General features: G+C 37.3%; 1 protein-coding gene across 4 annotated transcripts; it reads left to right on the top strand.

The window, feature by feature from the left end:
* Positions 1 to 782: 782 nt before the first annotated feature.
* Positions 783 to 42,353, top strand: LOC138835966 (tubulin polyglutamylase TTLL5-like). 4 transcript variants are annotated; one of them, XM_070034538.1, is made up of 15 exons: positions 783 to 839; positions 2,063 to 2,157; positions 4,417 to 4,458; positions 7,701 to 7,814; positions 8,079 to 8,170; positions 13,608 to 13,670; positions 16,871 to 16,909; positions 23,427 to 23,584; positions 24,986 to 25,298; positions 30,341 to 30,461; positions 34,133 to 34,279; positions 35,572 to 35,675; positions 38,018 to 38,145; positions 41,297 to 41,380; positions 41,927 to 42,353. In XM_070034538.1, the coding sequence occupies exons 1-15, from the start codon at positions 812 to 814 to the stop codon at positions 42,328 to 42,330; spliced, it is 1,932 nt and encodes a 643-aa protein (XP_069890639.1). In that variant the 5' UTR covers positions 783 to 811; the 3' UTR covers positions 42,331 to 42,353. The 4 variants fall into 4 exon arrangements, with proteins under 4 accessions (XP_069890639.1, XP_069890642.1, XP_069890641.1 ...); XM_070034541.1 differs by having other exon boundaries at positions 42,097 to 42,246; XM_070034540.1 differs by lacking the exon at positions 4,417 to 4,458.
* Positions 42,354 to 51,475: the final 9,122 nt, after the last annotated feature.

Here is a 51,475-nt window from a genome sequence, read left to right as displayed (position 1 = left end):
AATGCCAAGGAATCAAATAGAAGTTTGACTTTTGGAGCAGGAATTTGGCTTATCCTCAGTAGTAAGGTAGAGGGCCTAGATACTACAGATGCTTACGTTTCTGTCAGCCTCTTGCATATTGCTCAGTGAAGTGTATTAGACAGTGTTAGAGATCCCCCGAGTGATGCATTGTGGGCCCAGCAGCCAGAATAGTCCTAACACCAAAGCCAGCATGGCAGTTATTGCCACAGAGATCTTCTTGCTTTTCCATGTTGCTTCGGTGTCATGGTCCTGCTGCTTCATCTAGTGAGATTGTGTATATCTTTCTGCTATTTACAAACCTGCCAGTCTAGGAATATTTATTTAGAACAGAAAATGAAGACATAAAAAATACAAATGGGGCTAGAGTTTCTTGTCTTGCATGTGAATGTGATTCTACAATTGCAGCAGTGAAACATAATTAGGATGATGGACACACTCATAACAAAGCATACTAAAAGTCTGAACCTCTAAAACCCACAGTGATAATGAAGCAATCTTCTTGACTTGTACAAAATTTGTATAATAAAAAGATTACACGTCAGAGAATCAAGGCATTGGTACTGGGCCAACCTTAGGAAAGATAAGTTTAACACTAGACTTTTATTTCTTGCTTTCTCTCTAGTATTCTTTTTTATTTTTCCATAGATTTGCTGTGCTTTTCAATGACATTTGGGAACTTTGTTATATTGAGCCTATTAGGCAGTTATTCTGTTAACCTACAGAACTATCAGTTGCTTTCTTTCTCTGTTCTATTAGTGATGCACCTCTGGACCTAAAGATTAAAGCCAGTATGATTTCAGATATGTTCACTGTTGTAGGTAAGTAGTGTTTTCTGAGCCTGACTCATATAAAACTTAACCAGAGCATCCATTTTTGCTAGGTTCCATAGGTGTTGCCAACTGGCAGTTCCTAAGCCATGCTAAATGCTTTGTACTAAAAAATTATATTTTCAGGGAAGTGTTTATGTTTCTACTCCCTCTGGCTCCATCCTGTCCTGAGGCTGAACCACAACTAAGGCTGAGACCTGGGGCATGGGAATTATGAGCTGAGGCAGAGAATTAAGTGAAGATCTGTAGAAAGTGTATTTTTCTCTGAACTGGAAAAGTGAAACCCACTGAGGAAGCTTTGTTACAAAGGAGACTGACTGTATTTCTGCTAGCCAGTCTCTACTGGTCTCAACATGATCCCTTCTGTAGTAGTTATAGCCAGAGCAGCCCTAGGAAGAAATCCCATTTTAAGTAGATAAGCCGAACTTTGAAACGTCAGATGGGTATGGTGTGGATTTATTGTTGTTTTTTAGTTCCCTAAAAAGACATAATAAAATATACTTGACATGATCCGGTACTTGATGTACCAGCAAGTGCTGTAAAAACTTAGCTCATCTCTTTTTCTTAGATGAGAACCTGTTTCTTTAGGAAGGAAGTAAAATTATCTGAAGCCCAATTCTTGAAGCCATAGATAATCTACAAAACCCATTTTGGAAATTGCTAATAGACTACATTTGACAATTCTACAAGTACACCATATAATAGGACAACTGCCTTTCAGATTCTCTGAGTAGAGACAATATTTTTTGTCATGTATTTTTATTGTTATTATAAAGGTGATGTATAGAGAGGGGTTACCATTACATAACTCATTTCTTTTTGGACAGTGTCACCCCTTCCCTTGCTGTCTTCCAGCTTTTCCCTCCCTTCCCCACTCAAAAGTTGTTTTCAATGTAATACAACATTGGTTTTTAATTAGTATGCAAAAGTCATTGTAAAATAACTTTATCTTTCAACAATTACATGTCTCAACGTGCTTATTTGCACATTTATTTGGGATTCATTAAAAAAAAAAAAAGCCCATACCTCTTTCTCAGTCAGAATTTCAGCTGCCCAACCAGCATTATCTTCTTGAGGATGGCTGTCTGTAATATTTATGACTGAATTTCTATAATATTATGCTGTGAAACTGGGTTTTGTACATCTAAAGGTGCAGCCAAACCTGTTAATTTCTAGAAAATGACAGGTTTTAACGTTGCCCATTCCCTATTCAGGATTTGTATGCCAAGATCCTGCCCAGCGGGCAACAACCCGGCCAATTTATCCCACCTTTGAGTCTTCCAGGCGAAATCCATTCCAGAAACCTCAGGTAAGCAAATGCAGCAGGAGGGAGACCAAAAGAGGCTTTCTGGGAAGTGGTAGCAGATGCAGATGAGGAAGCTGAAGCATTATGGATGTGAGGTCACTTGGGGCAGGAGAATTTAGAGATCAGTCTAGATCGTGGCAGTTATGTTCAGCTGCAGCTAATAGTGTATGCCTTCAGTGCTTTCCAACAAACTTACCTGCGTTTGTTTTGTCTTTTCTGTCAGCTTCTTTTTTCTCCTACTTTACCTTTTTCCTTTCTCTTTTCTTTTTAAAAATATATCCCTTCCCCTCAGATCGACAAGCTCATAAACAAAGCACAGACAGGGTGCCTATTAATTCTTAATTGTTACTACATTCTTTCCAATCTTCAGACTGGTTTTATAAAGATGCTCCATTGAAATAGCAGCTTTTCTATAAATAGTTCTCTTCAAAAGACCCTCCAGTAGTCATGAGTTATTGGTTGAAGTTGCATGAAATATGTGCCCAAAGAAACCTGTGGGTCTTAGAAGCATCTTTTGATCAAGCATTGTTCTGGTTTTTGTGTACTCTTCATTCTCTTCTATTTAAACCAGCCAGTCCTTCTATTTATTCTATCATCTCTTCAGTCCCTGAATGTGTTAGTATTGCTTATTTTCACTTTTGTTTCTTTGCCTTTAAGATTTCTTCTTATTTAAAAGATCTACCTACTCTCTGCCCATTTGGTTTGATTACCTTGCCTACTCAGAAATTTTAGAGACTTTTTCTTACTAATTCCTCTCACTCTTTAGTGTTCTTTACTTTTACCTCAAGGTTGTCCACTTGATGTGCATGCTATTTTGCATTCATGTTACTTGTATTTTGTCTAATACTCTTCTGCTAGTCTATAAGCTCTTTGAAGGCAGAAATAATGTCTTCTTTTCTCTCCTCTTTCCCTTTTGCCTCTTCTTCTTTTGATCCCTCTCTCACCTCCACTTCAACTCTTCTTTGTTTCAATATTCTCCACTTTTTCCTCCTTTTTTCTGCTATTCCTTTTCCTGCTCCTCTTTTTTCCTTGTTAGTCTTATTTGGAGTAGTACTATTTCTGTGTGCAAAGCTCATATATTATTATTTAGATAACTTTTCATTAGAACAGGGTTTTCAAATGAGGATGCCTATAAGGCACGTGATGGAAATGAGGTAAATAGGGGCAGGTCTCATACAGCCAGGGTGAAAAGACAGGTTAAGAAAGTGCAGGCCTTCTGGCAAAGGGGCAGCAGTTTAGTGAATGTGCTCTAGCTGATCACTGCTGTACATGAGTGTGAACAAAGGGTATGGAAAGATCTTCCCATTGTCAAGAGAAATCAGAAATACTACCTTTATATATTAGCAATATATATTAGCAACTAGTTAATTTAAAAAAAAACAACCTTTGCAGTCCAATTATAACAGGTCTCTTAGGTGGATTCAGTCCATGGGCCACCTATCTGTGATCCCCTGCCCCGGAACAATTAACTAAGGAGTGTGGCGATGTGGAACAGAGTGTACTGTATTGTAAGTGGTATTATCTTGCAGGAGAAATAAAATGAGGCACCAGAGTTTTACCTAATCACTGTTTCATCAAAGGGTTTTCTTTTAATTTTTAATATTGTAGAGAATTAACCTAGATGAATTGGAAAACTTACTTTAGGCAATCACATTCCTTTGCAAATTGTTTCCTGTAGCATCTGTGGCAAGAGCTGCAGAATTATGCATAAAGGACTATGACTGTTTCTGTGCAGTGTTAACACCATTTCTGCCAAGTTTCTCTCCTAAGAGTAGCTGTATACTAATCTTGAATGAATGGATCCCTTTTCTTAGTTTCTTAGCCTGCCTGTCAGCTTTTATTTGGCAATTCTTTGCAAATCATAGAGAATCTATTCAATGCTTGTTTTGCTAACTGGTAGGTAATGGTATGATGTCATTCACAATCAGCCTCTGGAAATCTTGTATAAAGGCACTGTAGATTAGTTACATGTACTGTATAAAACAGTTTGTCAGGTGGGGTAGTTAACTTCAGGATCTTCAGTACTTGGCAATAGAAGTAAAAGTTGAAGTAGAAGTTGATGCTGGAATACAAATCGTGTAGACGAAAGCCATGTGAACAGTAAATGCTCTGAGTTTGCAACCACAAAATGTAGGTAGGGCTCTTGCATTTGATCTGTGCTTGGAGATTATATTTCCTTTTTATGTCATAGATGGAGGAGATGGAAAATGTAGGCATGTTAGGAGAAGATGAGGCTTTATTCCATTTTTCTGTCTTTTATAGCGTCCAGTATCTGCACAGTTTCAGTCATCAAACACCAAGCAGGTAAGTTCTGGATCATTGGGAGACTTCATTCATAAAGCCTTTTAGCTTTAGCCTTTCATGGTACATATTTCATGTACCTGTTTTGTGCATAGTTAAATAACACAAAATAGAGTAAATGAAAAGAAATACACAGAGGTCTTCTTGGCAATACAATATGAGAATAGAGGATGCAGGAACTTAGGAGTCCTATTTTCATGACAGTGATTATGCTGTGGTAGAGGCAGTTGAATTTAAATGATGAACAGGGTTTCCTGGCTTATCTGTGGCTTTGACCAAAATATTTGAGAAGGGAATTATTACAGTTTACAAATGAGTTTTCTTTTTTGTTAGACATCTTATGAAACAGATACTGTTGCTAGCAGCTTGATATTAAAACCCTTTCACATTGGGTATAGGGCTATATTTGAGTTCCTTAATAGCTGGTACTTCACATATATAATGATCTTGGAAGCCTTTCTGTGCTACCCTGCAAAATAAAGACAAATATATTTCATGTAGCATGATCAACATTTCCTCTCTTACTGTCCTTGTGGGCAGTATTTGAGATTAACTGTCACTTTCTTCTATACAGGGATTTTAGTTTTTTAGTTTGTTTTTTTTTTTTTAATTTAAGAGGACAGGAATGGGGGACTCCTCCTTCTGTTCAATGGTTTTTGTACATGTTCTTATACTAACAGTCTTCAGATCTTAGCCTCCTGAGTACCAAGGATTATAGGCATGAATTGGTACTCAGCAGCCAGCCCTGTTTTTTGATTTTTTTTTTTTTTTCAGGATAGGTCTTGCTTCCTTCCTTTGGCACATGCCTGAGCCACAATCTGCCTACTTTAAGCTTTCCATCACTTCTGGGAACACAGGCATGTACCACCAGTCCAACTTCACTTTGTGGAAGAGTGTCTAAGACTTTTCTGCCCTGGTTGGTGTAGCAATTACCATCCCAGTTTCAACCTCTCATGTTGCTTGGGATGACAGGTGCATGCCTCTGCACCCACCTATGGGTTGAGAAGGAGTTTCATGAACTTTTCTCCTGGGCTGTCCTTGAACCTTGATCTCAGCCTCACAAGTAGCTAGTATTACAAAAGCCCAGCTTCATCAGTACTTTTAAATAGCATTCTTTCTATGCTTAAATGCTTAGTAAGAAGATCTTTATTTTTATCATATCATTTAAATAAATGCTACTTTTTATTCTCATGATGTAATTTGAGATGACTTCCGAATAACCTTAAATAGCATCAGGTAAGAAAGCTTCTTGACCTTGGAGGATGCACTGCCAGTGGCTTTATGTGGCTTTGTGATTAGAACTGTGCTCTCACATGTGAACTAGGATAAGTATGATTTGGGTAAAAAATAATGGGTGACTGTGAGAAAAATCTCAAACCATCCATTTAGCATTTTGACTTTTTAATATTATGTGTAATTAAATAAGTACCATAAAATCATTATATGCTTATATTTGTTTCCTTCCTACATCTTTAAACTTTCCTAGTTTTGCCCTCTTACTCCAACACATACTGTTTAATGTATTCCTAGATTGAAGGGAATTAAAATATTTCCTGACATCTTCCTGCAAATTTTAGTTCTACACAAGATTGAATTGTTTGTCAGCATATTCATTCCTTTATTTGCTTAACTAATATTTTGTTGGTTTATTCCATGCCAAGTAATGATCTAGATATGAGCTGAGCAGATGAAGAGTCCCTGCTTTTCTATGCTACTTACATTATTGATTTCATGGTTTTCCTTTATATAAATATCTTACCAGTTTCCTATCAGAAAATTTAGTTTTTATGACTTTATTTCTAACTTTAAAGATTGAGTTGGTCTCCCTTGTGCTGAAAGATAAAATCATTCATGTTTTTTTTTGTATACGTGGACGTGTTAATCTTGAGCTATCATAACAATATACTATAGACCAAGTTGCTTAACAACATAATTTTTTTTTTTGGAGTTCTGGAGGCTGGAAGCCCATGATGGAGTTGCCAGCAAACTGAATTTAATTCTGAGGCCTTATCTTGACTATTATTTAGATGGCCACAGTTGTATGCCCACATGATGTGTTTTTACTTACCTATACCAGGAAGAACTTGTGGAAACAAGCACAATTTCTGGCATTAATCCCATTAGACCAAGGCCCCTACTTCAAGACCTCATCTGATTCTTATTGCCTCTCAAAGTCTCTGTTTTCAAATACTATCACACCAAGGGTAAGACTTCAACATAGGAATATTGGAGAGATACCAGCATCACACAGTAACAGCTGCTGACAATGGGGCTGCTTCTTCCAGGTTGAAATTTCTTCCAGAAATCTAGGAAGATAATTTGTATCACTAGTTCTTGGATTACTTCTCTTGGCAGATCTGTTTGCTTTATTTTATCAGTTACTTCACCTGTTTGAGTAATAATGTGTTAGCTTGCTTAAAACCATCTGATCTCTTTTGCTACCTTTCTGTGTTCTCTGTTTATATGATCAGCTTTGATACTCAAAAGACCTCCCTTATCATCCTTTGGAAGTGGAGGTAACCTGGGTCATCTGTGAGATCCATGATGACTATGGCCACCTTGGAGTACCAGGGCAGTCAGCTGTATTCCAGTCTCTTGATGCCCGGCAGCCACAGTTTTCCTTGGCCTTTTTCATCACAGCTCTCCTCTGAGTCACTGATGATCTTGTCTCAGTGTTTCCCTTGATTCCTTAAATATCCCATAGCCTGTTTTTATTTGTGGCAGAATGGACTGCTTCTTGGTTTTTCATCTCATGTCTCAATTCCCCCAATTCTCCTTCCCCCATGCTAGAAAAAAAAATGTACTTACTTACTGGAATAAAGACACATTTACTTTTCTGTGAAGCTGTTTTCAGACTTTTTCTCTGTCCTTGAAACACTAGATGTACTTTAAAACCAAGACTAAGAGTATCTAGTAGCTTAGGAAAACCTGTAGGCATCATTCTTCCCCTTTTTTCCCTCCCTTTTCTCCTTGTCCTCATCATCTTTTTTTTTCTTATTTCTTTCTTACTCATAGTATTTTTCTACTATTCTGTTTTCTTTTTCTTCTTTTGCCTAAGAATTTACTGCTTTTATCTCTTTCCCAGGTTTCTAGCTAAGAAATTAATTGTGGAATATATGGAATTTGGGCTATAGATTCAAGCTTAATCCTGTCAGGAAAGATACTGATGTTCAGGGAATGAACTCAGGAAGATGAGGAAAGACAATAAAAAATTAAAATTTTTTGTTTTTATTTCTTATCCTTAGCGTTCCCGTCCACTCTCTGCCAGTGATGCAGAAATGAAAAACCTTGTGAGCTCAAGCCGGGAGAAAATGCTGGGGAAGTTAGGTGGTTCTGTGCTTGGGCTGTCTATGGAGGAGGTAAAGATAACTCCACTTCAGGCCTTCATGGGTTAACACAGGGTTCAGTTAAAATTAGTAGTGATTCATAGTATTCTTCTATCTTACATCTGAGAGGGAAAGATTTGATATGGGAGAAATTTCTTCTCAGAGAACATGTTAAATGGAATTAACTCCTCCCTACATGCTTTTGTTATAGTTTAGGGTTACAGCTCTCTTCTCTTGTCCACATAGATTTCAGGTTTCAAAGTACTTTCTCATCTTATTTTCTCTTCCTCCATCTAGATCAAAGTTTTACGGAGGGTAAAGGAGGAAAATGATCGGAGAGGTGGATTTATTCGCATATTTCCTACATCTGAGACATGGGAATTATATGGGTGAGGTGACTACCATTTTAATTTTTTTAACTGCAAATCTGGTTCGTAGAATTATATTGTGACACACTGCATCCTTGTTCCCCATAAAAGGTCTTCCTTATTTTGTCTGTTTATCTAAACTATGATGACTGTTATCAACCCAAGAACCCATCACAGTGATGTAATATAATGTGATCCACCTGGGTGTGGTTCTTCCCCTTATCTTAATCTTTGCCTCTGTCCTGTGTTTTGTTTATCATTCACATGATTTAAAAAATTATCAGTCTATATTCCTGAACAACACACTGCTTTTTTTTGGGGGGGGGGGGGGGGAGGCCGGTTGTAGGGCTTGAACTCAGGGCTTGGGTGCTGTCCCTAAGCCTCTTTGTCTCAAGGCTAGTGCTCTACCACTTGAGCCATAACACCACTTCCAGATTTTGACTGGTTAATTGGAGATTAGAATCTCACAGGGACTTTTCTGCCTGGGTTGGCTTTGAACCGTGATACTCAGATTAAGTAGCTAGGATTATAGGTATGAGCCAGTGGCACCCAGTTACATTACTTATTTTTAACTATCTCTGAATTCAAATTCAAAGATTTTTTTTTTTTTTTTGAGGGTCTGTTCGTGGGGCCTGAACTCTGGCCTGGGCACTGTCCCTCAGCTCTTCAGCTCAAGGCTAGCACTCTACCACTTGAGACTTGAGTCACAGCGCCACTTCCGGCTTTTTTTTTCCTGCTTATGTGGTGCTGAGGAATCCAACCAAGGGCCTCAAGCATGCAAAGCAAACGCTCTACCACTGAGCCACCTTCCCAGTCCTCAGAGATTTTTTTAATATATGATAAACTGCATCTATTTTAAGTGTCTATTTTGATTTTTTTTAACAAATATAATCACCAGTTTACTCCCTCTACTACAGTCAACATACAAAACATCTCCATCAAGTCCAAAAGTCCCTTCAGGACCCTTTATAGTGAGCTCTGCTCATGACCCAGGCATAAGCTTTAGGCAGTCTACTGGATCTCTCTGGTTTTCATCACTTTTCTCGGAGGAATGATGGTACTGAGCATGGATTCACAAGCTGTTGTTGTCATGAAGAGATTGTTGCATTGTGTCACATGCAATTATTTTCTGCAGTTATTGGCTGTTTACAGATTTTTGTCTTTCATTTGTTAATAGCACAACTGCTCATTTGCATATTGGGAACCATCTTTACATCTTGGTATAATTCCTACTTTTTTATAGTGGGTCTTTTAATGTCCTTTTTAACATTTTTTTTGCTAATATTTTACTGAGGATTTTTGTATTTGTTCATCTATGTTCACTGAAGTTTTAGAGTTCATATCAGAATAATGCTATTCTTAAAGAATGAATTTGGAAGTGTTTTCTTAATGTCTGGTTTAAAAAATAGTTTGAGAAGAACTGGTATTAATTTTTAAAATATTTGACATAATTTAGCATTGAAGACATCTAATCCTAGGCAGCAACACTTTCTTCTTTTTCCTCCTCTTCCTCTTCTTTTTGGTCCTCTTCATTTTCACTAGGAACTTATTTAGTTAGTTAGTTAGTTTGTTTTGTGCTGGTCCTAAGGCTTGAACTCAGGGTCTGGGTGCTGTCCCTGAGCTTTTGGATTCTTTCTTTTTTCACTTGAGACTAGTGTTCTACCATTTGAGTCACAGCTACCTTCTGACTTTTTGTGGTTAATTGGAGATAGGAGTCTCACAGACTTTCCTACTTGGGCTGGCTTTGACCAGGATCCTCAGATCTCCGTCTTTTGAGTAGCTAGGAATGCAAGCGTGAGCTTTTTTTAAAAATACTTTTTCAATGAGCACAATGGTTGTAGAAGAGGAGTTTCATTGTGGCATTTCCACACATCTATATAATGTATCCCCCATTAACTTTACTCATTCTAGCACTCTCCCTTATCCTATTCCCCTCTCTCAAAACCACCTTAGCAGGTTTTACCATTCTCTTTTTATATACGTAAACAAATCACTTCAACCATGTTTATTCTCATTCACACTCCTTACAGCCCTCTACTTCCCACTGGCATTCACCCCCAACAGAGCCTACCTTACTTCCCCCCCCCCTTTTTTTTAGCTTGTATTAATGATGACAAAATTTCACCACAATATTTCAGACATGCACACATTTTATTTTGCTAAGAATTACCTTCCCCTACTTTCCCTTTCCACATGCCACGACTCTTTATTGATCAACAGCTTCTGTTGAGAGGTTTCATTGCTGATTAAATGTACTTACTTATTGATCTATTCTGTTATTCTATTTCTTTGTAACTCAGTCTTGGTAAATTGTATATTTCTAGGAATTGATTCATTGCTACTAGGTTTTACAGTTTATTGTTAATTGTTTTCTTTTGAAGGAGGTAGTGAGGTTTGAACCCAGGACCTTGAAATGGCTTAGCTTAACTTATTTACTTTCTTGGCTAGTGCTATACTACTTGAGCCAGGCCTCTAGCCCAGCTTTTTACTGGTTAATTTGGAGATGGAGTCTCAGGGATTTTTTTGCTCAGGCTGGCCTCTTTGTATGATCCTCTAGATCTCAGCCTTTAGAGTAGCTAGGGTTATAGATGTGAGCCTGTACCCCTTAGCTTATTATTTCCTTTTCTATCTGTTGTGCTTTGATTATCTTTTTCATTTTCTCTTGACTTCTTTGGATTGATTAGTTTTTTATGACTCTTCATTTTACTTGTCTCATGTTACTGCTGAAGGGAGACAATATATATCTTTTACTCATTATAATACTACCTTCAAATAATATTATTTGTTTTATATGGGAACTTTACAGTCAATATACTTCCCATTTTCTCTTCTTGTCCTTTGTGTTATTATCATCTAATGCTTCTATGAAGTGCTATAGTGCGTTGTTGTATTTTCTTTAATAGTCATCATTTAAGGAAATTTAAATAGAAAAAATTTAATTACATACATCTTACCATTTTCAATGGTTAGGTTTTCTTCCATTTGAAGAACTTCTTTTAGGATTTGTTGTAATGCAGATCTAATGATAACAAATTCTCTCAACCTATGTTTCTCTATAAGTCTTGCTTTCACGTTTCAAAGAATTTCTTAGCCAGGTGCTGGTGGCTCATGCCTGTAATCCTAGCTACTCAGGAGGCTGAGATCTGAGGATCACAGTTCAAAGCCAGCCCAGGCAAGAAAGTCCATGAGACTCTTATCTACAATAAACCACCAGAAAACCAGAAGTGGCACTGTGGCTCAAGTGGTAGAGTGCTCACCTTGAGCTGAAGAGCACAGGGATAGCACCCAAGCCCAGAGTTCAAGCCAACAACAACAACAAAAAGAATTTCTTGACTAGCCATAGAATTTTGAGTTGACACTTTCTCACTACTTGAACAATGCCCATCTTTTTTTCCAAAGAGTTTTCTTTTGTTTGTTTGTGTTTTGCAGGAGAAATATATAGCCATTCTGCTTTTCTTCAGCTTACTTTTTAAGATGGTCTCTTGATGACTGAGTGTCGGCATAATCATCAAGAGATGATTTTGATGCACCTTGGTTACTTTCTAAATGCTTCTTCTGGAGCTTCATTGAGTTTCTATAACTCTGTGAACATTTAGCTTTCATAAGATTTGGAAAACTTTTTTTGTTATTGTTAAGAAGTTGTATGAAGAGGTCACAGTTCCATAAGTCAGGTAATAAGTACAATATTTCTTGGATAATACATTATTTTGAAGATTCTAGCTTCTCCTTAGAATTTTGATTTCTCTCCTCTTATCCTGGGGACTGGTGGGCTCTACTTGAATTCCCCTTTTTCTTGCATGGTCTGGAAACTGCCCATTGACAGAAAGGCAGAACTGGTTAGATCTTACTGCATTTATTTCTCTTTCAGAGCTCACAGTCCTGACCTGCCTTTTGTTTCATGTTCAAAAACAGTTGTTTGTTTTTTTATATCTTGTGTACTTTTGTAGCTGCAGAAGGAATGGCCTGCCGCAGCTTCTTGTATGTAAAAGCAGAATTCTCTTGTTCATTCAGTTTTAATTGCTTTTGAAATTTTTCTAAACAAAAAGCATGCGTTTTATGCAGTCTTGCTTTAGTATTATGTTACTATGGTTCATGTTGTTGGGTAGAGCTACGTCTCATTTCTTTTCAGTTTTTTATTGTATTTTACTGTGTATCTTGCTATTGATGTTTTTCCATTTTCCTGTTGGACATTTTGCTTCTTTCTGGTCTTCTGCTGTTAAGGACAGCTGTACTATAAATATTCTTGGGTGTGTTTCATGGGTTTCTTTTTGGGTCTGGATTGCATAATGCAGCTTTCCTAGAAGAAATACCCTGTGAGACAGTGTATGACAGGTCTCTTGTGTATCGGGAATACCAGGGAAGTTCATTCAGATAAGGAAAATTCTGCAGACTTGGAGCAGCCTAACAGGAGGTTTCATGTAGCAGGCTGGATTTGAGCTGTCATGTTTACTGGGGAAAGATATCCAGTAAGAAACAAAGAATTCTTGGGAAGTATGGAGTAAGAGGACTTGAGGAGACTTGTCTGGCTGTACTGCAGGATCAGTGTTGGAAAACTGTGTGGTACACATTACCCACCTTGTGGAAGTTTGGAAGATCAGGTGTGTGCTTCATGCGGTAGTCATCTGGGAGTCACTGAGAGCTCTCGAGCTGGAGAAGAGCACAGTTCACTTTCTTGTCTAATTTTCATACCCTTTATGCAGCTTCCATGCTAGCCCCATATGAATTCTTTTATTTATGTAATTTATATGGTAGTTTCCTTTTTATCTTTCAATAGTTTTATTTCCTGAATTTAGTATATATCACCTTTTATTAACCCTAAAAAAGTTGCCTTTTTAATTTTCTAAATTAAGTTCTTTTTTTAATCTTCTCATTAGATTCCATTTGCTGCTCCTCTAGTATTTTATAATTTTAATTTGAGTAACTGTCCCCTTTTGATACTTTAACAATAGCTTCTTTAGACATAGTAGATAAAGTCACTTCTGTGACTTTAGATATAATAATTTCTGTGCATACATACTGTGTATTTTCCTCTTGAACCAAGCTTAAAGAATGTTTGAGGGCTGAATGTATGGCTCAGTGGTACCTGCCTTGCTTGTATGAGGCTCCAAGTTCAAACCTTAATACTGTTGAATAAAAAAATAGGCAATTGTTTTTGTTTTCTGTTGTTTTTTTAAAACATAATTTTATTGGTATTATTAAAGTGTTGTACAGAGGGGTTACCATTTCATAAGTCAGGTAATGAGTATACTTCTTTTTTGGACAATGTCACTCTTCATTTGTTTCCCCCTGTTTTCCCCTCCCATCCATCCCTGCCTACAAGTTGCACAGTTTATTTTTCACATAGTGTATACTGAATATCATGATTGCATTTGTTTACCCTTTCTCCCTACCTTTCTGTACCCCCCAGCAATTATGTTTTTCTTTAAAGGAATAACTGATTTCTTTCTTTATCCTTCAGGTCCTACCTCGAACACAAAACCTCTATGAATTATATGCTAGCAACACGGCTCTTCCAGGACAGGTGGGGATTTGCTCAATTTGCGAGTTCAAGCTGAAATCATTAAAATTAGGAGAAAGCATAAGTGATAGAAGGAAATAAATTTTTAAAAAGCCTTAAAAAAGTGATAGAAAAGATTTTTTAGGAAATGAAATGTAATTTCTTTGTAGAATTTGTTAATAATTCTCAACTACTTGAAACATTTTGAAAAACTAAAAAGTAAACCATAAAGATCTTTGAATAGATGCCCTAGACTTTATCTTTCATCTCAGAAGATTCTCACTCAGTAACCATTTGTCTAGGACACATTTTGAACATGGTTATATGTTTTTGTAGAAGAGAGTAGAATTATCAGATCAAAAAAAGTGAAAACCGGGCGCCGGTGGCTCACACCTGTAATCCTAGCTACTCAGGAGTCAGAGACCTGAGGATCGTGGTTCAAAGCCAGCCCAGGCAGGAAAATCCGTGAAACTGTTATCGCCAATAAACCATCAGAAAACTGGAAATGGCGCTGTAGTTCAAGTGGTAGAGCGCTAACCTTGAGCTGAAGAGCTGAGGGACAGTGCCCAGGCCCAGAGTTCAAGACCCATGACCAACCAAAAAAAAAAAAAAAGTGTAATCCCCAAAAGTGTAATCAAAAAAAGTAAATCCCCCCCAAAATCACACCGAGACTTGTAAGACTTATAGTTGATTTTCTCACTACAAGGGGAAACAGATGAATGATAGAAAACAGACACTGCATTTGAAGGAACACAGAGATTGACTACTTAGTCCTGCATATGTTTATAGCCTTACATTGAAGAAGAATTTAGTAATTAGTCATCAGAACAAGTGACCCAATTTATTTAGAGAGATTTATATTATTTTGAGAATTTTTTAAGGATTCTTAAAATAGATTTCAGCTATTTCATTTTCGATTATAGGAAATACATATTTTTACTTTACCTCTGTGCATTTGTGGTAAATACTTTTGTTATTAGATGAGTAGCTTTTGATGAAAGATCTTCGAATCTACTTGGGAAATACAGCCATAGATTGATTGATTGATTGATTTATATGTTGGTTGTATGGCTTGAACTCTGGGCATGGGTGCTGTCCCCGAGCTCTTCAGCTCAAGGCTAGCACTCTACTTGAGTCACAGCGCCACTTCCAGTTTTCTGAGTGGCTTATTGTAGATAAGAGAGAGGCTCATGGACTTTTCTGCCCTGGCTGGCTTTGAACTGTGATCCTCAGATCTCAGCCTCCTGAGTAGCTAGGCTTACAGGAGTGAGCCACTGGCACCCCCCTGGCTTAGTCACAGATTTCTTTATCTGAAGTTTCTTTATCTGAAGAAGTTGTCTGCTTTGTCAGTTTTCAGTATTTTAGTTTTATAGTAAGTCTAAAGAGTACAGCTTTTCACTTCTGGAAAATATTCTTTTTTTTTCTATCTTATCTCTCTGTGGATCTTTTATTATACACAGTCTGCTGTCCATATCCTTCCCACTTCTGTACTTTTCCCTGCTTCCATCACATGTCTTAATTTTGTAATCTTGGAGATTTCGTAAACATCTTAAATTCTAAATCAGTCTTGAGCTTTGTCTTTTTCATTCAATATTATCACAAGAGACTTATTCAGTTTACATTTGATTTGGGCAAGTTGATATTAATATCTAGTAACTTTTTGCTTTTTGATTAGTTTTCATATTTAATAGGTATAATTTTAAGAAAGAGGTATGTGTTTGCATGGGTTCTTTCATAGGCTGCATAGAATTATTTCTAGACTGACATATACTCCATGCTTGACACCTGATCTTTCCATACTACTTGTGTTTCCCGGAAAGGGGAAGGGGAATACAATAGACAAGCTAGGAACCAGTGTACTCGCCCAAGTTAGGAAGCATTTCTTTAATAGTAGTATAGCAATAAAAAACTTGGTAAAACTGGGAGTCAGTGGCTCACGCCTGTAATCTTAGCTACTCAGGAGGCTGAGATCTGAGGATCGCAGTTAAAAGCCAGCCAATCCAGGCAGGAAACTCTGTGAGACTCTTATCTCCAATAAACTACTCAGAAAACCAGAAGTGCAGCTGTGGCTCAAGTGGTAGAGTGCTCCTCTTGAGCTGAAGAGCTGAGGGATAGTGTCCAGGTCCAAAGGTCAAGCCCCACAACTGACCAAAAAACCAAACAAAAACAAAACATAAAAAACTTTGCAGCTGTAATAACTTGTAATTGGGTGTGGTAACACCTGCCTGCAGTTCTAGGACTTGAAAGGCTGAGGCAGGAGGATCATGGATTTGAGGATACAAACCGAGACAAAATTTTAGAATAAACAGGTTAAGGAGATATGGATGAGGCAAACAGTTTAAGTAGTTACTAAAGGTCCCTGTGGGAGGAGTGGGTGATGTCATTGTCCAGTATCTCCTCTGTGGTGGTGGATACCTGAACCTAAAAAGGTGGGAACATTTTGCTAAACTACATATATACATAGGTATAAATGAATTCAAATAAAGTTGGGGAATACTCCTCTATTCCTCCAAAAGAGTTAAGCAAAGAGAAATTGAATGAGAAAAGAATGTTTTCCAAGAAAAACAAAAGCCACTTTAAACATGAATGGGACTTAGTTCTTATGGTTAGAGTCCAACCTTAGTTTAGAGACAAAGGAAGGAGATTATCTCTTCTCCCCCCCCCCCACTCCTATTCTTTTTTTTGTTTTTGCTTGTATAAACTCTATTCCTTATGAATAGCTTCTTTCAATCTCATGGGAATCATGGGTTTTGTTTCCTAAAATATCTCAATGAGAATATAAAGAGCATAGCAAGTGAGATCTAAACTCTTGTGCTGGAATGTAAACTGCTCAAACCCTGCTATGGGCAGGATGTTGAAGCATCCTTCTGCTTGATATAAATGGGGCTAATAACAATCTTTTCCATGTGACTGTTCTGATGAGCGAGTGTGGTTTGTTTTGTAAGTAGATTGAGAAAAGCAAGGCATTGTAAATACTTTTCTCTAGAATTTCTTTGCCCTTTTCCTTGTATGTGAATTGATCCTTTCTCTAGGTCATAGTATTCTACTCTTCTTTAAGAATGTTCTCAGTTGATCTGCTTCTCCTCAAAAAGCCCCTTGTGGCCCAATTTTATGTTTAACTTCCATAATAAGGCTGTCAAGACTGCAGTGTCCTGTGTGTGTGAACTCCAGAGTGAATATCTAAACAGTGGTCTCTAACCCAGGTGTCCTTTCTACTTTTATAGGGGAAACCCAAGAAGAAGCTTATTGGCTGGAAGAACACGGTAACTGACTTTTATAATTAGAGAAATTCTTTGCATGTGCATGAGGTATGACCATGCACAGACTGAGTATAGTGCTATAAAGAACCAGTTTCAGTTTGGCTCAGCATAAAGAGTAGCATAGAAATGTCTCCTATTGAAAAAGTATTCTATGGCTTTTTGTAAATAACTTTGAAATTGTGTGTGTGTGTGTGTGTGTGTGTGTGTGTGTGTGTGTGTGTGTGTGTGTGTGTGTGTGTGTGTATAATTTCAGCTGTTGGCTATGTGAGACATCAGAGTATTAGTGAACTTTAAGACTATTGCCATGAATGATTCAAACAAGAGCGTATGTTTTGACCTTGACATATTTAGGACATATAGTTCTGCCCTGTGGTACTAACCAGATGTGTTTCCAGTTTGCCACAGAATGGGAAATGTGTAAAATGGCCTATGACTTTGTGTTTAGTCAGAGAAGAGAAAGGTCTTACAGAAGTAAAGACTGAGATGACTTTGCTTCAACGAAGACTGCAGCTACAATAGAAACTCTTCAACCTAAATACATATCTTCAGGTTAATAGAGTTTTTTGGGGTTTTTTTTGGGGGGGGGTCCGGTTGTGGGGCCTGAACTCTGGGCCTGGGCACTGTCCCTCAGCTCTTCAGCTCAAGGCTAGCACTCTATCACTTGAGCCACAGCGCCACTTCCGGCTTTTTTCTTTTTGCTTATGTGGTGCTGAGGAATCGAACCCAGGGCCTCATGCATGCAAGGCAAGTGCTCTACCACTGAGCCACCTTCCCTGCCCAAGGTTAATAGAGTTTGAGATACAACATTTATCCTCGTTGTGTCTCTTTATAAAGCAGTAACAAGCAGAATGAAATATGTAGCTAGCTTGTTTTGCATTTGTTAATGAAGATAAACTTGGTTTCTCATCTAAGCCCTTTGAAGAGTGAATTTAACTTTTTCTTAAAGAAGGAAGCCATTATGATTACTTTTTTATTTTTATTAGATGTATTTATTTATTTTCATTCATGGGGCTTGAACTCAAGGCCTGTCCACTTGTACCTGAGCTCTTTTGCTTGAGGCTAGCACTCTACCACTTAGACATAGTGCCACTTCCATTTTTCTGATGGTTAATTGGAGATAAATCTCTCATGGACTTTCCTGCCAGGCTGGCTTTGAACTGTGATCCTCAGATCTCGCCTCCTGAGTAGTTAGGATTATAGATGTGAGCCACTGGTGCCTGGTGACCTTTTTATTTTTTACTTTGAAAAAATTGGCTTATGTTAGTTATTCAGGGAAGGATTTAATCATTGCATCTTCATGCAGTTACACTGTATTCCAATAAGTTTTACCTTTCTATTATTATTCCTTGCTCCTACCCCCAATACCATCCTCAACAGGTTTCCTTTTCATAGTTGCAACCAGAATTGATAAACCTTTAGGTAAACTGATATAGAAAACAAGAGAGGGAAAACACTTAAGTACTGTATCAAGTAGAGGAGAGAGGTTATTATTGTAGATCCTACAGACATGCAATGGAGGTTAATTGGAGTAGGGAGGATATTAGAGGAATATCATTAATTAATACTCTGACAACTTGGGTGAAACAAACTCCTCATTGAAACATTTATGTAAGTTGAAAAAAGCTGAACTAGAAATTTTGAAGAACACTGTAGCTACTAAGAAAATAGAGCTTGTGATCGACAACGTTCCTACAAAGCAAACTCCAGACTCATTGGTTTTGGTGATTAATTGTGTCAAGCACATAAACAGTAATAACACCAATCGTACTCAAATATCTTCAGAAGTACAGTGCCACTCTCAGGTTTGTTGGAGAAAATGAATAGATACACAAGGGATTTCATCAAGGCATTTTACTTCTGTGCAGAGGGCTGTGCTGCTATCATTCTCCTTAGAGTTAGATAGGTACACCAAATACCTAACTTAACCTAAGGAGTGATGTCCCTTCTGTTGCCAAGCTTAGAATCAGGCTCATATTCTCTTTACAGTTGGTTACCAGGGTAATGGAAGTTAGACAGCACTCTAACAGTCAGTGAAAGGCCCCTATGGGGGGAAACTGTCCTTTGGAGGCAAAGGCACACATTCTTTACAGGCTGGGGATGGGCTGCTGATGACAACAGTTGGAGAAGATTGGTAAAATCAATGGAAAGGTCTCACTTAAAGGGATGGGGGTCTGTTCTTTAACTCAATTGGTAAGGATTCATACCCTTGACTTGTCTGGCTGATTACAAACAACACAGATGATAGTTACAATTGAAGTCAAGAAGGAAATAATTCCAGGAAATATCAGTATAAAGGAATACTGGTACAGAATGGTAACTGGTTACAAATTGAAGACATATTGGTCTGACAGAAAAGGTTACTATTCCCCACAGGTTTTTAATGATGTAATACAGGTTATAGGAAGAAGCTTTGATTGGTTGCCAGCTTGGGCAAAAGGTTCAAGAGACCTCATCTCAATCCATAAAACCTAAGTGTGGTGGTATGTATCTGTCATCCCAGCTACATGGGAAGCATGCATAGAAGGATCACATTCTAGCTTACCGTCTCATAGTGGCAAATTCCACTGTGAGATCTTTCCCTGGATGAAGTGATAAAATATAGCTGAGCATCCATTGTTCATGCCTGTAATCTAGCTACTTGAGAGGCTGAATTAGGGAAGATAGAGATTCCAAACCAGCCCAGGCATAAATAAGATCTCCTTTCAACCAATAGCTGGGTGCAGTGGCCCATGCCTGTCATTCTAGTTGTGTGGGTCTGAAGACCCATAGTTGCAGGCCAACCTGGGTAGAAAAGTCATGAGATTCCATTCCAACAAAAGAAGCTGGGTCTGGTGGTACATGCTTGTCATCCTAGCCACAGCAGGAAGTGAAAAATAAGGAGGACAGCAGGCATAAAGTAAGATTTTATCTCAAAAATAACCAGTACAGAACAGGGCTGGAGGTTTGGCTCAGCAATAGAGTCCAAGTTCAGCACCAGACCCTGAACTCAAATCCACCCCTATACACTCTCTCTCTCTCTCTCTCTCTCTCTCTCTCTCTCACACACACACACACACACACACATATGTGAAAAGTATAATCACAACATGATTTGTATTAATAGATTTATAGTAACAGCTTTATTGATAATATTCTGAAACAAGAAACAACCTAGGTGTCCAACAAGGAAGCATATAAGTTGTGAATCATTTAGACAGTGCTGATACATACACACAAGCCATACACAAAGAGTTCACATCGTCCTGCTCTGTTTGAAATTTGAAAGGGGGCAAAATGTGGTGACAAATTCACAGCAGTGATTACTCTTCAAGGTTTGAGGGAGGGGTGCTCTGGGAAGTGCCAAGAACATGTTCTGAGATGACAGTAATATCAGAGTTTGAATTATATAATTAGTTGTAGGTGTTTGTTAAAACTCATTAAGTGAACAGTTAGTATTAGATCATCTTATTATATAAAGTTTTAGCTTACCAACCCCTATAAAACAATTGCTGGATTCTAAATTGTAATGATGCATAGATAAATATTCAGGAGCAAAATCCCCTATCTGCAATGTGGGAATACTTTAAAAATTGAACATGTTGATGAGTGCATAGAAGAATTTATAGGTGTGTTTGTATGTGTGTATGTGTGAAATGAAACAAATGTAGTGAAATATTGATTGTAGAAACTAGATGATGGATGGTTATGTGGGTGTTCATGTGTAATTCTTTAAACTTTCATTTAGATATTTTCATAATAAAATATAAAAAATAAAATAGGCATAGCTAAATGTACTGTAACTTATTTATAATTATTAATTTTTTGGTAGTACTAGGGTTTGAACTTAAGGCTTTGCAGTCACTAGGCAAAGCAAGTATTCTGCAACTTGAACTACTCCTCCAGTCTGAGAATCGAGTTATTGGTCAGTATTTATGACAGGTCAGCTCTGTGCTAGGCTTTCTCATAAGCATCACAAGTATAGTGATGAACAAGAAAAGCATAGTCCTTGCATTATTTCTACGTAGCAGCATTCCACACCCTCATTTGTTTTACCAGTGAGGATACGCTTTTCTCTTATTTGGAGTTGTTATTTACAAATATAGAGATGGAAATTCTTGGTAGCTTCTCTAAATCTGTGAGCTTTTAGGGCTCACAGTTTTAGAAGCTTTTTATTGACTTCTTATTGTTAATTGTCCTGAAAGAATGCCTCCCCACCCCACAGAATTATGTTCTTGGCAATATAGGTGGGGATATTCTTGTTTATATAAAGGACATTGGTTCATTACAGCCTAGGCATCATAGTGATACCTCATTTATAAAAAATTGATTGGTTTGGCTCCCCATTTCTGCTTGCTAGTCAGAAGCTCACTTCCTTGTTCTTGCCCAATGTTCTGTCTTGAAGAGAAGGCCTCTAAAGGACTCACTGTCCATGCCACTCACTCAAATCCCTATCCAAAAGTCCTGAATAGATAGAACAGCACTTGTGTCACACTTAGAAACTGATAACTTCCAGAGGAGATGAGGGATTCCTTGACTATAAAGGGAATATATTTTGAGTTCTAGGAATTCCAGAGAGAGTTCAGATTGTCAGCTGGTCTTGAGCTCTTAGTATGCAAAGTTAGGTACATGCTCTCAGATACTAATCTGGATCCTGGATCCTTTTATGACCAATGACTCAAAGCTCTTTCTTTCATGGTCTGGTTATCTATGCTCTTTAACTTTGCCCAAACTGTGTATAGTCTGGGCCTGATATTTGTCACTTCTGTAATTTGCAGGTGCTACTTGGCCCTTCTCTCCATCTCATTTCCCATTCAGGGCCTAGTCCTCTATCTGCTTACTTTCCCTTGTCCGTGCCTCTGACTCTTAATATCTTTGACTTGTCCTCTGTCCTATACTCAAACACCTGGAGTGCTTTGGCTACCTCTTCCATCTTTGTCTGAAGCTCACCAGACTAAAGGATAGAGAGAACTTTGGCAGGTCTTTATAGTGAGAAATGTGAATGTTTCAGACACACTTCCCCTCAGTCAACTCCATCCTGCTTACTTATTCATGTATCATCAGCTTTTCTTCCCATTTCAATCTCTATCAGCTCTGTATTTATTAAATATTATACACATTTTAAAGTATACTATGTACTAAGTTATAATTAATACCAGTAAAACAGGTACCAAGATGTTCTTTTCTCAAATCCCTTTATTTCAGATATCCATTCAAGTCTTTCAAACATCTTTCTTGCTGAATAGCAAAAGACTTCTGATTCCCACTTTCTTGTATACTTAAAAAAATATGAACACTTGCTGGGAGCTGGTGGCACACACCTTTAATATAGTCTCTCGGGAGGCTGAGATCTGAGGATTGTGGTTTGAAGCCAGCCCAGGCAGCAAAGTCCATGAGATACTTATCTCCAATTAAGCACCAAAGAAGCCAGAAGTGAGTCTGTTGCTCAAATAGTAGAGTGCTAGCCTTGATTTAAAAACAAAAAAAAAAACAAAAAAAAAAACAAACCAAAAACTCAGGAATAGCACCCAGGCCCAGGCCCAGGACTGGAAAACACATACACACCCACACACACCCACACATAACCCCCCCCCATACACACACGTATGCACGCACACACACATGAAAACTGTATTTTAATGGGCTGTATTGCATACGTTTTTGCAGAAAACTTTCTGTAAGCAGTTAGTTCAGTTTTACTATAAACTGTAAGATCCACTGTTGAAATGCTTTCTGATATGTTTGATAAGACTAAAAATAAAGCTTAAAATAGCACTAACCAAGACCTTTGTCCACACTAAACAATGATGATGTTATTGTTATTTCCCCCACATAAGGTATTGGATAGAGCTTTACCATCTCTGCAGTAAATTAAGAGCCAGTATTACTGAATGCTTAAGGGTACTTAGGCATTGTGTGTGTGTGTGTAAGTGTGTGTTTGCTCAGAACTTAATAAACTTAGATAGGCTGTTAATGTAGTTTTAATAGAGATTCTAGTATTTTCCTTTATACTGAAAAAATTAATTTCATTATCAAGGTGATGTAAAGAGGATTTACAGTTACATACGTAGGGTATTGTTAAGTCCTCATTTTTCTCCCACTTTTCTTCCCCCATAATGCCCCCCCCAAGTTGTGTGTATCTCTGTTGCATTGGTTCACCCTTTGTCCTCTGTCTCACCATTTTGTTGTTCCCCTTCCTTTCCCTAATTCAGATAAATCTATTAACAATACACAGGGTACCAAAATCAAATACAGTAACAAGGGATAAACCATAGGAGGATAAAAGAAAGAAATAACTTCATATAGTAATTAAAAATGACAACAAAGAAAAATATGTCTAGGATAGTCTGAGAAGAGGATCACATATGATCATATATAAGATGATGCTAAGTGAAAAGAACTCCAAGATATGGAAATAAGAGGTTTTCCTTTATCTTTCAACCCCTTTAGAGTTCGCCAGTCTACTATTATCCCTCCAGATTCTATGAAGCTTAGCCTTGGAATAAAGATTTTTGAAAGGCTGTAACTGCTGTTTTTCCCTTAGAACGATTACTGATGGAACACCAGAACTGAAGGTAGAGAGCATGAATTCAAAGGCCACGCTGCATGCTGCTCTTTATGAGAGGAAGCTCCTGTCTCTGGAGGTGCGAAAACGTAGACGACGGAGTGGCAGAATGAGGGCAATAAGGCCAAAATACCCAGGTATCTTCTAGGTCCTGCCTTTCCAAGTCAATTAGCTTCTTACTCAGTCAGTATTCAAGTCAGAACTTTCTTGATTATATATACTTATTTTTTTTTCTGAAACAATTTCAGAAAGAAAATGTTTTAAAATCCTCCATTCCTTAACACTTTATTGAATCATACGAATTTTGGCTCTTGCTCTTATTTTTCCATTATAGAAATACTTGATAATTCAGAAATAATATTAGTCTGATTTTAATAAAATCCTGAGCTGTACTGTGAGGGTTTTTGATGATTAGGTAAGTTCAGCTCATCCTTTAAAATTGATGAGTTGTATATATATTTTAGATAAAGGGGAATTTTCTCCCGGAGTCTCTCATATTGAACTCTCTCTCTCTCTCTCTCTCTCTCTCTCTTTCTCTTTCTCTCTCTTTTTTTTTTTTATTTGATTGGTTTTGAGGCTTGAACTCAGAGCCTGGATGTCTCTGAGCTTTTGTGCTCCAGGCTAATTACCACTGAGGCACACCTGCACTTCCAGTGTGCATGTGTGTGTGTGCGCGCGCGCGTGTGTGTGTGTGTGTGTGTGTGTGTGTGTGTGTGGTGTTGGTCCCAGGGCTTGAACTCAGGCCCTAGGGGCTGTCCTTGAGCTCTTATACATAAGGCTAGTGCTCCACTTTAGTCATCTCTCTACTTCCAACTCTGTGTGTGTGTGTGTGTGTGTGTGTGTGTGTGTGTGTGTGTGTGTACACATGTGTACGTATGTTTGCTTAATTGGAGATAAGAATTTCATGGACTTTCTTAGATGTGAGTCTTCTGAGTAACTAGGATTATAGGCGTGAGCTGTGTCTGGCAGCGCAAGCTACTTTTAACTGACCTATATAGATTGACTTCTTTTCCCCACCTTCTCCACCCCTATTTCTCTCCTTTGTATAGTACTTGTGTCAGGCAGCATATAAGCACTGTAGTTTCATTAATTAAAAAAAAAGTTCCTTTTCTTAAAGAACTTAAGGACAATGGGGGAGAAAGACAATGGAAGATATTTTTCTGTTCTTTGTATTTTCTTGAATGAAGGGTGCATTTCTGAAAACCAGCACTGTATACTTAGTCAAGAGTATTTTGGGGGCAGGGTGGAGAGAGTAGGGGGTTTTCTTAAGTTTTAAGAAAGCAATTGGGTATGAAGAAAAACATCAACACAATGAAGACCATTAGTAATTTTTTTTGGTTTTCTTAGAGTATGTAAGATTAGAGAGTAGTGCATATGATTGCTATTATTTTTGTTCAGGCTTGTGTTTAGAAGTGGTTTTTGTTTTTTTTTTAATTTTTTTTAGAAGTGGGTTTTTATTGACAAGATAAAAGGAAGGTATTGGGAGAGAGGAAAATTTAATCCTTTTTTCAGCAACATTAGTGATTCTTCGCATTTAGTGATTACCCAACCAGCTGAAATGAATGTTAAAACTGAGACAGAGAGTGAAGAGGAGGAAGAAGAGGTTACATTAGACAATGAAGATGAAGAACAGGAAGCTTCTCAAGAGGAGTCTTCAAGTTCTATTGGAGAAAATCAAGACAAACACATGCCTTCCTCACTTACTGTTATGATAGAAAATTCACCTAAAGAAAATTCTGTGCAAGTTCCTGAGTGGGAGGATAAAACTGACCAGTGCTGCAAAATTGAGACTCAGGAGCCAGAATCTAAGTTTAATCTGATGCAGATTCTGCAAAATAATGGAAATCTAAGGTAAGTGCCTTTTGTCATTACAATTGTAGTAGTTAATGATAACAGCAAACTTTTCCTGTGATCCAGCTTCTGATTTAATGGTTTTACAGTCATGTTTCATTTAATATTCACAGTGCTAACAACTACCAATAGACATTGCTATTGTTAAGGAAAATGGAGCCTATAGAAGTTACTTGTCCAAGAAGATACAGAACAAACTTGGGATTTATTGGCCAAACAAATATTTGATGGGCATTTCTGTTCATCACTAGGAGAACAAAGTGACTTAGACAGAGATTGCTCCACTTGTTTTGGGGGACCCTTTTAAGAGCTTGGGCTGTTACCCCCCCCCCCCCCGCCATAAGAACAGAGTGTTGTTAGGACACAAAAAGAAATGAGGGCTATGGAGACATCATGGGGGAGGTGATACTTGAGCCATGCCTTGACCAATGAGGCTTGGTGATCATGGGAATGCTAGGCAGATAGTAGAGGAAATAAAGGCACAGAGGTATGAGATATGAATGAATAACATAATATTCAGTATTTCAACAACCTATTACCCTAATTTGTGCAAAGAATTATGGTAAGCTAGATAGCATTACTGTGGGGGCCCAAGATAGGCTTTAAAAAAAATTTATTGAGATTAAGTGATTACATAAATTTCACAGTATTGTAAGATAGTGATACTTAGTTGAAGTCGCAAACACACTTTAACCTTCACAAAGCAAATTACCAATATCATGTTTGTGAATTCTGTTAGCTTTGACAATACAATTATTTCTTCCACACTGGGTGATATGTACATTTCTTTCCATTTGCTTAGTGTAAGCTGTTCCGTCTTTCCCTCTCATTCCTTCCTTCCCATTGCTGTCCTTGAGTTGCTTATTTCATTTTCATTAATGTCTAGTGTTGGGCCCCTCTGTTGTCTGTTATCCCCTGTTTCCCACTGACTCTTTGTCCTCCTCTGGGCTTCCTCAGATGTGCGCATATATATATATATATATATATGTATATGTATATATATATATGTACGTATGTATGTATATATATATATGTATATGTATATATATATGTACGTATGTATGTATATATATATATATATATATATATATACACCATATGTGTGGTCAAGAACATGGAGTCATTTAGTAATGATATGAATTGAGTGGAGGTCCTTAGTTTCTCAAATCCTGTTTACTTTGTCATATCTCCTTGCATTTTGGATTTAACATCTATCTATCAAGGAGACTATGTGCTATTTGTCTCTCTGCTCTTGGCTTACCTTGCTCCAAATGATTTTTTCTAGCTCCATCCATTTCCCTGAGAATGCCATTGTTTTGTTCCAAGATAGGCTTTTGTAACTTATATTCTGGTGGGGAGGGCAGACAGAAAGAAAGAAACAGGTCATTTCAGACAGTGAGAAAGACATTGAAGATAATAAAATGTGAGTTAAAATCTTCAGAGTGGATGAGATTGCCAGTTCTGTGTAAACTCAGCAACTATAGACCAGCAACTATAGAAGAAAAGGAAGAGAATGGAGCTGTATGAGATATCATTCAATAAGTCAGTTAAAAAATTAGAAGCAGTAAAGAGATAGGTATAAAAGTAAGAGGGAGGGGCTGGGAAGGTGGCTCAGTGGTAGAGTGCTTGCCTTGCATGCCTGAGGCCCTGGGTTCAATTCCTCAGCACCACATAAGCAGAAAAAGCCGGAAGTGGCGCTGTGGCTCAAGTAGTAGAGCACTAGCCTTGAGCTGAAACGCTGAGGGACAGCACTCAGGCCCAGAGTTCAGGCCCCATGACTGGAACCAAAAAAAGTAAGAGGGAGTGATAAAGATATATGCTGAGAGTTGTGGAATGCCTAAGACACCTGTTAGGGTTAGGAGTGAAAAGAGATTCCTAGATTTGTGACTGCACACAAAATGAGAATGTGCAGTAGCAGTCATGAGCTTAGAATTAAAGCAAATATGAAATAGCCTTTCAGTGAAAGGAAGGCAGATCTGGACTCTGGAGCTTATTTGTAGACTAAATTTGCAAACTGACGTGCATTAGTAGAACAAGCAGTGATGGTGATAATTCCCCTTTTCTCCAAGGAATCCATAGGACACAGACCTTGGAAAATGGCCCCTAGGAGAGGAAGGGGAAAGATATACCAATGCTACTTGATAAATTCTTCTGAAGCCAGGAGGATTTGATGGGCAAAGCATTAGAGATACAGCAATGGATGCAGAGAAGGTCTTGAAGGTGATAACAGGCCAATGGAAGGATATCTCTGCCTATAAACTTGAGATAAACATGGGTTGAGTGCAGTAGGTAGAAGTTGAAGAGCAAGGAAACTCAGATACTTACCCACCATGGCATTTATAAAATATATAAAAGCCAAGTGTTACACTGAGAGAACAGAAAGTGATATTAGAGAATGTAGTGATTAAGAGTTCAGGTTTGCACAGTGTTGTTGAGAATGAGAATGTCTGTTAGTGAGTTTAGTCAGCATACTTGGGCTCTGATCTTTTTGGTGCTGTGACTGTTTATGTCATCATAGACAAAGGCCTTTTGTTTTCTTAGACTTGCTAGACAAGTACTCAGCCACTTGAGCTATGTCCCAGCCCTTTTGCTTTTTAGTTTGCTTTTCATATAGGGTCCTAGGCTTTGCCCCAGGTAGCCTCAGACTATCATCATTTGGCCTCCCAAGTAGCTGGATTATAGGAGCGTACCATCACGCACTTTTTGGGGGGGCGGGGGGGTCGGTCATGGGGCCTGAACTCTGGGCCTGGGTGCTATGTCTCAGCCCTTTAGCACAAGGGCTTGAGCCACAGTTCCACTTCCAGCTTTTTCTGCTTATGTAGTTCTAAAGAATCAAACCCAGGGCCTCATGCATGCAAGGCATGCACTCTACCACAGAGCCACCTTCCCGGCCCACAAACTTCTTTTTGAGATGAGGTCTTGCTGACTTCAGCCTAGGTCTGCCTCTTGAGTAAAGGGGATGACAAGAGTGTACCACCACACGTGGCCTCACAAGTCAGTGACTTTTTTAGGCCTCATTTTCTGTTTTTGTCAAGCCAAACATATGGGTTAGACAAGGATTTTCCAAATTACTTTCTGAAGGGGGAAAAAGGTTCCATTGTATCAAAATTTGAAAACCACGGGACTGTATTATGATCTCCTTTCTACTAATAATGTTCTCTTTATCAGAGAGAGAGAGAGAGAAATTTCTTCAAAAATCTTAGAGATCTTACTTTAAGTATCTTTGCCAAGGCTACCTTTGTCCTATGGAGCAGCTTAATGGCTCCAGAGTAGTTTGGGGAAGGATCAAGGCTATGGCTCAATTGCAGGCCCAGCCTCCTGCTTGTATACTTCACATGCTGAGAGTATACAACCATTTGGTTTTTTAAAATAAGTTACCTTGGTTTAAATCATTGTGGTTTACATTCTTTCATGTTTTGACTTGCTAGTTGGAAATGACTAGCTGACTAACACCTTTAAAGACACTCTCTGCATTGACATTCCCAGAATCATTTGAGTAAGATTTATAGGCTGGAGGTGAGGCTCATTGGTAAAGCATCTTCCTGGCAGGCACAAGACCCCAGTACTGAAAACAAATGAAAAAGTCAGTAATTTTTTATTTGATTTGCCTCAAAACAATGAAATCCTTATTTAATGAGCAGTAATTTCCTTCCCAGTGACCTTTATGTTTGAATGTAAAAGGACCAATCCATGCACTTGGGTATTCTGTATTTGAAGATGCTTAAAACCTATTTCCTGCTTGTTGTATTGCATGTGAATTTGTTGGTAAAAGTGCAAGATTTTCAAAAATTATTTTGATTTGAAAATATGTTATGGTAAAACTTGTGAAAATGTTTGAGAGGAAAGTAATGTACATTTTAGTTAAACAAAAATATAGTTATGGTCTGCTGAAAACATTTGGAAATACAAATTTATTGGTTAGAATTCATATTGTGCTCCCATAAACTATCCTTACTTGTAACACAGATCTAGCCTTATTTCTAGTTCATGTTCTGAAGCTTTTTTTGAGTGAAAACTGAAGAGCTATTGGACTCTCAGCCTGACTCTACTGTCCCCCAGACCTCCAGCTTACATAGGCCAAGTAGTCCTGGCCCCGCTGAGGTTTCCAGTTTGCTTTGGGACTGCCTGTGAACCTTGGGGATCATGAGTAGTGTTCAGTGATTGCATGTGTGAGGATTGTAAACAAAGTTTGTGTTGGGCCCTAATCTGCACTGATGTAATTTTGGCTACAGTGTCAAAAGGCCAATCAGCTGAAGTAACTAAAATCTTGACTGAAAAAAAACAGATCTGCCACAATTAGCAACTGAAGTGAAATCTGTCAATGTGTCTAATACCTCCATAGTTAACTGTAGCTTGATCAGATTTCTTTGTTTGCATCGAGGATCACCAGGCAGAAAAATGTCAAGATTCTTCAGTGATTCACTCTGATTTTTTCACTATATTTAAGACTTTTTTCCCCCCTCTTGACATCTGGGCTCATCCTGGCTTACTGGGTCATCTATACCAAACTCATTTGGACCTCATTCATTTGTTCTGGGCTCTAACCATTCCTGTCATGTAGTCAAGAAATGCACGGCCTTAAATGTTGATTTCAAATGTTTCTTTATAGGATTTATCTATTTCCTGCTTCAGAGGCTATTGTACATTATAAATGTTAGTTTCCTAGCAAAATCCATACTTTTGCACTATCTGATAAGTATATACTGAAGGCCCTCCAGTGCACAACCCCATTTTCTCATTTCTATAGAGGTTTTCATGAAAAATCAGTACTTAAGTCCAATATCCTAAGAAAGATGTTAAAAAGGTCAAAACAATATGTGATGAGCTGGAAACCTAATTTTGTATTTTTCTCCTGCTAATAATGATAAAATCAATAGGACTCTTCATCCCTGATTCTTTTAATGGAAAAAGAATTTCAAACCTTGTGTTCTTCAATTATATGATGAATTCATACTTGCTAGCCTTCCTTGAGAGAGGCAAGTACACATTTGGGAGGTTTACCATGCTGACTCATAATAGTATGTTGTTTTGGATTTCTATAGCAGAGTGCAGGCCCGATTAGCATTCTCTGCCTATCTCCAGCATGTGCAAATTCGCCTGACAAAAGACAATGGAGATCAGACGCTCAGTGCCAGTTGGGCTGCCAAAGAGGATGAACAGATGGTGAGACTGTTTGTTGGAACCTGAGATTTTTTCCTTTTCCTTTCCCTCCCCTTTTCCCTGCCCTCCTGTCTTTTTTTTTTTTTTTTTATTAAACAGAAGTATATTGTTCATATGAAAGGATTGTTGCATAATAAAGTTTCTAGATTTCCCTCACTTTCATGTGATATGAGGCACATCTTTGCCTGGAACTGTGTTTATTATATTGTGTAATAAGGACATTGATATATTTCATTCTGAAATGGAAATTGATTGCTCATTGGATAATAAGCCCTGAGCCAAACCCTGGAGAAGAACAACAACATATGGCCCTTACTCAGGCAACCTCACACTGTGTTAACTCTCTGAGGGAAGCATTGTCAGTCTCATTTTAAGATAGGGAAACAAGGACTGAGAAACATGGTCTTTTATCCCATTCTTGTTTATGGTAACACTGGAACTTGAATCCACCTGTTACAACTGTACATTATTTACTCTTTAATTCTTTGTTTTTTGTTTGTTTGTTTGTTTTTTGTTGGTCGTGGGGCTTGAACTCTGGACCTGAGCGCTGTCCCTCAGCTCTTCAGCTCAAGGCGAGCGCTCTACCACTTGAGCTACAACACTACTTCCAGTTTTCTGATAGTTTATTGGAGATAAGAGTTTCACGTACTTTCCTGCCCTGGCTGGCTTTGAACCTCGATCCTCAGATATCAGCCTCCTGAGTAGCTAGGATTACAGGCGGGAGCCATCGGTGCCCAGCTCTCTTCAGTTATTTCTGTCCTGAGTTTCTTTAGCTCTCTGAAAGTCAGAATCTTGTCATAGGCCCTTTCAGATGTACCATCTTCCAGCTGAACATATTTACTAGTTTTATTTATTTATTTATTTTTGGTCCGGTCGTGGGGCCTGAACTCTGGGCCTGGGCACTGTCCCTCAGCTCTTCAGCTCAAGGCTAGCACTCTACCACTTGAGCCACAGCGCCACTTCCGGCTTTTTTCTTTTTGCTTATGTGGGGCTGAGGAATCGAACCCAGGGCCTCGAGCATGCAAGGTAAGCGCTCTACCACTGAGCCACCTTCCCAGCCCCTATTTACTAGTTTTAATGGTATAAAGTTCTTAGAGTACTGAAATAAATAATATATAATAAATAATAAATAATATATAATAAATATATAATAATATATTATATATTATAATAAATATAATATATAATAAATAATAAATAATTTTGATTACCAGTCATTTGAACCCCAGGATTTAATATTCTGGGCTAAGATCACAGTAACAAAGTACTTCAAGCTCTTTGGAAAGGTCAAGAAAGAAACCAGTCCTTACATAGATGTTGTCATGTAAAAGGAGGGGAATCTTTAAGTCTTAGGAAAGCTATATGCTTTATCCCACTCAGGACTGTACTCTTAATTTTTAATCCTTCACATGGAAAAGGCAACTGTTTATGGCTTATAACATATTGGTTATTCTAGTAAACAACTTGTGAATTTAAAGTAGCCAGTACAACCCAAAGATAAAACGTGTGTTGTGAATAATCCTTCAGCCATCAGTGGAAAATGTTAGCTCTGCTCTTTCCAAGTAGAAAATTGAGACTGCCTTTTTGAGAGTCAGTTTGTCTGCTTTACTGTGAAGAAATAATGTTTTAATATAGCAGTTTCAACTACCCTATACTACATACAGCAGAGAAGTATGAAATGCAACCCTCTGGTTATGAGGCTGTTGCCTTTATGCTAGAGAAAATTGGCATTAAATGACAATGAACTAAAATCAAATTCAAGAAGAATAAAATGTAGCTTAAAAGAAATAACCACTGCAAGTGCTTGTTTAGAATTCACACAGAATTCCTGTGAGACTTCCTACAAAAAGATTTGGGCTTATCACTGCAAAGTATGATACTGGTTCTGTGAATTTCTTCTTGAAAATAACTCTGGAGAGCAAATCCTAACCATTGCTCAATGTTTATGGCAATATCCTTGCTTATGGGGAAGAGAGGTATAGAATTGCCCTCTCTGGTCTGGGTTACAATTAGAGATGCTTTATGTCATAATTCATAGGAGAGCCTTAGTTCCATCATTTGAAAGCACTGTTACTTGATGGGCTAGTGATGTCCTACACATCTCTCTGATGTTTTGAATAATGATTAGTATCTTCTCAGATTTTATAATCTGTCTTCATCTTAAGTGAGATGCATTCTTTTTTTGGGGGGGGTCCGTTCGTGGGGCCTGAACTCTGGGCTGTCCCTCAGCTCTTCAGCTCAAGGCTAGCGCTCTACCACTTGAGCCACAGTGCCACTTCTGGCTTTTTTCTTTTTGCTTATGTGGTGCGGTGCTGAGGAATTGAACCCAGGGCCTCATGCATGCAAGGCAAGCACTCTACCACCTTCCCAGCCCAAGATGCATTCTTTTTTAACCTTAGTGACTTTCCACTGTACCCTCTTTGCCAACCCCAAACCTACTAGAGAAGTTTTCTTGTTCTTTATCACTAAATGCTTTAAGTTAGTAGTTTTTTCTGGTGACCTGTATTTTTCATTCCATATGCATGTCTTCATGTTTTCCTTCTCAAAGTGTCTCACAGTAGCCAGAGCCAGTGCCTTGTCTTGGTTGTGATCTTTACTAGTTCTGGTTTCTTGGAAGCCTTTGACGAACTTTTTCTGCCATAGTGTCCATACATTGTTTTCTTTTAGGTTTTTGGTTTTTTTTGTTTGTTCATTTTTTGTTGGTCATGGGGTTTGAACTCTGGGCCTAGGTGCTGTCCGTGAGCTCTGCAGCTTAAAGCAAGCACTCTACCACTTGAGCCACAGTGCCACTTCCGGTTTTCTGGTGCTTAATTTGAGATAAGAGTGTCACAGATTTTCCTGCCCAGGCTGGCTTTAAACCACGATCCTCAGATCTCAGCCTCCTGAGTAACTAGGATTACAGGCATGAGCCACCAGCGCCTGGCTCCTTACACATTTTTTTGAAGCAGAATCTCAGGATTTATTCCCGGCTGGCCTTGAACTGGGTATCTTCCTACTTTAACCTCCTAAATCCTAGTGTTGTTAGCATATACTACTACATTCACTTTTATACTTTTTTTACCTCTAATGATTTCATGCCTCCTTGTTTAAGCTTCCACTACTTATCTTTGAATGCTGCCTCTCCTAAATTGCCTTATTAGAAGCAGTATCTTTTTTTTTTCTTTTTTTTTTTTTTATGTCCATCGTGGGGCTTGAACTCTGGGCTTGGGCACTTTCCCTGTGCTCTTCAGCTCAAGGTGAGCGCTCTTATCACTTGAGCTACAGCACCAGTTCTGGTTTTCTAGTGGTTTATTGGAAATAAGAGTCTCACAGACTTTCCTGCCTGTGCTGGCTTTGAACCATGATCCTCAGATCTCAGCCTCCTGAGTAGCTAGGATTACAGGCATGAGCCACCAGCACCCAGCAGAAGCAGTATCTTATGATAATACCATTTGTGTATGTATTATAGTTCTTTTATAACTATATTGTTATATAGTTATGTATACATATTAGAATTTGACTTTTTGATTGACTTTTTTTCTTATCCTTATGCCTGACATGATTTTTCTGGGTCCTGTTTGTCAAAATGAGTAACATACCTTGTCTCACATCTTTATTATCCAGTCCCTTATAGCTTGCCTTCTGATGTTTTGCCCAATCCTTGCTTTCTTACTCAATGGCTTTTTAACTTACAGGAGCTGGTAGTTCGTTTTCTCAAGCGAGCGTCAAGTAACCTCCAGCATTCACTGAGGATGATACTACCCAGTCGACGATTAGCACTTCTGGAACGCAGAAGAATCCTTGCTCACCAACTAGGTGACTTTATCCTTGTGTACAACAAGGTAAATTGTTTGTCTGGTAGTCTTGTGCATTAGTTTCAACACATTGTCAGAAAAAGGCTGGACCCCTCTGTTCAATTTCTATTCTCTGGTAGGTAGTACTGTCCGTTCTGTTTTGGTGTCCGTGGGGATGGTACCTCACACCTTAACCCGCTGAGCTGAAAAGTGGTTACTTCTAAGAGGCCAGTGGCCATGGTTGGTTCCTATCAAAGGCATATTCTCTTTAAGAGAATATGCTGTCTTTCATATGTGAAATGAAAGTTACCTTTGTGGACATGTATTGTTATTATAACTATAAACAATGGAGAGCTGACTATTTGAGAGTGAATGTGAATTTAATATGATTTTTAAGAGACTTTTTTCCTCTGAATTATTTTATATAGAGAGATAATTATACAATCAAGCTTAGGAAATACACTAATTAGAATTTTTGCAAAGTGTCTTAAAAAGACACTTTGTATCTCAGAATGTGTTAAATATTTGAGGGCTGCCAGGTGCCAGTGGCTCATGCATGACTGTTGTCTTAACTGTTCAGAAGATGAGATCTGAGGGTCATGGCTTGAAGCCAGTCTAGGCAGAAAAGTCTATGAAACCTTTAATCTCCAGTTAACCCCAAAAACTGAGAAATAGAGGTATGGCTCAAGTGGAAGAACACCAGCCTTGAGCAAAAAAGTCAAGTAAGAATATGAGGCCCTGAGTTCAAGCCCCAGTACTGACACACACACAAAAAAGTATTTGAGGGAAAAAATATGGTCATTTCAGAAGGAAAAGATCAGGCATAGAAATTTAAATAGCATGAAAATGTTGTACAAAATGTTTAGTAGAATACTAAATCCATATCAACAATTTACTGCAGATCTGTTCAGACTTTTCTTACGCCTCACATAAAAATTTGTTCAATTTGGAAGCTGCTATAAGACAGTCTTCCAACCTTAATCTTTACTAATTACACAAAATACTGTCTCTGTCCCACAATACTGTTAGAGCTGCAATATAAGCACAGATGTTACTAAGGACTATAAAAAGCTTTTTTTCAATGGGCTGTGTAAGTAGAAAGTAAAACAGTGATAAAAATTTACATTTATTCTTCAGCTGTTACTTGGACCTTTCAAAACATTTCATGAAATAATGGCCAGTAGTAATATATCTAATTTATAGTTGGCCAAGTAAATGGAAGAATTAAATGTTTTTACTGTAAGGACCAATTAACCCCGGGGTAATGAAAACACGATGAACTGCGCATTTACCAGGAGTCAATTTTATCTTGTTTTTCTGTGGGCTTGGGCATTAAATAGGAAACAGAACAAATGGCTGAAAAGAAATCAAAGAAAAAATTTGAAGAAGAGGAGGAGGATGGAGTGAATGCAGAAAACTTCCAAGACTTCATCACACAAGCCAGGTAGAAGATTACTGATTAATAAAATTACTGATTAATAAAAAGATCTTACTCTGTCTTCCTTTCTGCTTACTGAATGCCCCACATTTCCCTGTTTTTGACACTTGGATATGAATGAAATCATTTTCAGAAGGAGGGAAAGTTTTATAGGCTTGGCCTGTCCATATCTCAGCTAGTAATGTTGCTGTTGTCATGGCTTCAGTTATCAAAACACTGCTGCTGGGTGTCTGGGCTGTCATTCTAGACAGTTGTCAAAGTATACAACCCTTGAAGTACTTAGGGAACTTTTGGAAATTTGAGGCTAGAGGTTTCTAGTGTTTATTGAATTTATCCTTGATCTACTGAGGCTGTAGAGATGACCAAATTTTGCCTAGGTTGAGGAACTGGCAATCTCTTAACACTGTGAGGGTCACACCTAATTTATATAATAAAGTCCTTCATGCTTAGGGGTTAATCTTGAGGAATTGATAATCTCAGTGTTCAACTCTATCTTCATACAAGTCAACCAGGACATTTTATTCATTAAAATGGTATTTCCAAAGGAAGAGATGACAAAAGACAATTTTAAGTTTTTGTAAAATCTCATACTAGAGGTCCTTTTTATAAGAAGAGTTGTGCAAAATCAGTAAGATAAAACAATGGATAAGGCTACTGTAAACCCTAGTAAATAGGCTTCCATCATCAAAGTCATAATGAAAAGAGTAGGACATTAGCTCTCCATTATTTGTGAACTTAGGTACCAACAGAGCATGGTGTATAATGCCTTGTATAGATGCTACAGTCACCCCCTCATGTACTTAACCCACAGCAGATTTATCATTTTTTAGGAGTTATGTAATAGTTTAATAACATTTCATTGACATTCTCAGGAGTTGGGTAATATGATTGATACAGCAGGTATACAAACAAAGCAAGAAGCAGTTTCTCACTTCAGCATTAGAAAAATAAAAAAGAAATAAGGTAGAATACATGCAGAAAATTACTTTGCTTTTAAAGCTAAAGATTAATTTCTGATTCCTCCTTAGGGACCTTCAAAAATTCCTAAAAGACTAAAGAGGAAAACCTCCAGACTTTAAAAAAAGTGATGTATATTTATTTCACCAGCACACCTAACTAGATACTAGACATTAACCATATACATATATATACATATATATATATAAACATATATATGTTAACTTATATAGATTGCAGATAAAATACATTAGATGATATTTACTAATGCTTGTGTATCAAGTGTTGATGACTGAGAAGTGTGAAGTAGTGTCAGCTCCTCCTTTTAATTAGGGAGTTTGCAGATACCTCTATCAAGCCTGGTAGACTCAAATATCTGCAGGAGCCAGGAAGGAAGATGTAATGATGACATAGACAGAAGAAAAGACATCTAGAGAGCCACTTGTATTTGACCAACTTTTATCTATTGCCTTTCTGAGACAGGCCAACTAAAACACACTGACAGGGAGGAGTAGCTTCCTATTGTGGCACTTAACTGTTTTTGAGACTCAATAAAAAGGAAAAGACAATCAGAAGTAGCTGAACATGTTAGAAAATCTATGCAAGTTACATTCATTGAGAATTTCCTTAGGTTCTCATTTCATTCCTTGGACTTTCTATTTTATGAATGTTCATAAATAGCATGTAATCTCAGTAATTTCAAGTTATTTTAGAGATGATCTAGGTCAGTCTGCTACATTGTGTTCAGGAACTCTGCTGTGCTCACACCACTAAGACACCTTATTTCTGACATAGCCCATTAAAATGACAAATGGCTCCTCTAGTGAAGAGACTTCAATTATTTAGAAATGGAATGGACACTGGAAAAAGACATAAATATTGCAGACTGCTGTAGGTTACTGTAGGGCCTTTTTGCCTATTCGTGTATGAATGTATATATAAATTTATATATGTATGAATTTATGTATATATATTCATAAATTCATAAGTACAGGTCCTATAGAAACAGGTTGCTCATTGTGTTTGGCTCTCAATCTGTGGTTTGCACTCCTGACCAAAAGTATAGCTGTGTAGTAGAACTTCTGTGGGTGACTTAGTGCTTGAAATTTGGCTAGGATAACTCAAGAAGAGAGTCTACTTTTATTTAACTTTAAGTAGTCCTATATGACTAATGTCTGCCATACTAGACAGTGCATATCTCCATGAGGATTTTCATTCTTTAGATTATTTTCATCTATATTTTACTTTTGGCCATGTACTAATGATGAATTTTCAGCTTATGCTTTTCATTTTTCCTTTCTTCTGATTACTGTGTTTCCATAATAAAATCTGGTAGAAAGATTTTCCAGAACAACTTTCCCTGCTGACAATGCCTTTTCTCTTCGTTTCAGTGAGGCTGAACTGGAAGAGGTGTTAACTTTTTATACCCAAAAAAACAAATCTGCAAGTGTCTTCCTGGGGACTCACTCTAAAAGTTCTAAGAACCGAAATAGTTATTCTGATAGTGGGGCAAAAGGTGGTAAGTATGCCAGTTAATTAATGGAAAATAAGAACAGTACCCTGGGTTTGGTTCCCATCGTGGGAAGGAAGGAAGGAATGAAATTGGAAAAAAAAAAAAAAGTGAAGCTAGGGCATGGTAGCTCACACTTCTAATCTCAACTACTTATTTGAGATCTGGGAATGGAGATTTGGAGCTGGCTAGGCAGACAAATCTAGGAGACTCTTAACTCCAAATAACCAACAGAAAGCTGGAAGGAGAGGTGTGGCTCAAGTGGTAGTGTCAGCCATGAGCTAAAAAACTTACCAAGTGAGAGCTTGAAGCTCTTGAGTTCAAACCTCAGGGGAAAAAAGTAAAGGTAGGCTATGCAGGCAAGAGTTAATGATATGTTGACTAAGTCTCTAAAGTGGCTAAACTTTGCAGCACAGGGCTAGGGCAAGGAGATGGAAAGGGGAGCAGTAATTTTTGTCCTAAGAATCAAGAGATCTAGTGGGTTTTTTTCCCCATGATCATTAATAGCAGAACACTTTTTAGGAAAAGCTAGTGTTTAGTCAATACTTGTTAATAATTAATGGTTAGAGAACTCTTAACTATCTTCTGGACATGATCTTATTTTTATTCTAAAAATTATATAGAGTGGGCATTATTTTGAAACTTCTTTACATAGGACAAAATGTGAAGGAACCAAGTAACTTATTCAGGCCATTCTTTATCACACAAGGATGAATTTTGATTCCCTATTCAGTCTTTCTGAAGCAAGCTGTGCTCTTACCATCCATTCTTTCACCTCTTACCTTTGTCCAGTCGGATTCCTCATGTCAATGGCATTGTGGGTGGAACTTTAGTTCTGTAGGGCTGTGATCTTAGTGGGATGACTTGACATTCCTGGTTCCAGGTTTCACAAGTCATTGTAACAAGCCAAGAATGTCATGTTGTACACCCTCCTCTCCCCCTGCCACTGAGGAACTCTGTGACTACAGATTTGGAAATTGAATCTAGATACAACTGTCTAGATTGTGATTCAAAAAAGAGAACACCAGTGGTGGTGTTCTGAACAAAACTTCAGTCAGGTATAGGTGGCTCATTTCTATAATCCTTGCTACCTGAGAGGTCAAAATCTGGAAGATCTCAGTTCAAAACCAACTTTTCTCTCAAAAGTCTGAGAGACTCCATCTCCAGCTAACCAACAAAAGGCTAGGTTGGCAGCATGGTTTATGTGGTAGGGCACTGACCATGAGCAAGCAAGCGAAGGGAGTCCAAGGCCTGGAGTTCAAGCCATGGTACTGACTAAAGAAAAAAGAGAAAGAAACTTCTTTGCTTTGAATGTAAAGTTCATTTAAAACCTCAATTGAAGTATGTGAAAGGCATAGGTAATAGGCAGAATAATTTTGTAAGTATTTTAAGTTCTGAATTTGAAAATGGGGACTTCATCCCTTCTCGCAAGGCTAGTATTAACTAGAAATACTGTCGCCAATAATATTGGTTAAGATGTGGAGTACATTTTCACCCCCCCAAAAAATTGTTTTGTATTGTGTTGAAATACTGGGGATTGAATCCAGGACCTAACATGCTATACAAGCTTTCTGTCACAGCGCTATACTTCTAGCACAGTGTTTAACAGATGATTTTGTTTGTAGGCAAATCTGTAAGAGCCCACTTAACTAACTGTATAATTGAATTAATATATCCCTAGCAGTCCTTCTGAGTCCAGTCCCTCAGAGCCTTTCTAGCTTTAGATTCACTGATTTTCTTATTCCTTCTATAAACTTTTACTAAGCCCTTATTATGATTGGACACTTTGATAGTTACTGATAGTACAATTACTTGAGCCACCTTGACTTTATAAACTTTATTGCCCAATAAATGGAGTTGGGTTAATGACTACAAGAAGACTGACAGCAGCTCTGAAAAGCTCCTCTTATCGTCTTGAGGAAAGGAGGTTGAGGCTTACAGTGAGGCTTGGGGTAGAAAAAAATATGCTCACCTCCCCACACTGGGGCAGTCTGTTCATGTAGGCATTCCTACATAACCTCTTCCTCAGCAGTTAATAGAGAAGTCCCAAACAATATGTACCATTTCTACAGATGGATCATTTGAAATTCTAGGGTTCCTGTATATAAGGTCTATTTTTATAAGGTCTATTGTGGTCTATACCTATTAAGAAAACCTAGCAGGACAGAATGAAGACCTCAATCAAGGAAACAGCATTTAATAATGTGATATCTGGACTTACACCAAACATGAACAAACAAGTATGGTAACAATATTGCCATTGCTGGTGGCAAAGGTGATGGAGAGACCAGAATGAAAAATAATTGTAAAATTACTTCTAGGGTGTTGTTTTTGTTTTGTTTGGTGGTAATGCAGTTTGAACTCCGGACCTCATACTTGCTAGGCAGGTGATCTATGCTTGAGCTATGCTGCCAGCTTTTGTTTTTTCCAGACTGAGGCTCACTTTTTGCCCAGGTCAGGTTAGAGCATGTGGCTAGAATGACATGGATGTGCTACCAGCTTTTTATTGGTAAAGTTTTTGCCCAAGCTAGAAATCTCAAGGAGCTAGAACTGCAGGCATGAGCCACTACATTTGGCTTTCTCTTAAGTTTTTGTATGAACATTATTTTTAACAAGGATTTTGGAATAATCCCCAGGTATATGACTAGCTTTGGCTGTACTGTTTCAAAATCCTATAGTGGAGAAAACCACATAACAGTGTAAAGTTACTAGAATGATTTTATTAGTGACTATATTGATGAATCTATCTCAAGTGAAACTGAGGCATAGCCTTAAGTTATAGAGACAAGAGCCATTGTGTAGTATTTAAGTATCATGCTAACAAGTAGAGAGAGACTTTTTTTTATGTGTATGTGTGTATGTGTTGCATGGTAGCTCCACTGCTCCATACATGTTACGACTTCTTGGCTCTATTGAGAACCACCAACCAACTTGATCTCATATCCCAGTGTAATTTAGCTTAGTTACATGGAGGTGGGTTGGGAAAAGCTGGGAATCATTTAGTCAGCAGAGCTATTGCTGTGGCCATCCTTGGAAGAGTATGGTGTATATGCAGTGTTTTCTAGCACTGACTTAATACTCATAATTTTGTAAACATAATTAGGTGTGCTTTTCATTAGTAAGAGAGTCTAAATTCAGTGTTTTTTATTTCGTATTTCAGATCACCCTGAGACAACACAAGAAGTGAAAATAAAGCAGCCCAAACAGCAACAGGTCACAGAGATTCACTCTGATAAATTATCTCGTGAGTGTTTCAAACCTATATAGATCTGCTACTCTCTAATCTTTAAAAGAAAAAGACCATCAGTCATACAGTATTAAGTATTTCTGAAAAGCATGGAACATTACCCAAAGAAGTTTCTTCCTTTTTTTCTTCCTTTTCCCATAGAATTTCCTCTTAACTATTGATAACTTATTTTTCTTCCAAAGATTTTTTTTCATTTAGAAATTCTGAGTACTTTCTTTTTTTCCTAGAAGGGTGAAAAGGAGAGGGAGAGGCGTTAGCTGTTGCTTGCAGAAACTTTGTAAAGCTTGCCTGCTCTGATTTGTGGAGGTATTCCCAATTTCAGCTCTTAGAACCGACTAAAAATAAACTTTCTGTTGCCAGGTCATCTCTGGTAGGCAAAATTCATTAAGTTCATGATGAGTATAAATTGTAGTCTGTATTCTTCATGATTTCTGTTTCATGTTAACATTATTTTGATGTTCTAAAAATGTTTATGTTTTGTAGAGATTATATGTCCGTTTTTTCTAAAATGATCTGTTTTTGTTTTGTTTTTTGTTTTAATAGGATTTACCACTTCAGCAGGAAAAGAGGCTAAATTAGTCTATACCAATTGTTCCTCTGCTTCTTTCTCTGGTCCTGCTACTACTCTTCTGCAGAAACTTCCCAGCACCCATTTGTCATCTGTGAAAAACTCTGCCCTCTCACCAGGGCCTGTCCACTTTTCTTTGTCTCAGATTCCTTCAGCTATCCTCAGCATGCCTCACCAGCCAACAGTTTTACTGAACCCAGTCCCTGACAGTGCTTCTTTCTCCATACATCCTGGGACAGAGAACCTACCAAGCCCCGCTGGCCTGCCACGCTGTCGATCAGGCAGTTACACCTCTGGCCCCTTTTCCTCTTTCCAAAGTGCTGCACAAATCTATAGCCAGAAACTGTCTCGTTCCTCTTCAGCAAAGGCAGGTGAGTGAGAAAATGAAAGGCAGGCTGCAATGCCAGTTCCTTCCTAGCCAAATGAAAAAAAGAATGCCCTCTTCCCCTTGCCTTTTCTTTTAAGAGGTAAAGGGACCCATGCTGCATTGCTCTGCTGGGATTAAAGAAGGACCTTGCATTTTGTCCACTGGCATTCACTCATTGATTCAGAGTGAAATAGAGCTTCATTTAGGTACTGAAGAGAAAGAGATGGATAAAACAAGTCATCTAGTATCTTTAGTCAGAAGAGTTCCCATTTCAGATAACCACAGTCCTGCAAATGTGCTAGAGGCATTCTTTATTTTTGACACCAGAAAATTAGTCTGGTTTTACTTTTCAGTGAATTTAAAATAAAGAACGATCTGAATAAGTACCCAGAGAATTTTTTTATTTAAAAAAAATTTGTCAGTCATGGGGCTTGAACTGAGGTTCTGGGCTCTATCCCTGAGCTCTTGTTGCTCAAAGTTACCACTCTACCACTTTGAGCCACAACTCCACTTCCAGTTTTTTTTGAGTGGTTAATTAGAGATAAGAGTCTCATGGGACTTTTCTGCCCCTGTTGGCTTTTAATGGCAACTTAGATCTGGGCCTTCTCTGAGTAGCTAGGATTATAGACATGAGCCACTGGCACCTAGCCCAGAGAATTCTTAAATAGAGTATTTAATTTTAAATGAAATAGAATCATATTACCAGTCAGGTCCATCCTTTTTTTTTTTTTTTTATGCTGAGGATGGAGTCCAGAACCTCATATGTGCTAGTCAATTGCTCTGCCACTGAGCTATGCTCCCAGCCCATTTTAAATGAGCAGTTTTGTTGAGATATAACCCATATTCATAAATTTTTCCCTTTTAAAGTATAAAGTTCAGTGGCTTTTAGTTTATTCAGAATTGTACAAACAACACCATTATCTGATTTTAGAACATCTTCATTATCTTTGAAAGAAACCTCCTATCTGTTAGCAGCCACTATTTCCTCCTTCTACCAGACCCTGGAAACCACTTGCTTTCTATTTCTATAGATTTGTCTACTCTGGAAATTTCATATAAGTAGAATTGTGACATAGATGGGCTTGGTAACTTCCTTCTTTCACTTAGAATAATGTTTTCAAAGCTCTTCATATATACTATACTTTGATCTTTTTATGGCTGAATAATATTTTGCTGTAGGGATATACCACATATTTTATCTGCTGGTCAGTTGAGGGACATTTTTATGTCGTTTTTGTCCATTTACAATGGACAAAATATAATGCCACTATAAAAAGTCATACACAGTTTTTGTGTGGACATATGTTTGTATCTTTTTGGGTGTATAGTGAAGTTTCTAGGTCATAATAAGTTGGTAGAATTAACAAACTTTCCAAAGTGGCTGCACTGCTTTATCATCAATGGTGTGTTTCAGTTTCTCTATATCCTTGTTAATGTTTATTGCATTTTTTATCCTGAAGTATATGAAATATGCATGTGCACGCACCTGTGTGTGTGACAGAGAGAGTGAGTGTGTGTGTGTGTGTGTGTGTGTGTGTGTGTGTGTGTGTGTATGTGTGTATGGCATTGTCTTAGTGGCTGATGATGTTGAACATCTTTTCATGTGTTTTTTGGCTGTTCATTGTCTACTTTGGAGAAATGTCTACTCAAATTCTTTACCCACTTTTAAATCAGAATGTCTTATTGTTGAGTTTATATATATATATATATATATATATATATATATATATATATATACATACATACATATATTCTATATACAAATCCCTTGTCAGATAATTGACTTAGTAACATTTTCTCTCAGTCTATTGATTGTCTTTTTGCTTTCTTGAAGTATGGCAATTTTTAGTTTTGATTAAGTGCAGTTTGTCTATTTTTTTTCTCTTGTTACTTGTGTTTTTGGTTTCCTTTCTGAAAAAGCATTATCTAACTTTAGTCACAAAGATTTCTTTGTACATTTCTTAATTTAGGTCTTCTATCTATTTTCAGTTAATTTTTATATGTGGTATGATGTAGAAGTCCAACCTCATTCTTTTGTGTGTGGATTTTCAACTGTTAAGATGCCATTTGTTCAAGAGACTATTATTTCTCCATTGGATTGTCTTTTGCTCTTGTTGAAAAAACACTTAACCATCCATGTAAAGGTTTATTTCTGGAATATCACTTTAATTCTCATTGCTGTATATGTCCTAAGCCAGTACCATGTTATGACACTGATACTGTAGCATTATGACAAGTTGTAAAATCACCAAGGATGATACTTACTTCCTCCTCAGGATTACTTAGATTGCTCTGAATTTTATGTCTTACAATCAGAATTATAGGAACAGTTTGTCCATATCTGTAAAGAAAGAAAAGGGGGGAAAGGCAGATGGGACTTTGATAAGAAGTATAATCAGTCTGCAGAACATTTGGAAGAGTATCTTAACATTAATCGTTTTTAAACACTTTAGTAATAAGCATGTTAAGGTGAGTTAACGCTAAGTTATGCCTTCTGAATAGCAAATCTGTATTGGTTAACTAATACCTGATTGCAAATGAATATTATAACATGCAGCTTGGATCAGAGATTTTAAGTGGTCTTCTCTTATTAAAGTCATAAATAAGAATGTATTCATCTATGCGCCAATTCCAGGTGACTATTGTTCTGTGATTATATTGTCTAAAGTCAAAAATAGTAATAATCAGTCATGTTCTGGTCTGAATTTTTCTTTTGAGAATTTTCTCACTTGAGAAATTCTGTTTAGTGTCCCTAGTACACTATGTTATTATGAAAACTTTCAGTACTTTATTTTTCACCCTTTTCAAGACAAGACTAGGGAATAAAAAAATAGCCAGTTTAATATGAAAATGTGAATGTGTGATCTTTAGTGTGTTTGCATAAGCTAACTTTAAATGAATCTAAGAAGTTTTCTGAAAAAAAATATTTCTAATCTATTGAAATAAATCACTTAAAATTTAAAAAAAAATTAAAAAAAATAGCCAGTTTAAAATTATTTCCTATCTTCTATAATTTCTTCTTTGGCTGGTGATTATTTACAAGTATATTGTTTAATTTACATGTATTTGAGGCTCTCTACTTTTTGTAACTGACTCTCAGTATATTTCTACTGGGATCAGACAACATATTCTGTATATTCTGATTGGATTAAATGTATAGTATTTAGCACATAATAGCAACAATACATAGTAGCACCAATAGCCTATGAATGATTGCAGCTTCAGTTTTTACTGTGATGACTGAATAGTTCTAGAATGGGTTTAAGGTATTACTTAACAATGGGGTTTTTGAAATTTTAATATACAGTATCAAAATCCAGTGGTTCTCACTAAAAGAATAATGTAAATTTTAAACCAATAGGGAGGACAATGAGGAGAAAAGCTACTCGCAAACATAAAAGTATAGATAGCTAGAATAGGAAAAATAAAAGAGAAATTTAAGACAAGCCCAGTCTACTAATGTATTAGTCTGAAGTTTTCAAAATACAACCAACTGCTGTTCACTAGAAGCACACTTTAGAATCAGGATACAGAATAGGTACAATCATAAAGAAATGCCAGCTCAATGCCAACTGGTAAAAAGGTGGCTATACTAACACATGCTAAAATCAAGTTTCAGATAGAAAACTTTCTTATAGACAAAAAGAGCAAGCAACTACATAATGACAGAAGGTTTACTATAGCAGAAAGATGAAACAGTTTTGAAAGTATTTTCACTTAATAAAATAATATTCATATATTTACAGGTTGAACACCTAATCTGAAAATCCATATGGGAAAGGCTTCAAATTCTGAAACTTTCTGAGTACCACCCTTATACCAAATCTGGCCTCACAGGATGAGTCATACTCAAATGTAGATATACTAAAAATAATTGTGTAGGATTACCTGTAGGCTATAAAAGGTATTAGGTATATATAAAACCTAATTGATTATCAGATTTAGACGTGGAACCAAGTGCCAAGATATCTCATTACATACATTAAGCATTACTTAATCATGAGGAAATATTCTGAGAAATACATTATTAGGTGATTTCATCATCTAGGAAAACTATAGTGTCTGCTCATGCAAACCTACAGAGTATCCATAAAACACCTAGTAAGTACAATATATATGCATGACTGTTGCCAGTGAACTTACTTTGAAAGAGTACATTCTAAAATAATGATAAAAAGTACACTATAGTAAATACTAAGACCAGTAACAGTAATTTATCATCAAATATTGCTATTGTATGCCCTATACTTTAATACAGCTGTCACCACAGTAGGTTTATTTCAACCAACACCAGCACAAACATGGGATTAATGTGTTGTTCTATAACATAATGAGGGCTATAGTGTCACTAAGACATGGAGATTTTGCAGTTCTGTTGTAATTCTCTGGGACAGTCATGACTGTAAATCTGAAAGTATCCTGAATCCAAAACACTTCTGGCCCCAAGCATTTTGAATAAGAAATACTTAGCCTGTGACACAGAAACTCATAGAAGTACATGAGTAATCTGCAGAAACACTGTCTTAGTGGAAACTTTTTTTTTTTTTTTTTTTTGCTTATGTGGTGCTGAGGAATCGAACCCAGGGCCTCAGGCATGCAAGGCAAGCGCTCTACCACTGAGCCACCTCCCCAGCCCTTAGTGGAAACTTTCTACATAATTCTGTTAATTATAAGTATAATAAAGGGGCTTTCTTTTTGAGATACAGTTGTATTGCATAGCTCATGCTGACCTTGAACTCAAAATCTTCCAAAATTCTCCTTTTTCACATGTATGCTGGTCCATGCCTGGCAAATTTTTTTTAAAGTAGAAATGCTAAATAGAAGGTGAGCAGTCTAGGCATAGTAACACACACCTGCTTATGATCCCTGTACTCAAGAGGTTGAAGCAGGAGGATTGTTCCCTTTAGCCAGACTAGGCTGAATTATGAAACCTTTTATTCATAGAAGAAGAGACAATATGATAAAACAATATGATATGTGTGTGCTGATCATGTATAGAACCATCCTCCCAGGAAAAACAAAATACTCTCTTAAGCCCACATGATATGTAGGATATAACTAAAAAATTAGGCATGTACTACATTACAAAATAAAATCTAATGAAATGCTTTGTGCCACACAGCATTGTTCTTTGTCCATACTGCAAATTGAGTTGCAGGCAATGACAGGTATTTAATACATCTCAGTATATTTCAAAAAGAAGAGTGAAAGAAGAAATCATAATGGAAATGAAGTATATTAGAACTGAATGATAATGGAAAATTGTATGTCCAAGCATGGGGAAAACAGTGATAGGCAATATTAGAAATTTACATACCTGAAAAGGATAAAAGTAGGGCTGGGAAGGTGGCTCAGTGGTAGAGCGCTTGTCTTGCATGCATGAAGCCCTGGGTTCGATTCCTCAGCACCACATAAGCAAAAAGAAAAAAGCTGGAAGTGGCGCTGTGGCTTAAGTGGTAGAGCGCTTGCCTTGAGCTGAAAAGCTGAGGGAAAGCGCCCAGGCCCCACAACGGGACCCCAAAAAAAAAGGATAAAAGTAAAAACTAATGTGCTAAGTTTCTGACTTTGGATATAAAAGAAATAGCACTATCATAAACCTAAATGAAAGAGAAAGACATAAAGATATGAGCACAACCCATAGAATTCAAAACTATCAAAACCAAAAGTGAACAAACATTAATAAAAATATTACCAAAAGAAGAAGACATGGATAAATAAGGGATAAGAAAGCTGACATGAAATACAAAGATAGCATAGATGAAAAAATAATTAGAATTGTTATTGCTATTCTAATTAAAAAGTGGACAAATTCCTACTAAAATGTAGTATGTAAAATGACTCAAATGAAAACAGCCTTGTTTTATGAGTATTAGAACAACTGATAAACTTAAAATTCTTCTCTAAAAGAAAACATAAAGCCAAGATAGTTTGATAGGTAATTCTAATATTTCTCTATAAAAAGCGGACATTTCTAATATTTAATTTTTCAAGAGGTTAGAAAATGGCTCTATTTTGTGTGGCTAGTTTCATCTTTACAAGACCAGTTAAGAATAGCACTAGAGAGTAACATTATACACCAGCTTCATTTCTGAACCGAAATACAAAAACTCTATAATCAAACATTTCAAAGCCAGTCAAATGTAGTAGCACTTAAAAAAAAAAAAACCTGTCAGTGTCATTTGCCATGTTAACAGATTAAAGAAAAGAAACCCATGTTCATATTGTCATGATAGATGCAGAAAAAGATTTAATAATATGCTGTGTTCATTTATGAACATTCATACTAAGAAGGAAACCCTGTTAACCTGGGAATGGTATTTGCCCCATAGTTACAAGAGCTAGTGGTCTGGTTGTTCACCTTCACATTAGGGGCAAGATGAAGATGCTCACTAATGTTGTTTCTGTTCAGCATTTTACAGGAAGTCAGAGCCAGCACAATAAGAAAAAGCATTTAAGTTTGAGAGAGAGACAGAGAAAATAAGCCTGATACTGGTGGCTCACACCCATAATCCTAGCTACTCAGGAAGCAGGATCCTCCTGATGGTTTGAAGCCAGCCCAGGCAGGAAAGGCCGTGAGACTACTCCAATCTCCAATCTACTACTCAGAATAAGCCAGAAGTAGCACTGTGGCTCAAAGTAGCAGAGCACTAACCTTGAGCAAAAGAAGCTCAGGGACAGCACCCAGGCCATGAGTTCAAGCCCCAGGACAGCCAAAAAACAAAACCATAGATGCATTTTTAGATATAATTATTTTTAGCTATATAAATGGCATGAAGAAAGCAATAGTTTTAAGAAAAAAATATACAAAAATGACCATTTGGGGACTGTATTGGAGTTTGATACTACCACTTTAGCCAGTTTACCAGTCTCCAACTATTTATTTTAAAGCTGAAATGGCATTAAATATAATCAAGTGTATAACCTTCACCACCAGCAAAAAATGTTTGGAATGAATAAATGGATAAATATGTACACATGTAGGAATAATTTCCTAAATTTCTGCTGTCATCAAATTGATCTTTAGGTTAAATATAGTTCCAGTCACAGTCTCACACTTGTTCTTAAACTGGATAAACTTAAAGTAATAGAAAGGTCAGAGAGTGAGGACCTTTTGTTTTGTTTTTGTTGATCATGGGTCTTGAACTCCGGGCCTGGGTGCTGTACCTGACCTTTAGCTCAAGGCTAGCACTCTACTACTTGAGCTACAATGACACTTCCAGTTTTCTGGTGGTTAATTGGAGGTCAGAGTTTCACAGATTTTCCTGCTCGGGCTGCCTTTGAACCATAATCCTCAGATCTCAGCCTCCTTAGTAGCTAGGATTACAGGCATGAGCCACCGACACCTGGATGAGTAGGGACCTTTTGAAGAAGAAAAATAAGATAGAGGAGTACCTTATTGAAACTTAGTATGAAGATATGATAATAAGACAGCATGGTATTGGCAGCACCCCAGGGATTGATTAATGAAATTGCATATATATGCAATATGTATAAAGCACAACTTCAGTAAGTCAAGATGAAAAAGACAATAGAACAATAACCAACATCAGAAAAGTTATAGCATATCCTGAACATTATTATTAAGTAAATGTAAGTGAAGACTATAATGTTATTTTATAATGTTGTAGAGAAAGAAGAATTGTGATGTTTGACATACTATTAAAAGACTAAATGAGGGTGAGATTAAGACTGGAGATATGGCTCAAGTGGTAGAGCACTTGCCTAGCGATGACTAGTAAAATAGGGGAAGGTATATGGTCACCCTGTTACCAGAAATCCTACTCATAGGCATAGACACAGAAAATTCTATACATGTACCAGCAGAGAGGTACAGGATAATGTATGACTGACATTTATAGCAGCAATAAGCTGTTAATAAATAACAGGGAATTGAAACATGGTGAATCTGTAAAATGAAATACCAGCTATATTCAGCAGGTATAAATCTTAATAATATAGTGTTGAAGCAAATTCAAGGGAAACTATTATGGTAGGAAACTATTATGGAGCTTAAAGTAACTAAATTACCTAGTATTTATGCAAATATATATGTATATTTTAAATTATAATTTAACTGATCAGAGATTAGGTTTGAGGAGCACATGGGCTAATGCATATTATTGGTAACGTAGCTTCTGAGTGCCATGTCCTTGGTAGAAAATTAATAGGCATTCATTATAATATGCTTATATTACACAATCATTGTAAAGGTTGTGGGTGTAACAAATGATATAGTGGACATGAAAATGATTTCTTAGTATTAATAAGTTATGTATACAAAAGGACAACAAATTAACAATTATAAAAGGATAGAAGGGCTCTAGGAGTATGGCTCAGTGGTTGAGGTGAAGCCCTGGATAGTTTTTTGCACATAAATAAACAAAAAGAAAAATATATTATGGTGTTAACTACTTTTCTAGGTTTTGTGATTTTTTAAAAATGAGATCCATACTTTTATTTATTTACTTATTTATTTTGAGGTACTGGGGCTTGAATTCAGGGTTTTATACTCACTAGGCAGGTACTGTGCTGTTTGAGCTGTTTCCTCCAGCCCAGAGATGTGTGATTTTTACAGTCTTGGTTTTATGTTATATAACAACTCTCACAAAATTAGCTGAAAGAAGAAAATAAATCTGTAAAGTTGACATTGAGAATATAAAATTAATGCTGTTTTTTCTATGTACCTTCAGTTTTTCTTTCATTCCTATTTCCCTTTGGTGCATTGTGAGTATTATGGGTGTCACAGATTTACAAGTGTAGTTACAAGTGTAAAACTTACAGGTGGTAAAACTAAGAATTATGAGTTGCAAAACCTTTTTTTTTTCTGACAGCACTGGGATCCATCACAAAGACTAATGCATGTAGGGAGTATGATGCTCTTGAGTTGTATCCTTCGCTCAGCCAATGTTTAAAAATTATTAAGATTTGTAAATCCTAAAATTAGTTCTTCCCTAGCACCTGTGATGAAAATTTTTGTGACATTTTCATGATAAGCAGAAACACATTAAAAATGCATATAGCAGTTTGACTACAGGAAGAACTTTTTGGTCACCATTTAAACTTCATTTATTACTCCTTTTGGTAAAGATCCGTAGATTCAATAAAGTGTCTGTTGGCCTGATATTTCTTTGTCACCATCCTCATCTTTTTTTCAGGT

The sequence above is a fragment of the Dipodomys merriami genome, unplaced genomic scaffold, assembly GCF_024711535.1.
Source record: "Dipodomys merriami isolate MVZ:Mamm:240054 unplaced genomic scaffold, mDipMer1.0.p SCAF_2431, whole genome shotgun sequence".
Lineage (NCBI taxonomy): Eukaryota > Metazoa > Chordata > Mammalia > Rodentia > Heteromyidae > Dipodomys > Dipodomys merriami.
This window is presented reverse-complemented; position numbering and strand designations above follow the sequence as displayed.

Bases quoted from the DNA above. Each gene is read 5' to 3' on its own strand.
- LOC138835966 (XM_070034538.1), top strand. From the start codon at position 812: ATGATTTCAGATATGTTCACTGTTGTAG. The intron at 23,585-24,985 runs GTATCTTCTAGG...CTTCGCATTTAG, and splicing joins AATAAGGCCAAAATACCCAG to TGATTACCCAACCAGCTGAA. The intron at 38,146-41,296 runs GTAAGTATGCCA...TTCGTATTTCAG, and splicing joins TGATAGTGGGGCAAAAGGTG to ATCACCCTGAGACAACACAA.